At 42.4% G+C, this 72,089-nt stretch overlaps 1 protein-coding gene across 1 annotated transcript; it reads left to right on the forward strand.

Annotated features, from left to right (window-relative positions):
* Positions 1-1,350: 1,350 nt before the first annotated feature.
* LOC311143044 (segment polarity protein dishevelled homolog DVL-2-like) lies at positions 1,351-48,360 on the forward strand (the record flags this gene model as incomplete). Its single annotated transcript, XM_084178846.1, has 15 exons — positions 1,351-1,511; positions 20,346-20,415; positions 20,717-20,862; positions 21,202-21,311; positions 21,598-21,724; positions 21,975-22,065; positions 26,425-26,494; positions 26,746-26,885; positions 26,982-27,058; positions 35,867-35,934; positions 36,220-36,354; positions 36,833-36,964; positions 42,863-43,039; positions 43,454-43,678; positions 47,643-48,360. 15 exons carry the CDS (start codon positions 1,351-1,353, stop codon positions 48,197-48,199), a joined length of 2,286 nt encoding a protein of 761 aa, XP_084034972.1. The 3' UTR covers positions 48,200-48,360.
* Positions 48,361-72,089: the final 23,729 nt, after the last annotated feature.

Here is a 72,089-nt window from a genome sequence, read left to right on the forward strand (position 1 = left end):
AGTCTTCATCTGGAAATGTAACCCTAGCATCTTTCAAGCGTGCTTGAAGTAAGTGAAGGCACAGATCTCTCTTTTTGTTGGAGCACTGCCAACTTGATCTTCTCTTCAGCAAGACAAGTCTGATTTTTTGCCCTCTCCGTTTCCTTCTTAACAAGATTTAATCACTGGTGTCTTTCTCAAGATGCCTTCCATCTTAATCACTACTTTTTTTAGTTTTTAAAAACACAAAAACAACATTTAATCCTGATTTTAAAGGTGAGATTGGATGACAAAATTCTTATCCCTATCAGGAGGATCGGAATCAATTTTTCCGTTTTGAAAAACCCAATTTCTAACATTTAATTGTTTCCGATTGGGGAAATCCTAGCAGATAACTTTTGAAACACTGGGCCCTGTAACCAGTATAATCTTAATTTTTTGGGGGGGTGAAATCACATTATGTGGTGTTACAATCTGTAGCTAGGACACATCCAAGTCCTTCAGTTTGTAATCTCTCGTGGACAAAAGGTTTTGGGTTTCCAAGATTATTCTGTTTGAAGCAATGGATCACCCATCTAAAGCAACCCTGTTAACATTGTGTATCCTGTATTCCATTTCAGGCTGTGGCTTGTGACAGCGTGACTGTGATTATCTTGTCAAAAAAATATCTAGTTCTTATTACACAAAGAGTTCATGTGATATGTTCTGTGATTTGTCTTTGATAGACCTAATTGACAGATGCCAATCAGTCTTAAAACATTCTGTTTTGACCTTTGCTTTCACATTTGTGCCCAGACTGTGTATGCATCTGTGAAAGCAGGCTGGGTAAAATCCTATATATCAGAGCATTGGATACGCTTTAATATTACTGCCACAAGTTTCCCTGGAATTAAACATTATATCGGGTACAAGTCAATTGTATTGTGCCATGTGAAAGTCCTATCGTGAGTAGGCCTATATACTACTACTATGGTATCTGTTGGAATGTCCGGAGCGGTGAAGGGGATATAGGGGCGTAAAGAGACGCCTGTGTAGCCTATAACGTCACACGCCGCGTTGGCTACTAGCAGCGCAGGGAAAGCTTTGTGCCCCCTCCCCTACCCAGTTGATGCAGAAAAAGTTTTAGGAAACCGTACGAATTTCAGCATACCTGAGGGATTTAAACGATCTAACAAAGACTGGAAAGAGACCGAATAATTAATCTGTGCAAGGACAGCTGCAAGTAACCAACCAACCGAAGGATTTAAATGGTCGCGATTTCGGAGGTAGAATAGTTTGCTGGGAGGGTAATATTACCGTCAGATCTCGTCCACTCGTACTGTTCTAACCAGCGGTGTGGATAGTTTAGAGGGACCGAAAAGCGCTGGTGAAATGGCGGAAACCAAAATAATCTACCACATAGACGAGGAGGAGACGCCGTATCTGGTGAAGATCCCTATTCCTTCTGAAGAGATAACACTGTTGGATTTCAAACAAGTTTTGAACAAGCCGAATTATAAATTTTTCTTCAAATCTATGGATCAGGATTTCGGGTAAGGAAGGGTGTGAATGTGATGATGCTGAGAAGCTGGCTGGCTACTCCAGCTATGTTTTGCCTTATGGCCTAGGGTAATTGATGTTGGACAGAACGAACTTCTGTCACGAGGCATGAATTAAATTAAATTTTTCGACAAGGAAATGGCACTGGTATTCAGATATTGCTTCTTAACGTAGGCCTGTCCCATGTCAGTTTACCAATAACTATTGCTGGAGATGTTATTTTTACTGTGATAAACTGCTGACTTTGCGCACAAGGTAGCTTTTTTGTCTCTAATTCCAGGGCCAGCATCATCCTACCGAATGTAAATGATCATTCTGAAAAGGCACCACTGACTAGCCGACAAAACTCAACTCCACGATTCAACTCCACGTGAACAACTAGTGTTGGCGGATTGGATTTCAATTATTATTATTTATAGAAAACGAGGGATTTCAGCATTCAAAGAACAGCCAGAATTTATGCTACACACATGACCTATTCTTTGGGTGCTGAAATCCGTTGTTTTTGAAACATATGTTTTATGTTGCTTCAGAACCGCAGTCCGCCCACACTAGTGGCGACTCAACACCATCTTAAATCGTGGAGTTGAGTTTAGTCGGCTGTGGCTGAGTTGCAACAATGTTGCAAACTTTTGGCAACAATGTAACACGTTTGGCTCTCTTTGCGAGAGACAAAGTAACTGTGATTGTAACAGCTATCCAAACAAGTTATGATTCTGTGAGTTCAGAAAAAACTCAAATGAAAGTACTATACTCACACATGATGTAGCTATTTCACAGCCTCCTTTATTCACCCCTGAGTCCTTATTGCTGTCCTTGAAATTCAGGGGGTATATGTCTATTATAATCAAATAGTAATATGTTGACCTAATTATATAGTAATAACCAATAGTTAGACTGATGGCATATCATGATCTGCTAATGGAACATGGGCCTATATTTAGATATTCTAGCTATGTTTTTACTGTCCCAATATTCAGGCAGTTCCTAAACTAATATATTGTCTTATGAGATGGGCAAATTAAACAAATTCACGACTCCCTATTCAACAGCACTGTTTAAACAGAGGGGATGTTATAATGCCTATAGTCTATACAGCTCTGGGGGTCTTAAGTCTATCTATCCCTCTGTGTTTGAATGCATCCCAAAGGGCACCCTATTCCCTATATAGTGCACTACTTTTGACCATAGGGCCCTGGTCAAAAGTAGTGCACTATAGAGAATATGGTGCCATTGGGAACGCAATCTCAGTGTTTGGGCTAAGTGCCAGAACTCGCCCCTCTTCACAGCAGCTGCACTTCCTCCTCACCTAAACCCCATTCCTTCTCGACCCTTAAGTAGAGTCAGGAGAAAACACTCTGCCACTGCCACAGACTGTCGACTTTTCTCTTTAACAAATGAGCCTTTCCTGCTCTGCACTGCCTGAGGTTAGATTCACACATTCACCGTTCCAGCGATTTAAAGCATGACCGCCATGATTTAGCAACTTCAACCATTGAAAACACACACACACAGGCGCCTGAGCGATGGAGAAAATGGAGCAGCTGCATCCCCACTTTCAAAATAGGGGTGCAAACATACAGAAGAATCTCAAATATAAAATATATTTTGCTTTGTTTAACACTTTTTACTACATGATTCCATATGTGTTATTTCATAGTTTTGATGTCTTCACTATTATTCTACAATGTAGAAAATAGTAAAAATAAAGAAAAACCCTTGAATGAGTAGGTGTGTCCAAACTTTTGACTGGTACTGTATGTTTTTGCACCCCCAGATGATCCATTGGGTAATTTTTCATTTTCAATGATAAGTAATGTTTTGCGCTAGTCTGTATTAAAATAGATATGTCCATTATTATTTTTTAAATATATATCATAATTAACTTTTGCACCCCCTCCCCAATGCCTCAAGGTTAATGATTTTGCCCACTGGAAAGTTTTGCTTCCCTCCGGCGCCACTTTTGGTTCAGTGCAGTTAGAAAGCACTAGTTGCACCACTAGTGCTTAAAATGAAAATGCACCTGCAAAAGAAAATTGTTTATCTATTTTGTTGTGCTGGTTCGTTTCCCATGGGGGGCCAGTATGAAAATGTATGCACTAACTGTAAGTCGCTCTGCATAAGAGCGTCTGCGAAATGACTAAAATGTAATGTAAATGTTACATTTGTATCGTTGTTTCCTGTCCGATGCACTCAGGGTGTTGTTACATATAATTTGTGCTGCATGCACCAGGAACACATTATGTCATTTCACTTTGCCTGTAAGAACCACGATGAGCACGGGCATGACTGTAGGGCTAATATAACATATTAAATATGTGAAAATAATTCTCCCCATGCTGTTTACAGCCATTTTAAAGCTGCAATATGTAACTTTTTGGGCAACCTGACCAAATTCACAGAGAAATGCGAGTTATAGAGCTGTTCTATGTGCGCTATTTCTATACTTCCTGTTTTTGCGTCTTTCGGTTTTGTACACCAGGTGAAAAATACAATATTTTTGGTTATGGAAAATATATTTCACAGCGGTTTAGATGGTATAATGATTCTCTACACTATACTTGCTTGTTTTGTCACAAACAGAAATTAGGTGAACTATTAGAATTTTAGCAACCAGGAAATGTCAGAGTGATGTCTGCATAGTGAACCTTTAACACCGTTATGTATTTTTGCCATCTATTTTCTCAATGTCAATTGGTTAAATCAAATTGTTTCAATGTTTTCATTCAGTTACAAAAGTAAGTCCGGGCTGAGCCCCATATGCAAGTGCATCATGGCCGCTTGACGCTTACAATGTAGCCAAGCTGTGTCTGTATGCAACTATGTGCAAAATGAAAAAGCTCTGCTTTGCTAGGTAAGTAATATAGACCAAATAAGCTATTTCTAACCTCGTTGCATCAAATATTTATGCTACTGAGACAAGTTTTATACATTTTCATGGTGACACTATGACAGCGCTTCAAACTACAAAAAGTCAATGTCGGAGATAGCGAAGGGCATGAGTCTCGAAGGAAGTCAAAACAGTTTTTAACCAGAGATTTAAAAATATATTCAAATACTGTAAAACTATTCGGTTGAATGTGCTTTGAAAAAATGTGACATTTTGTCTTGAAGACGATGTTGACTTTGCTTGTTCCGTGTGCATTTGTGGGGCACAACAGAAAATAAACCAAGCCAAGCCAAGCATCACACAGTTCTTCTTTCCCTTTCCCTCCCCGTGTCTCACTCACTCAATTGCGTTCTTACCGCTCCCTCTATGCAGGCGTCCTGAGTGTGCACACAAGCTCCCATTAGGCCTACAGAAATACATTTTGATAAGAACATATCTGATGGGATACACAAACTACATTCCTTGCCAAATGACGACAGTTTTATCACATTCAAAATGGACTGGTTGATTGATGTAGGGAAATGTGTTCCAACAACAAGCTGCAGTTTTGGAATAATTGCGTCGTGTCTATTTTCAGCTTAAGGTGTCTGCATGCTTCCCATCCAAAACAGTTCGGAACAGTTCGTGGATATATTATGAACACATTTTGTGACGTTTCTGTTCGTTTTGGCCTTTGGCAAGGTTTTTTTTCGGATGTTCGCACACAACATATTTTCTTGAGGCAAGCCGAAGTTCGGAAGCCTAAGTCTACGCCACCCATTTGTCTGTGATTGGTCAACATTAGGGATTCATCAATTAAGTGTCATTCAACGATAGATGATCTCGTTTTCATGCACATTTTTCACTTGAGAAATACTGCACCCAACATCCTAGTTAGATGTATTATTGCGTGACTAAGATCTCCTCAGCAAAAACATCAATGACAAATTATTGAGTTATCGTAGATTTATTTTGACTATTTTGAGGAAAGTGGCTACGGCGTATCAAGATGGACAAACGAAGGTCTTGAAAAGCGAAGCTATTTTCAAGCCAAGGTCGAAGGTATGCCAGCACACTCTAGCACATGATCCAGCCAAACCGAAGCGTGCAGAATAATTATTTAGCCTATTGCTACGCTATAAGCCCCCTAAACATACAGGTCCCACACTGAAAATATGCAAAAACAGTAGTTTGATAAAGACACAGTGCAAATTTTCATCAGAATCATTAAGCCTAGGCCTACTCACCAAACAGATGTTGTGGCCGTAATTCATCACCATGCAGTGTTCAATGTGGAATTGACCATTTAGAAAATTCAGAAGAACAGGCAGAATAAACTCAATCGAACATCTGTATATCGGAAATACATTTTGGTTTGTAACCCTGCATTGTTTTTCTTTCAACTCACCAAACTGAGGCCCGTTTCAAATTATCACTCTGGGAATAACTGTTCCAGATGCAAGATGTGCAACTTTTTTCATTTGGAAAAATATATATTCTGTTCTATTTTATTCTGTTATTGTTTTTTAAACTATAAAATAGGTGTCTTGACTGTGGATCTGAGAAATGAGCATCTTGCCTGCTAAATTAACAAAACAAGGCTATGCCATTGCACAGCCATAGCCTTCTACAAGCAAGCGCCACTGCTAAAGTTACGGCCTTTTTGAAGATTGTGTTCCACAATATAATATAACCAGTTGATCCACTACATTAACAAAAGTATGTGGACACCTGCTTGTCGAACATCTCATTCCAAAATCATGGGCATTAATATGGAGATGGTCCCCCCTTTGCTGCTATAACAGCCTCCACTCTTCTGGGAAGGCTTTCCACTAATGTTGGAACATTGCTGCGGGGACTTGCTTCCATTCAGCCACAAGAGCATTAGTGAGGTCGGGGACTGATGTTGGGTGATTAGGCCTGGCTCGCAGTCGGACGATGCTGGGCCAATTATGCGCCACCCTATGGGACTCCCGATCACGGCCGGTTGTGATACAGCCCGGGATCAAACCCGGGTCTGTAGTGACACCTCTAGCACTGCGATGCAGTGCCTTAGACCGCTGCGCCACTCGGGAGGCCTGGCACTTATTTCTTTGACTGAATATATGGGGCAGTTGAGCAATTACGATTGATCTGTAATGGTTATGATAAATAAGGCATTGTTGCACACTGTTGGCGTATAGGCCTAGATAAATGTGCACATATATTTTTCTGGCAAATGGAGGGCGAGGGAGAGCTTTGTATGCGTTTCTGTGTGTGGAGTAAAGGTGGTCTAGAGTTTTTTTTTTTCTTCCTCTGGTTGCACATTTAACATGCTGGTAGAAATGAGGTAGAACGGATTTAAGTTTCCTTGCACTAAAGTCCCCGGCCACTAGGAGCGCTGCCACTGGATGAGCGTTTTCCTGTTTACTTATGGCCTTATACATCTCATTGAGTGCATTCTTAGTGCCAGCATCGGTTTGTGGTGGTAGATAGACTGCTACGAAAAATATAGATGAAAAGTCTCTTGGTAAATAGTGTGGTCTACAGCTTATCATGAGATACTCTACCTCAGGCGAGCAAAACCTCAAGACTTCCTTAGTATTCAATTTTATGCACCAGCTGTTGTTTACAAATATACACAGACCGCCACCCCTTGTCTTACCGGAGTCAGCCGCTCTATCCTGCCGATGTAGCGTATATCCCGTCAGCTGCATGTTGTCCATGTCGTCGTTCAGCCACGACTCGGTGAAACATAAGATATTACAGTTTTTAATGTCCCGTTGGTAGGATAACCTTAATCTTAGGTCGTCTAATTTATTTTCAAATGAATGAACATTGGCTAATCGCTGATCTTGTCTCATCACTGCAACTCACCAACGGGCTTGGGAGGCGAAGGTCGAGTTATGCTTCCTCCGAAACATGACCCGCCAAACCGCGCTTCTTAACATCCGCCCGCTTAACCCGGAAGCCAGCCGCACCAATGTGTCGGAGGAAACACTGTTCACCTGACGACCGAGGTCAGCCTGCAGGCACCCAGCCCAATTGGCCAAGTAAATCCCCCCCGGCCAAACCCTCCCCTAACCCTAACCCGGACGACGCTGGGCCAATTATGCGCCACCCTATGGGACTCCCGATCACGGCCGGTTGTGATACAGCCCGGGATCAAACCCGGGTCTGTAGTGACACCTCTAGCACTGTGATGCAGTGCCTTAGACCGCTGCGCCACTCGGGAGGCCTGGCACTTATTTCTTTGACTGAATATATGGGGCAGTTGAGCAATTACGATTTATCTGTAATGGTTATGATAAATAAGGCATTGTTGCACACTGTTGGCGTATAGGCCTAGATAAATGTGCTCATATATTTTTCTGGCCTTGTGTTCTACAAATAGATTTACTAGAGTTCTCGAGTTCAATATACTTTATTGTGGCAGAACCTAAGGAATGTGTTTTGTTCTTTTCAAAAATATGGATTCCCCCTGTGAAGAAACAGTGTTGAATTGGAGGAAGTTGTTTAAAATGACCTGGCGAGGAATAAAATCGGTTAAAAAAAAATAATCTCATTGCATTGATGGAAATGCATTTGACCGTCATGCTTATTGGTCTATAGGTTAATTTGCATAATATACAGTGCCTTCTGAAAGTATTCAGACCCCTTGACTTTTTCCACATTTTGTTACATTACAGCCTTATTCTAAAATTTATTAAGTTTTTATATTTTCTCTCAATCTACAATATACCCCATAATGACAAAGCAAAAATAGGTTTTTAGAAAATGTTGCTAATTTATTTGTAAAGAATAAAAAAACGGAAATATCACATTTACATAAGTATTCAGACACTTTCCTCAGTACTTTGTTGAAGTACCTTTGGCAGCGACTACAGCATCAAGTCTTCTTGGGTATGACGCTACATGCTTGGCACACCTGTATTTTGGGAGTTTCTCCTTTTTTTTCTCTGCAGATCCTCTCAAGCTCTGTCAGGTTGGATGGGGAGCGTTGCTGCACAGCTATTATCAGGTCTCTCCAGAGATGTTAGATTGGGTTCAAGTCCGGGCTCTGTCAGGGCCACTCAAGAAAATTCAGAGACTTGTCCCGGAACCACTCCTGCGTTGTCTTGGCTGTGTGCTTAGGGTCGTTGTCCTGTTGGAAGGTGAACCTTCGCCCCAGTCTGAGGTCCTGAGCGCTCTGGAGCAGGTTTTCATCAAGGATCTCTCTGTACTTTGCTCCGTTCTTCTTTTCCTCTATCCTGACTAGTCTCCAAGTCCCTGACACTGAAAAACATCCCAATAGCATGATGCTGCCACCACCATGCTTCACCGTAGTGATGGTGCCAGGTTTCCTCCAGACTTGATGCTTGGCATTCAGGCGAGTTCAATGTTGGTTTCATCAGACCAGAGAATCTTGTTTCTCATGGTCTGAGAGTCTTTAGGTGCCTTTTGGGAAAACTCCAAGTCATGTGCCTTTTACTGAGGAGTGGCTTCCATCTGGCCACTCTACCATAAAGGCCTAATTGGTGGAGTGCTGCAGAGATGGTTGTCCTTCGTGAAGGTTCTCCCATCTCCACAGAGGAACTCAAGAGCTTTGTCAGAGTTACCATTAGGTTCTTGGTCACCCTTCTCCCCCGATTGCTCAGTTTGGCCGGGTGGCCAGCTCTAGGAAGAGTCTTGGTGGTTCCAAAATTGAAGAATGATGGAGGCCACTGTGTGCTCCAGATCTGTGCCTCGACAAAATCCTGTCTCGGTTCTCTATGGACAATTCCTTTGACCTCAAGGCTTGGTTTTTGCTCTGACATGCACTGTCAACTGTGGGACCTTATATAGATAGGTGTGCCTTTCCAAATCATGTCCAATCAATTGAATTTACCACAGGTGGACTCCAAGTTGTAGAAACAGCTTAAGGATGATCAATGGAAACAGAATGCATGGAGCTCAATTTCGAGTCCCATAGCAACGGGTCTGAATACTTATGTAAATAAGGTATTTCTGTTTTTGTATTTGTAATACACTTGCAAAAAATTCTAAACCTGTTTTTGCTTTGTCATTATGGGGTATTGTGTGTAGATTGCAGATCCTGTTTTTATTTAATCCATTTTAGAATAAGGCTGTAACGTAACAAAATGTGGAATAAGTCAAGTGGTCTGAGTATTTTCCGAAGGCACTGTAGTGGAAATAATTTGGCGTGTGGGTATTTTTGTTAGTCATCATGAGGCCCATTTAATTTATCCAACACAACTATCACACACGCACAGCATGCAAAGCCTATTTTGAGGGGGATGTTTCTCCTGCAGCTCCTCAACTGGTTGCTGCTGAAGTAAAACATGCTTTTATAAGCCCATTGATTGTGCAACCATTCTAAATGCAATCGCATGTTAACAGTTTTGGTGCAGGATTAAAAAGAGCTAGGCCTAATATAATTTTTTCTCAACTGGTAGTTTAATTGAAGAAGGCCTCCCATACACCATTCAACAGCAGGTAACAGGCTATCAGCACGTCACCTCCACTTTACAATGTGAGCTGGAGGCAGTATGCATTTTGAAAACATAGGCCTACTTAATTGTTTGAAACCTGAATGTTTTACTTCATATTATGAGGCATGTCTTACCTTGCTTCATAGTAGCTTAAAGGTACATCTGACCATGGAAACGTGGAGGCAATTATTTTATAAAGACTTCATAGGCGGCGCATGAGTTTTAAGTTTGGGGAAGCTTACAATTTATCCTACCATTTCTACCGATCTGCATGCCAGTTAAGATTTTCATATGCACATTTTCATGGAACAGTTAAATTTCAAGAATACAATATTCGTTTCTCAATCATTATCACGTGGTCATAAAAATCTGAATTAAAATTTTAAAAATCGAAGTTAAAATTAAACTAATGCGATTGTACCAGCCTCACATATTGACACATTGGTACACTGTGATCCATTGGTGGTTAAAGAAATGAGCGTGTGGAACTCATAGCCTATAGGCCAATGCAGCAGTAGGCCTATAACTTCCATTATCAACTAAGTCAAAATACATAAAGTCGACAAATAAAAACAGTAGAAAATATAAATTCAGGTTCTTTCAATTGCATTCATCTCTTTCTATATGTCTTTCTATATGTCTTGAGCTACACTTTTTATCAATTCCCCATTACATATGTTTACTACTGGTGACATACTGTATGTAATCGGTAATTAATAAAAAAGAAACAATCAAAAGGCAAACAATTCACCCAATGAAACAATGAATTGGTGGGAGACAGCTGAGCCATTCTGGAGAGAGACCCGCCTATATCTTTGCCACACACCCCTCCCCTTCTTGTCTCAACATTTTAATCATACTCAAGACACACATTTTAGATGCGTTTCACTGACATACGCAACTCAATAATCAGCTAGGCCTACTGCCAGGCGCTCTGCCCAAATTGCGGGCTTCCCAAATAGGCATAGTTCTACAAGCTTGTGATTTTAAAACAATGCACAGCTGTAAAAAATAAAAAGCTAATGATTACGCTGTGGCTAAGTCCTGCATTCTGGTGAAGTATTTTGAATGATTTTATTTATGTGTAGACAGGAGTAATTTTATAATTTAGGCTTATTTATTTCAATTTACTTCCTGGCCTAGTCGACGCGCCGCCTATGAAAATCTTCCTCATATGCTATTTCTCTCCTGTTCTATTGGTTTTTAGATCCACTTGCTTTTGTTGTCCAGAAGCCAAAGGCATACGCCCAGTCATATTAGCAACCCATCCTAGTTGTTGCATCTTTAGATTCCCCATCTAAGATTTTTGTTTCGGTCACATAAGGAACTGCTCTCATCAGGTGCGCTGTTTAGAGTTTTCCTGCGAATTGCATTTTGGCAAATGTTTGAAAATGATGTTTTATTGGCTGCTTCATTACAGGAGTTGCATGTTCTCTTAAGATGAATGACCATCATCTATATGTGATTTCTGTCAAGCTGAGCACCGTGAGTGGATGCCCTAATGGGTTACGTACCCAATGCATATGGGTCTGTTAAATTTGTCCGGCGCCACATTTTCCTAAAGGAAACCCTGACACACACACACACACACACACACTACATACAAAAGCTATTTTCTACCTCAGACAAATGTTATTATGCCATTAGTTTGAGTGCTGGCCTCCCTGGTAAGATAAGTTCCCTCCCGTCTACAACAGGCAAATTATCTCCTGGGTAATACAGCTATACTGGAGGCCCCCTGACTGTACATTTAATTTATGGACTGCTGACATTCATTAGGCTATGATACATATGGGGGGGTGGGGGGGGGACATAATGGAGAGAATGTAGACTTTGAACATCTATGTCTACTCTACAACATCCTGTTACCATGTACAACTACACAACTTAGCCTCTAGTCTCTAAGGCCGCGTTTACACAGGCGGCCCAATTCTGATCTTTTCCCCAATGATTTGTCTTTTGAACAATCAGATCTTTTGCCGATAATTGGGCTGCCTGTGTAAACACAGCCTAAGAAATGATAGTCAGTGCTCACCACCATATTACCACACACAACATTTGAAATGGTAAACTATCAAATAGAAATTGAAGAAATATAATTGTGAAAGAAGGTTCAGGGCCCAGATTCACATAACCTTCTTAAGAAGGCATTTCTTCTTAACTGGCATTTTTTCCTTAACCATAGACTTAAGAAGAAAGTTAAGCAAAGTTGCTATTCCTCAAAAAGGTTATTGGAAATTTTCTTGCTCTATTTCTTATGTTTCTCCTTAAGCAAAAAGTTAAGAAGCAATTAGATTCTTGAAAAAAAAGTTATTGGAAATGTTCTTAATTCCAAGATAGCTAAACCATTGTCTTAAACTTAAACCTGCTTTTTTTTGCAATAATCACTGATCTGGCTTTCAAGTATATGAAAATGCCCTTTTTTTGTTACAAATGTAACTAAAACCATGCATAATGCACATTCACTAATAATGACTAACTTCTTGTAGCAGGCATTAGGCTATAGAAAATTAACACAGGTCTCATCCACAATCTCTCAATCCCACGTGCTAGTGATTAGCCAGCTGATCTTTATATTTCAAGTTCAGCCAACTTGGATCTATTTGCTAGCTAACAAGGTTGAACAGTTGAATTGTTATGAATACACCCTTCTGTCTGTCTCCAACTGTTTGAAAAGCATGTTAGCCTGTCCACTTTGTTCAGATCTTGAAATCAAGTGGCCTACCTTATTTCTCAGAATGAGAATGAGTTGACAATTCCATATATTATTGTGTGTTATGTTTATTGCACATGTATATGCTTATTGGCTAAAATGCTGCTAGCGGTACCCCAATACCGTGCGCGACAAACTGAGCATTCATTTTCCAGATTCAATGTTAATTTATACTCTCGTTTTAGTCTGCTCTGCGCGCAATTTGAGTAGTTGAGACATAAAAAGGGTATCGTTAGAAAAGTTAACTTCTCTATTACAGTAAAATAATGTCTCAATGTGTTGGTGTCCATATAACCGATTTCTGTTGGACCAAACCTCAAATGCAAATAGCGAGTTGAAACCGCTTGTCAGAGAGAAAGATGTGATCTCTCAACTTTGTTGGTGTGAGAGGCAGAGGGAGGGGCTTGATGTGTGTAAACCATAGAGGAAAAGGCGAAGAAGCCTCTCCTTAAAATGTGTCCAAAATAAGCCCAATGCGTTTCTATGAGCTTATTTTGGACCTAAACTTGTCGCCTGCCTTCCAGCCTTTGGGACAACGACTCCCTTTGTAAGGGCGGAGACGTGCATCTCTTCATTATATACAGATCTCTGGTGTAAATGGGGAGGTGCACAGAAGGAGCGAAGGATACAAGAGACAAAATGCAACACGAGAACAAGCGGCCATAAATGCTCATAAAAGCTAAAAATGACAAAACCTTGATTCTTGAGATACAGGCATTTTAAATATTGCGCAAAAACATAAATTCAAATTAATCTAATGAATTCGATATCGCCCAGCCCTACTTAATTTCCTTCGAAAGTTTGTCAAAGCGATGAAGTAAAGTTGCAGAAAATTATTTGTTATATTTTGCTTTACCTCAATATCCTTTAGAGGCCTGTGAAGTTGACCATGCGGTTGGATTTTAAGTGAGGCAACAGCAGATCTTGACTTTTCTTGACCAGAGTGAGGCGTTTTTATTTGTAAGTGAAGATAATAGCCGGCAACTGTACAATATATAAAAATACAAAAAATACTAACAGGCTCTAGAGCAAGGGGGAAAAGTACGGCCCGCGTATCCGGCCCGCGGTACATTTTTTAAATGTATTGAATATGATTATATTTGAGTTACGATTTTTGGCCTAAAATGACTTATTCCATGATATACAAACAACATCCAATAGATGGCGCTGTAACCTGGCAGCGCGCTCTGTATTTGGGCCTACAGTCAGATTCAGAATGCGCTCAGTCATCATAGCCACTTCATTGCTTGATGACTTTTGACGTGAAAAATGAGTGCTGTGAAAATGAGAAAAGTAGACTCTGAATATCGTGTGTTTTAAAGAAGCATGGACAGCAAAATACTTTTTTACTAATATTGGACATAAGGCGGTATGTCTGATATGCCAAGAAAGTGTTGCGTTTTTAAGAAATGTAATCTCAATCGTCAATTGTGCACCGCCCCATGGGTCTTCCGGTCGCGGCCGGCTGCGACAGAGCCTGGACTCGAACCAGGATCTCTAGTGGCACAGCTAGTACTGCGATGCAGTGCCTAATCGACCTGCATGCTGAGTTTTCCCGATTTGAGACTGAGCTGGAGCTTGTATCATGCCCCCTGTCTTTCGACAGTGAGAAAGCACCACCAGACACACAATTGGAGCTCATCGACATACAATGTGAAAGTGCTTGAAGGAGAAGTACAAAACAGCCACAATAGACCAGTTCTATGGCTCACTGAATGAAACAAAGTTTCGAAACATTAAAAAGCACGCCCAAAGGATGCTTGTTTTATTCGGGTCCACATAGGTGTGTGAACAAACGTTCTCAGTCATTAATTATAACAAATCCCGTCACCACTTGTCAGCTGTTCTGAGAATCTCTACATTAAAGATGACACCAGACTTTGATGCCCTTGCCAAGAGAGATGACCAGACCCATTGCTCACATCAAAACTCGAATAACCGTGACTGGGGTAGGCAAGGATTATACTTTTCGTTGGTGATGGTTATGCAATGAGAATTATCCAGCAATGCACTTGGATACAGGTAATAACTAATCAGTCAGATTTGGGCTGAGGTGATTGGATAACTGTAAATATGGCTCACAATGGAGATGATAATTGTTCCTTAATATGCTTTCAAAAACAGACCATTCCAAATGAAACGGATGCTCTAACCATATGTTTCACTCAAATTTTAGAATCATTTTTTTTTTACACATCTGCTGTTACATTTTGCATGTCTCCAGTCATACAATATACAGTGAGGGAAAAAAGTATTTGATCCCCTGCTGATTTTGTACGTTTGCCCACTGACAAAGAAATGATCAGTCTATAATTTTAATGGTAGGTGTATTTGAACAGTGAGAGACAGAATAACAACAAAAAAGTGGGCAAACGTACAAAATCAGCAGGGGATCAAATAATTTTTCCCTCACTGTATCTATTTTAAAGTTAGCATATTGTGACTTTAAGTTTGATTGTACTTTACAAGGGTAGAGATGCAGGATCTGTGTGTGTGTGTGTGTGTGTGTTTGACTGTGTCTGTGATGTTATAAATTATAACAATTGTGTGAAAATATTGTGGAAAATTTGGGTAGAATTGTTCTACAAGGGTAGAATTGTTCTGCAAGCATATGTACACCTACAGTACACTAGTAGTTGCGTGTCAATGTGAAAATGAATAAAGGCTTCACATGTTTTGTCACGCATATAGTATGTGGCCCTTCACTTGGTTTCAAAAACTCAATGTGGCCCTGGAGCCGAAAGGTTTGCCCACCTCTGCTGTAGAGCAAGGATTTTTAAACTTTTCTTGCCCAGGGCAAACCGGTGACCCAGGGACCCCCATCATATGTTAGCAAAAAAAACTAAAACGTGTCTTAACGTCAGGCAGAGCATCTGGAAAACATGTGGCGAGGCAGCATTTGCCCCAGTAGGCCTACTTTTCATTCTGGTGTGGCGCCGCCAACCGGGCCAGTTAGCCTACTTATCAGCGCATTTTTGCATTCCAGTTTAAAATGTACCTGCTCTGTCGTCGCAGTCTACCTTTAAAAACCATTGAAGACTACACGCAGACAAGCGTGCTATTTGTGCAATGTGATTGGCCGTTCATTCAAGCACTAATATTCTCCCTCAAGTCACAACTTCTCGAGCAATACAGAAGTTGATAGCTACGTTCACACAGCACACATGAGCTGTCCTGAGCAAAAATAAGTGCCCATCAATCTACTCGCTGAGCTTATTTATTTTAGGGGAAGTGATTTACAAAAGTAAACTTTCAATAGTGAACATACTAGCAATATGCTGGCTACTGTTGATGGTCTGCAAAAAGAAACCTACAGAAAGACACGAGCATTTGTCTTGGCTAGCCTCCTGTAGCCAGGTATCTTTTTGGAACGCAATTGTCTTAAAGGGGCAGCGTCCTATATTGAGATGTAAAAATACATCTTCTAAAAATTACATACTTTAGAAACAAAAATGAATGCAATTAATTCAATGCAATTCTAAAGAATAGATTAATATAATTTAGCAATGTAAGTAATCTATTAAACAGCTTTTTAATGCATATCATAATAACCAAATATAGCCTATTAATAGCTGCATATAGAGAGAATGCATGCCAACCTGTAGGTCCTGCATGACCCCAATGCATTTAAAAACTACACCATGTCCGGGCCAGTGAGGAAGAAAAGTTAAGTTGGACCCTGTTATAGCCTACGAATAGGACCAAGAGTTTTACCTGACCAGGTCATGAGATCAGGAAAAATTCCAGGCCCCAGAAGTCACGTACAAATTTTGACACACCACTTTTGAACCTGTCATCAGGTGAATGATAATGGCTAGTAGAAGTAATCAACATTTTAATATGAATAGATTTGGTAGAAGGTTTCATGATTTTGACCTCCCTACAGTTCATTGCAAGAGGAAGTGTGAACTAACATAGTCTATTAGCTAAAAAGGTATCTTGGCGGTGTAGGGAATTTCGCTGTTGTAAAGCAAATTTTCTGCAATTCTACACTTTCATTGTGCTGAAAGCACATTTTGCAGTTTTGAAGCTAATTTCCAGCAATGCTATGTATTTTGCCATGGCTAATGCTGTGTTCCTCTGTTCAAACATAACAAAATCAATGGGCATGTGCTCTGAATGACCAGTTTCGGGAATGTTTTATTTTCCCTGACTGTCTAGCTTTTTAATTTTTAATTTTTTCTCTCGAATATTGTATTATAGAAATATATATCAATATCTTTTCTGCATGCTTTCTATCTGGTTTTGGACATTTAAGTTGACACAAAAAAATAAAAAAGCATCCCGATAATTACCACTTAGGTGGCCCGCGTAAGAATTTTCTAGACAAAAAAAACACTAATTAGCTCCAATGACTGTAATTTCCACCATATTAAAGGGATAGTTAGAGATGTTTGCAATGAAGCCATTTATCTACTTCCCCAGAGTCTGATGAACAGCAACAGCTAGCATGCTAACTGTTCCTGTAGACTTTGTCATTGCGATAATGCTGTTAGCGTTGGCTCGTGAAACTACCTCCAACTTCCTTCATACTGGTTGCAGAGACATTAAAAATGGTATTCGGTTGTAGCTAGCAATATCCTAAAATATTTCACATAAAAAAATCCCCAAAAATATTTTCCAGAAGAAGAAAGTTATCATCCTCTGCAGTACCTCTGTGGACCACAGTTTGAAAATCCCTGCTCTAGAGCAAGGACATGAACTAAACTGGAGATCTCCAAATAAAAATACAGGCTTCAAATTTGCCTGAGACCGGCAGCATGCAGACCTGTTCCCTGCCTCTGTCTCTCAAACAAAGAAATTACAGGGTTCTTATAGGAATACCCACAATGCATCAGCCAATGGGCATACAGAGAGGAAGAGGCGAAGCGAGAGGGTTTACTCCGCCCAAAATCTGTCCATTTAAAATAAGACCACGGAGTGAATAATTTTGTATCGAGGGCAATGTGTCGATTTTGGTAAACAAAAAATGTAATTGCTAATTTGCTACGTGAGGCTTATTTGATCAAATATATGTTTTGAAATGGTTAGGTTGTTATGAAAGCACTGACGTAATTGGACACGTTGTATTTCCGCATCTTTAAAAATATATATATATATCAGAGTTGTGCCTGTTGTTCACACATGTATCTGCCCTCTCATTGGCTAGAATGGTCCCACCTTCCATCTTTTGAGGACATGTATTTACATTGTTATCACTCGACTATCTTGTCAATATAGTAGATCATCTTTGGTTTCAAACAATCAAAGGCAAACATTACAATATACACCTGTTCATATTATAAACAAATATATTTCCATAGCACAAACGTCAAAGGTGTTACACCATATAAAACCACTTGGGATAGAAATGTATACGTCCCCTGGGGATATACTACTTCTGCATACACAGTAGCATTAATTAATGCGAAAACACCCACTGTTTGACAGTCAAACGCCCATCTAGGTCGAACAAAATTGATTATCTTCAACCTAGACTCCCACCAGGAAGCGAACAGATACCCCCTTCAATCAATGAGGAAATACAAGGTAATCATTTACATTTTTACAGCTTTGTCTTTACATTTTTAATTCTTATCACATTGCACATGTTACTTTTGATCACTAAATGCACAAACATAAAGAGATACAGTGCTATGAAAAAGTATTTGCCCCCTTTCTAATTTTCTCTACTTTTGCTTATTTGTGATACTGAATGTTATCAGATCTTCAATCAAAACCTAATATTAGATAAAGGGAACATAAGTGAACAACTAACACAACAATTACATATTTATTTCATAAACAAAGTTGTGCAACACCCAATTCCCCTGTGTGAAAAAGTAATTGCCCCCTTACACTCAATAACTGGTTGTGCCACCTTTAGCTGCAATGACTCCAACCAAATGCTTCCTGTAGTTGTTGGTCAGTCTCTCACGTCGCTGTGGAGGAATTCTGGCCCACTCTTCCATGCAGAACTGCTTTAACTCAGTGACATGTGGGTTTTCAAGCATGAACTGCTCGTTTCAAGTCCTGCCACAACATCTCAATTGGGATTAGGTCTGGACTTTGGGCAGCAAAGCATCCCCAAACCATCACACCACCACCACCATGCTTGACCTTTGGTATGATGTTCTTACTGTGGAATGCAGTGTTTGGTTTTCGCCAGGCATAATGGGACCCATCTCGTCCAAAACGTTGACTCAAGTTTGCCAAAAAGCACCTGGATGATCATCAAGACTCTTGGAAGAACTTTCTATGGACAGATGATTTTTGGACGACATGGTTCCAGTAATGCCTGGAGAAAACCAAACTCTGCATTCCACAGTAAGAACATCATACCAAAGGTCAAGCATGGTGGTGGTGGTGTGATGGTTTGGGGATGCTTTGCTGCCTCAGGACCTGGACGACTTGCCTTAATAGAAGGAACCATGAATTCTGCTCTGTATCAGAGAATTCTACAGGAGCGCAGCTGGGTCATGCAGCAAGATAATGATCCAAAACACACAATCAAGTCTACATGAAAATTGCTAAAAAGCATGAAATTTGAAGTTTTGGAATGGCCTAGTCAAAGTCCAGACCTAATCCCAATTGAGATGTTGTGGCAGGACTTGAAACGAGCAGTTAATGCTTGAAAACACAGAGTTAAAGCAGTTCTGCATGGAAGAGTGGGCCAAAATTCCTCCACAGCGACGTGAGAGACTGATCAACAACTACAGGAAGCATTTGGTTGGAGTCATTGCAGCTAAAGGTGGCACAACCAGTTATTGAGTGTAAGGGGGCAATTACTTTTTCACACAGAGGAATTGGGTGTTGCATAACTTTGTTTATGAAATAAAATGTAATTGTTGTGTTATTTGTTCACTTATGTTCCCTTTATCTAATATTATGTTTTGGTTGAAGATCTGATAACATTCAGTATCACAAATATGCAAAAGTAGAGAAAATTAGAAAGGGGACAAATACTTTTTCATAGCACTGTATAATACTGGGAGACGCACAACAAAACCTTTCTGCGCCGAACCAATTGCCAGCGCTCCCAACTCCTAATACATGTTCCTTCCTCCTTTACAGGTGATCAGCAACAATCAAGAGGACATCTCTACCCACATTATCAATAAATACATGTGCTTCTCATAAACTGTAAATCATCATCAGTGTCTGGTTATTCATGATATCTTTAGCTCAAGTGATGGAGGACATGGGATGATAATCACAAGGGCATACACAGAATAATGCCTTCTTTCACACAGTGACAGGCATGGACAGGCACCCGGGCATTCCAACAAAGGAGAGATGGGTGGATAAACCCATACAGACCAAATAATACGCATCCACAAACCAGACAGGAGGAAAAGGAATATGTAATGAGAGAGAGAGAGAGAGGGAGAGAGGCAGGCTGTTGTGCGATAGTGGCATTTAGGTCTGGTTCCACAAACCAAGTGTGTGAGGGAATAACAACCATGATACTAAAAGTACCTATTTGAAATAACAGGGAAAAGTAGGCTCCATATTTCATCATAAATGGGTTATCCCACTGGCTATAAGGTGAATGCACCAATTTGTAAGTCGCTCTGGATAAGAGCGTCTGCTAAATGACATAAATTCTAGACTTATCAGTGCACAATTCACCCATTGTGTTTATTTGAGATAATGTTGTAGGTCTGAGTGAGTGAGCATGTGACATCCACTCTGCCTGAAGCATGGGCGAATTAGCAATGGCATGTTTGAGATCTTTATCTCTGTGTGTGTGTGTGTGTGCGTGCGTGTGTGTGCGTTTACATCACTTATCTCTCGATCTGTGTTATGTCCATAGTGTGGTGAAGGAAGAGATTTCGGATGATGCTGCCAAACTACCTTGCTTCAATGGGAGAGTTGTGTCATGGGTAAGATGCTGACTTTCACCTTTCTTCTACTGATCGTGTTACATGACACATTGTCCACCCAGTCAGCAGTAACCTCAATACTTCTCACTTGTGTCAATGATTAGACTGTCAAAACAGTATTGAGTTATTCATCTAGAATAATAACTTTGATCTTGTTTTCACTGATGTGATCCTGATGTTTGTTTTGACAGCATGCTAGTTTGGTAGTAGGCGAGTAAGCATGGCGTTTGCTTGTTTGAATAGGTCCGTTTTTCGACTTTCTCTCTCGCTCTCTCCCCCACTCCCCTCTCTCCTTCTCTAGCTGGTGTCCTCAGACAGTCCCCTTGCGGAGCCCCCTCCTCCCCCGGTGGAGGTCTGTACCGAGTCCTCTCCCCCTCCTCCCCCCCTGCCTCCCCTCCCGGTGGAGAGGACAGGGGGCATCGGAGACTCCAGACCCCCCTCGTTCCAGTAGGTTGAAGCCCCCCCACACACACACACACACACACACACACACGGCTGGGAGTTAAGTAAATGCAATACAAAGTGGGCAGCTCCAGTGAATGGTGTAATGATTGAACGGTACAGTGGATTGGGATTGTGAGAAGAACATTTCAGAGGGAGAACAGGAAAAATGCTGACTACTTTCATCAGGATGGCTTTACAATATGTCCAAAAAAAATAGGAAACTGAGACATGGGAGTTTTTTTTCTCCATGAATGACAATGGCATTCTACAACATCCTCCACAATCTCATCCCCCTCGTTCTCTGCCCTCTCTCTCACTCTTTCTCCACCCCCACCCCTCCAGTCCGAACGTGGCGGGTAGTGTTGAGAACCTGGATGAGCGTACCGAGACAGAGTCAGTGGTGTCATTCAGAAGGGAGAGGCCCAGACGGAGGGAGAGCATAGAGCAGCACGGTCAGTAACTGTTTGAGTGGTCCAGTTGGTAAGAACATCGCGCAAGAAACGCCTTGGTCGGGGGTTCAATTCCTGCAGGCATTACATACACATCCTAAAAATGTATGCGACTAAGTCGCTCTGGATAAGCGCTAAATGACTCAAATGTTAATTGTACTATCGCTTTGGCAAAGTGGCATGCATATAAGTGAAATGCTCTAGTCTGGGTGCTGAGGGAGTAATGTTTGGACGACGCTCGTATCCCATCTGATCGTCCTTATCTCTGTTGTCCCTCTGCTCTCCAAAGGGCCGCGGATGAACGGTCAGAGCCGTCGGGAGCGCCACCTGGCAGGCTACGAGAGTGCCTCCACCATCATGAGCAGCGAGCTGGACACCACCAGCTTCTGTGACTCGGACGACGACACCATGAGCAGGTCAGACACACACACACACACAGCATGGGCCGTCAACCACGACTGTTTAATAACTTGAACTTTATCAAATCCGATTTGGCCCAACATCACCACTTTGCCTATGTCATTTATATAAATGGTTAACAAAACAAGCCCTAAAATAGAGCCTTGGGGAACCCTTTTTGTGATATCCAGGAAATAGTTGCTGAGCCAATTACAGGCTTCCTTAGCCAGAATGGGGGCGTTAACACTTCCCTTTCTCCCCCCTCAGGTTCAGCAGCACCACAGAACAGAGCACAGCCTCTCGGCTACTGAAGCGCCACCGCAGACGCCGGAAGCAGCGCCCCACCAGGCTAGAGAGGGTACTGCAGCTACAGCTTTTAATATATCATATTTATCTAGGAACATACAGTAATTCTCAGAACATAAGACTATACTATAGTTAGCAGATATGGTATGGATAGGAAATCTGGAGGGGCCTGCAGTAGGGGCCAGTTTGTGTTTCAGTATACACTGAGTGTACAAAACATTAAGGACACCTTCCTAATATTGAGTTGCACAAAGGGCTGTTACGGTGACCATATTACCGCCACACAGGCAGTCACACATCATGACCGCAGTCAAATTCCACGTGATCGTTGATTCACGGTAACTAGGCTACTCTAAAACTGCGCACTTGCTAACGGCCATCGTCACTAATGGCCTGGTACTCAGCAGAAACGAACATTTTAGAAAAATCTGGTGTATTTACTTACCTTGATTTAACCACGCCTTCCCATATGGACAGAAAAGAGCGGAAGATCTGAGCGGTCCCATCAGGCCCAGTTTGTCAACAACAGGTGGAAACTGATTCTAAAACACTGTCATGGATATTGTTTCAAAGCCAAACACAACTGCAGCCATTTTGACACATTTTGGATTCAAGTCAAATGCAAGAGGTCAGCCAATGAACCTGGATGAAGCCATTTGCCGAATATGCGTGAGGAAAATATTTGTTAAACATGCAAATGCCGCCAATCGGAGAAGCCACCTTCGAATTAACCACCCTGCAAAATTTGCTGAACTAAGAGGAACCTCTACCACACCAGATTCAACAGGTGGCGGCAAAACGTGTGGCAAGGGGCAGCTGAGTGTTGCGCACGCGTTCCCCCGAGTGGAGAAATACAAACGAGACAGCAACAAATGGCAGAGAATAACTGACCATGTGACTCGCTACTTGGTAAGGGAGATGGTTCCTTTTCGTACAGTTGAAAAGCAATCATTTAAATAATTAATGCAGGAAATGGACAATCAGTATGAGTTACCATCAAGCATTCTTTTCACAAATGGCTGTTCCCAATATGTATAACAAAGTGAGGGGAGAAATTCTCCAAGACCTCAAAGGTCTCTCTCACAACAGATCTGTGGTCTAGCGTAAACATGACCCCATTCATGAGCCTGACTCTTCACTACATATCCAGTGATTGGTCTCTCATGTCCCATTATCATGAGACAACCTATACCTCTCCCAAACCCGACGACTCCGAGCTAACGGAAAATATAAAAAATGATGGGCAGTGTATTGCAGGACAAGTACAAAGAACCAGCACTACAGGGACTTTCGTCAAAGGCCTGCGTACTTGACCCCTGGTGCAAAGGCCGTGTGGGAGATGGCTTGGATTGCACGAAAGATGGCCTCCTCCAGGAGATGTTGGCACTCGGGGAAGTAGACGGAGGCGGCACCAGTGGGACAGCTGGAGATGGGGATGACTGCACAGCCCCCGGCTAAAAGTATGAATCTTGGTGATCTTCTTAGAAGAAACTGGCCCTAAAAGCTCCCCCCCCGTACCTGTGAGAGTGTGTGCCGACACCGAGATGACCCGCTATATGGAAGAGAAGGAACCGGCCACATCTGCTGACCCCCTGTCATGGTGGAGGGATAACCACTCTCGTTTTCCTTTATTGGCTCTCCTTGCTAAAAAGTATATGTGAATTTGTGCTACCAGCACTGCGTCAGAGAGGGTGTTTAGCCTGCCCAGCTGATAATTGGCCATTTGAAATCGAAACTAATTTCACACATATAGGCAATTACACTGCGGTAAGAAATAGTGCATGCCTTTTTTCCCAATTTTTTAAAAAGTAATCAATATAGTGGAATCATGCAGCCCATATATGTTTTGATTTCATAAGACATTCTAAGGTTTGTATCGTTCATGACTCTAAATCAAGCACATAGGACCGGTTTCAAATAATCACTTTGTAAGCTGAACATAGAATATACAGTGGGGAGAACAAGTATTTGATACACTGCCGATTTTGCAGGTTTTCCTACTTACAAAGCATGTAGAGGTCTTTCATTTTTATCATAGGTACATTTCAACTGTGAGAGACGGAATCTAGATCCAGAAAATGACATTGTATGATTTTTAAGTAATTAATTTGCATTTTATTGCATGACATAAGTATTTGATCACCTACCAACCATTAAGAATTCCGGCTCTCACAGACCTGTTAGTTTTTCTTTAAGAAGCCCTCATGTTCTCCACTCATTACCTGTATTAACTGCGCCTGTTTGAACTCGTTACCTGTATAAAAGACACCTGTCCACACACTCAATCAATCAGACTCCAACCTCTCCACAATGGCCAAGACCAGAGAGCTGTGTAAGGACATCAGGGATAAAATTGTAGACCTGCACAAGGCTGGGATGGGCTACAGGACAATAGGCAAGCAGCTTGGTGAGAAGGCAACAACTGTTGGCGCAATTATTAGAAAATGGTAGAAGTTCAAGATGACGTTCAATCACCCTCAGTCTGGGGCTCCATGCAAGATCTCACCTCGTGGGGCATCAATGATCATGAGGAAGGTGAGGGATCAGCCCAGAACTACATGGCAGGACCTGGTCAATGACCTGAAGAGAGCTGGGACCACAGTCTCAAAGAAAACCATTAGTAACACACTACGCCGTCATGGATTAAAATCCTGCAGCGCACGCAAGGTCCCCCTGCTCAAGCCAGCGCATGTCCAGGCCCGTCTGAAGTTTGCCAATGACCATCTGGATGATCCAGAGGAGGAATGGGATAACGTCATGTGGTCTGATGAGACAAAAATAGAGCTTTTTGGTCTAAACTCCACTCGCCGTGTTTGGAGGAAGAAGAAGGATGAGTACAACCCCAAGAACACCATCCCAACCGTGAAGCATGGAGGTGGAAACATCATTCTTTGGGGATGCTTTTCTGCAAAGGGGACAGGACGACTGCACCGTATTGAGGGGAGGATGGATGGGGCCATGTATTGCGAGATCTTGGCCAACAACCTCCTTCCCTCAGTAAGAGCATTGAAGATTGGTCGTGGCTGGGTCTTCCAGCATGACAACGACCCGAAACACATAGCCAGGGCAACTAAGGAGTGGCTCCGTAAGAAGCATCTCAAGGTCCTGGAGTGGCCTAGCCAGTCTCCAGACCTCAACCCAATAGAACATCTTTGGAGGGAGCTGAAAGTCTGTATTGCCCAGCGACAGCCCCGAAACCTGAAGGATCTGGAGAAGGTCTGTATGGAGGAGTGGGCCAAAATCCCTGCTGCAGTGTGTGCAAACCTGGTCAAGACTTACAGGAAACGTATGATCTCTGTAATTGCAAACAAAGGTTTCTGTACCAAATATTAAGTTCTGCTTTTCTGATGTATCAAATACTTATGTCATGCAATAAAATGCAAATTCATTACTTAAAAATCATACAATGTGATTTTCTGGATTTTTGTTTTAGATTCCGTCTCTCACAGTTGAAGTGTACCTATGATAAAAATTACAGACCTCTACATGCTTTGTAAGTAGGAAAACCTGCAAAATCGGCAGTGTATCAAATACTTGTTCTCCCCACTGTAACTGCACCATGTGCGCACTATCTCCCCCCAAAAAAAGTTCAATTATATTCTTACTATAAAATAATAGCAATTCTTCACATTATAATGTTTCATAGGAAAGACCTGCCTAAAATAAATAATGGATTTATTGTGATGGTGTACAGGCTATTAAATTGATTTATTAGACTTTAGACTTTTAAAATGTAGATATTTCATCAACAGCTTGTATGTGTGGAACCCCTTTATGTTAATTAATGGTAAATGACCGTGAGACCAGCAGTTATTTGCATGACAATTACCGGCTGACAAAATGTCATGACCGCCACAGTCCTAGTTGCACACCCCACTTTTGCCCTCAGAACAGCCTCATTTCGTCGGGGCATGGACTCTACAAGATGTCGAAAGCGTTCCACAGTGATGCTGGCCCATGTTGACTCCAATGGTTCCCACGGTTGTCAAGTTAGCTGGATGTCCTTTGGGTGGTGGACCATTCTTGATACACACGGGAAACTGTTGAGCGTGAAAAACCCAGCAGCATTGCAGTTTTTGACACAAACCGGTGCGCCTGGCACCTACTACCATACCCATTCAAAGGCACTTCAATATTTTTGTCTTGCCCATTCACCCTCTGAATCGCACACATACACAATCCATGTGTCAATTGTCTCAAAATCCTTCTTTAGCCTGTCTCCTACCCTTCATCTACACTGATTTGAAGTGGATTTAACAAGTGACATCAATAAGGGATCATAGCTTTCACTTGGATTCACCTGGTCAGTCTGTCATGGAACGAGCAGGTGTCCTTAATATTTTGTACACTCGGTGTATGTGATGTAACAGTACATTTTTTATTATTAGGTTTTTGTTTTGCTGTGTTTCAGGCGTCTTCGTTCAGCAGTGTGACAGACTCCACCATGTCCCTCAACATCATCACTGTTACACTCAACATGGGTGAGTTCCCCCTTCAACTGCTCCCCTCCTTCTCACTTCTTTCTTATTCACTACCCTTTCTCCTACTTTTCTTCCCTTCTCACTCCACTATCACCTCACGCTCTTCCATTGCCTTATCCCTACATCAGGCTCACGTGCTAGTTTATCTGTAAGGTTTAGTTTTTCTGATCTGAAATCAAATGGAATAGGATAATAAGACTATCTGTTAGCTGATGTACTATATGTGTATCCTAATGGTTTCCCCCGGGCAGATAAATACAACTTCCTGGGCATCAGTATCGTGGGTCAGAGCAATGAGAGGGGCGACGGGGGTATCTACATCGGCTCCATTATGAAGGGAGGGGCTGTGGCTGCTGATGGGCGGATCGAACCAGGAGACATGCTGCTTCAGGTGACACACACACACACACACACACAATAAGTTGCGTCACTTAGAGCTGGAAAGCTCTTTGTTTAAGGTCTATCCTCTGATGTTGCTTCATCTCAGGTGAACGACATCAATTTTGAGAACATGAGTAATGACGATGCTGTCCGTGTGCTGAGAGAGATTGTACATAAACCTGGGTAAGGCATCTCCTCTTTCCTGTATGCACTAACCTTCAGTCTGCATCTTGGTCTATGTGTGCATGCCTTCTGCTCCTTCTACAAAGATAAATAACTATCAATCGATTTATAATATAATACATTTAGCAAAAATGTTTCTTTTAATTTACAATCTGTAGAAACTATGAGAATAGAAAGGTTCAGAACTTTTGTGTAACATCACAGCACAGTTGAAAAATATATGGCAAATAAAAAAAAAAAATGGATGGTGTTAAGAGATAGATGGGAGTGGTTGAGTATAGCTGAAGGGTGGGATTAAAAACAAGATAACTAATGTAAAATATACTGTGTCAGTAAAATGTATATAGGTTCAGAACTTTTGTGAAACAGCATAGTTAAAATATATGGCAAAATAGATATCAAACTGGATGGGATTCAGAGATACATGGGAGGGGTTGATGGTAGCTGAAGGATGGGATTAAAAACAAACAAAAAATGATAACTATTGTAAAATACATTGTGTCCATTAAATGTATATAGTATGTAGGGTTAGGGGAAAATAATAAAGGAAAATATATTTAAAAGAGTTGTGTGTGTGTGTGTGTGTGTACAGTGGCTTGCGAAGTATTCACCCCCCTATTTTGTTGCCTTACAACCTGGAATTAAAATGGTTTTTTGGGGGATTTGTATCATTTGATTTACACAACATGCCTACCACTTTGAAGATGCAAAATATTTTTTATTGTGAAACAAACAAGAAATAAGACAAGTCCCCAAGTCAATACTTTGTAGAGCCATCTTTTGCAGCAATTACAGCTGTAAGTCTTTTGGGTTATGTCTCTATAAGCTTGGCACATTTAGCCACTGGGATTTTTGCCCATTCTTCAAGGCAAAACTGTTCCAGCTCCTTCAAGTTGGATGGGTTCCACTGGTGTACAGCAATCTTTAAGCCATACCATAGATTCTGAATTGGATTGAGGTCTGGGCTTTGACTAGGCCATTCCAAGACATTTAAATGTTTCCCCTTAAACCACTCAAGTGTTGCTTTAGCAGTATGCTTAGGGTCATTGTCCTGCTGGAAGGTGAACCTCCGTCCCAGTCTCAAATCTCTGGAAGACTGAAACAGGTTTCCCTCAAGAATTTCCCTGTATTTAGTGCCATCCATCATTCCTTCAATTCTGACCAGTTTCCCAGTCCCTGCCGATGTAAAACAACCCCCACAGCATGATGCTGCCACCACCATGCTTCACTGTGGGGATGGTGTTCTCGGGGTGATGAGAGGTGTTGGGTTTGCTCCAGACATAGCGTTTTCCTTGATGGCCAAAAAGCTTAATTTTAGTCTCATCTGACCAGAGTACCTTCTTCCATATGTTTGGGGAGTCTCCCACATGCCTTTTGGTGAACACCAAACGTGTTTGCTTATTTTTTTCTTTAAGCAATGGCTTTTTTCTGGCCACTCTTCCGTAAAGCCCAGCTCTGTGGAGTGTACGGCTTAAAGTGGTCCTATGGACAGATACTCCAATCTCTGCTGTGAAGCTTTGCAGCTCCTTCAGGGTTATGTTTGGTCTCTTTGTTGCCTCTCTGATTAATGCCCTCCTTGCCTGGTCCGTGAGTTTTGGTGGGCGGCCGTCTCTTGGCAGGTTTGTTGTGGTGCCATATTCTTTCCATTTTTTAATAATGGATTTAATGGTGCTCCGTGGGATGTTCAAAGTTTCTGATATTTTTTTATAACCCAACCCTGATCTGTACTTCTCCACAACTTTGTCCCTGACCTGTTTGGAGAGCTCCTTGGTCTTCATGGTGCCGCTTGCTTGGTGGTGCCCCTTGCTTAGTGGTGTTGCAGACTCTGGGGCCTTCCAGAACAGGTGTGTGTATATATACTGAGATCATGTGACAGATCATGTGACACTTAGATTGCACACAGGTGGACGTTATTTAATTATGTGACTTCTGAAGGTAATTGGTTGCACCAGATTTTATTTAGGGGCTCCATAGCAAAGGGGGTGAATACATATGCACGCACCACTTTTTTGAAACAAGTATTTTTTTTCATTTCACTTCACCGATTTGGACTATTTTATGTATGTCCATTACATGAAATCCAAATAAAATCAATTTAAATTACAGGTTGTAATGCAACAAAATAGGAAAAATGCCAAGGGGGATGAATACTTTTGCAAGGCACTGTATATGTATGTATGTGTATACAGTGAGGGAAAAAAGTATTTGATCCCCTGCTGGTTTTGTACGTTTGCCCAATGACAAAGAAATGATCAGTCTATAATTTTAATGGTCGTTTTATTTGAACAGTGAGAGACAGAATAACAACAACAAAATCCAGAAATACGCATGTGAAAAATGTTATAAATTGATTTGCATTTTAATGAGGGAAATAAGTATTTGACCCCCTCTCAATCAGAAAGATTTCTGGCTCCCAGGTGTCTTTTATACAGGTAACGAGCTGAGATTAGGAGCACACGCTTAAAGGGAGTGCTCCTAATCTCAGCTTGTTACCTGTATAAAAGACACCTGTCCACAGAAGCAATCAATCAATCAGATTCCAAACTCTCCACCATGGCCAAGACCAAAGAGCTCTCCAAGGATGTCAGGGACAAGATTGTAGACCTACACAAGGCTGGAATGGGCTACAAGACCATCTCCAAGCAGCTTGGTGAGAAGGTGACAACAGTTGGTGCGATTATTCGCAAATGGAAGAAACACAAAATAACTGTCAATCTCCCTCTGCCTGGGGCTCAATGCAAGATCTCACCTCGTGGAGTTGCAATGATCATGAGTACGGTGAGGAATCAACCCAGAACTACACGGGAGGATCTTGTCAATGATCTCAAGGCAGCTGGTACCATAGTCACCAAGAAAACAATTGGTAACACACTACACCGTGAAGGACTGAAATCCTGCAGCGCCCGCAAGGTCCCGCTGCTCAAGAAAGCACATATACAGGGCCGTCTGAAGTTTTCCAATGAACATCTGAATGATTTAGAGGAGAACTGGGTGAAAGTGTTGTGGTCAGATGACACCAAAATCGAGCTCTTTGGCATCAACTAAACTCACCGTGTTTGGAGGAGGAGGAATGCTTCCAATGACCCCAAGAACACCATCCCCACCGTCAAACATGGAGGTGGAAACATTATGCTTTGGGGGTGTTTTTCTGCTAAGGGGACAGGACAACTTCACCGTATCAAAGGGACGATGGACGGGCCATGTACCGTCAAATCTTGGGTGAGAACCTCCTTCCCTCAGCCAGGGCATTGAAAATGGGTCTTGGAAGGGTATTCCAGCATGACAATGACCCAAAACACACGGCCAAGGCAACAAAGGAGTGGCTCAAGAAGAAGCACATTAAAGTCCTGGAGTGGCATAGCCAGCCTCCAGACCTTAATCCCATAGAAAATCTGTGGAGGGAGTGGGACAAAATCCCTCCTGAGTGGGACAAAATCCCTCCTGAGTGGGACAAAATCCCTCCTGAGATGTGTGCAAACCTGGTGGCCAACTATAAGAAACATCTGACCTCTGTGATTGCCAACAAGGGTTTTGCCACCAAGTACTAAGTCATGTTTTGCAGAGGGGTCAAATACTTATTTCCCTCATTAAAATGCAAATCAATTTATAACATTTTTTGACATACGTTTTTCTAGATTTTTTTGTTGTTATTCTGTCTCTCACTGTTCAAATAAACCTACCATTAAAATTATAGACTGATAATTTCTTTGTCAGTGGGCAAACGTACAAAATCAGCAGGGGATCAAATACTGTTTTCCCTCACTGTATATACATACATACATGCGTGCATACATACAGTACCAGTCAAAAGTTTGGACACACCTACTCATTCAAGGGTTTTTCTTTATTTTTACTATTCTTTACATTGTAGAATAATAGTGAAGACATCAAAGCTATGAAATAACATATATGGAATCATGTAGTAACCAAAAAAGTGTTAAACAAATCAAAATATATTTGAGATTAGAGATTCTTCAAATAGCCACCCTTGCCTCGATGACAGCTTTGCACACTCTTGGCATTCTCTCAACCAGCTTCATGAGGTAGTCACCTGGAATGCATTTCAATTACCAGGTGTGCCTTGTTAAAAGTTAATTTGTGGAATTTATTTCCTACTTAATTCGTTTGAGCCAATCAGTTGTGTTGTGACAAGGTAGGGGCGTTATACAGAAGATAGCCCTATTTGGTAAAAGACCAAGTCCATATTATTCCAAGAACAGCTCAAATAAGCAAAGAGAAATGACAGTCCATCATTACTTTAAGACATGAAGGTCAGTCAATAGGGAAAGTTTCTTCAAGTGCAGTCGCAAAAACCATCAAGCGCTATGATTAAACTGGCTCTCATGAGGACCACCACAGGAATGTAAGAACCAGAGTTACCTCTGCTGCAGAGGATAAGTTCACAGAGTTCAAGTAACAGACACATCTCAACATCAACTGTTCAGAGCGGACTGTGTGAATCAGGCCTTCATGGTCGAATTTCTGCAAAGAAACCACTACTAAAGGACACCAATAAGAAGAAGAGACATGCTTGGGCCAAGAAACAAGAGCAATGGACATTAGACCGGTGTAAATTTGTCCTTTTGTCTGGAGTCCAAGTTGGAGATTTTTGGTTCCAACCGCCGTGTCTTTGTGAACGGATGATCTCCGCATGTGTAGTTCCCACCATAAAGCATGGAGGAGGAGGTATTATGGTGCGGGGGTGCTTTGCTGGTGACACTGTCTGTGATTTTATTTAGAATTCAAGGCACACTTAACCAGCATGTCAACTACAGCATTCTGCGGCGATACGCCATCCCATCTGGTTTGCACTTAGTGGGACTATCATTTGTTTTTCAAATGGACTATGACCCAACACACCTCCAGGCTGTGTAAGAGCTATTTGCCCAAGAAGGAGAGTGATGGAGTGCTGCATCAGATGACCTGGCCTTCACAATCCCACGACATCAACCCAATTTGAGATGGTTTGGGATGAGTCGGACGGCAGAGTGAAGGAAAAGCAACCAACAAGTGCTCAGCATATGTGGGAACTCCTTCAAGATTATGGGAAATATATTCCAGGTGAAGCTGGTTGAGAGAATTCCAAGAGTGTACAAAACTGTCGTCAAGGCATATACAGTGGGGAGAACAAGTATTTGATACACTGCCGATTTTGCAGGTTTTTCTACTTACAAAGCATGTAGAGGTCTGTAATTTTTATCATAGGTACACTTCAACTGTGAGAGACGGAATCTAAAACAAAAATCCAGAAAATCACATTGTATGATTTTTAAGTAATTAATTTGCATTTTATTGCATGACATAAGTATTTGATACATCAGAAAAGCAGAACTTAATATTTGGTACAGAAACCTTTGTTTGCAATTACAGAGATCATATGTTTCCTGTAGGTCTTGACCAGGTTTTCACACACTACAGCAGGGATTTTGGCCCATTCCTCCATACAGACCTTCTCCAGATCCTTCAGGTTTCGGGGTTGTCGCTGGGCAATACAGACTTTCTGCTCCCTCCAAAGATTTTCTATTGGGTTCAGGTCTGGAGACTGGCTAGGCCACTCCAGGACCTTGAGATGCTTCTTACGGATCCACTCCTTAGTTGCCCTGGCTGTGTGTTTCAGGTCGTTGTCATGCTGGAAGACCCAGCCACGACCCATCTTCAATGCTCTTACTGAGGGAAGGAGGTTGTTGGCCAAGATCTCGCAATACATGGCCCCATCCATCCTCCCCTCAATACGGTGCAGTCGTCCTGTCCCCTTTGCAGAAAAGCATCCCCAAAGTATGATGTTTCCACCTCCATGCTTGACGGTTGGGATGGTGTTCTTGGGGTAGTACTCATCCTTCTTCTTCCTCCAAACACGGCGAGTGGAGTTTAGACCAAAAAGCTCTATTTTTGTCTCATCAGACCACATTACCTTCTTCCATTCCTCCTCTGGATCATCCAGATGGTCATTGGCAAACTTCAGACGGGCCTGGACATGCACTGGCTTGAGCAGGGGGACCTTGCGTGCACTGCAGGATTTTAATCCATGACGGCGTAGTGTGTTACTAATGGTTTTCTTTGAGACTGTGGTCCCAGCTCTCTTCAGGTCATTGACCAGGTCCTGCCATGTAGTTCTGGGCTGATCCCTCACCTTCCTCATGATCATTGATGCCCCACGAGGTGAGATCTTGCATGGAGCCCCAGACCGAGGGTGATTGACGTCATCTTGAACTTCTTCCATTTTCTAATAATTGCGCCAAAAGTTGTTGCCTTCTCACCAAGCTGCTTGCCTATTGTCCTGGAGCCCATCCCAGCCTTGTGCAGGTCTACAATTTCATCCCTGATGTCCTTACACAGCGCTCTGGTCTTGGCCATTGTGGAGAGGTTGGAGTCTGTTTGATTGAGTGTGTGGACAAGTGTCTTTTATACAGGTAACGAGTTCAAACAGGTGCAGTTAATACAGGTAATGAGTGGAGAACAGGAGGGCTTCTTAAAGAAAAACGAACAGGTCTGTGAGAGCCGGAATTCTTACTGGTTGGTAGGTGATCAAATACTTATGTCATGCAATAAAATGCAAATTAATTACTTAAAAATCATACAATGTGATTTTCTGGATTTTTGTTTTAGATTCCGTCTCTCACAGTTGAAGTGTACCTATGATAAAAATTACAGACCTCTACATGCTTTGTAAGTAGGAAAACCTGCAAAATCGGCAGTGTATCAAATACTTGTTCTCCCCACTGTATAAAATATATTTTGATTTGTTTAACACCTTTTTGGTTACTACATGATTCCATATGTATTATTTCATTTTTTTTTTGTCTTCATTATTATTCTACAATGTAAAAATAAAGAAAAACCCTTGAATGAGTAGGTGTGTCCAAACTTTTGACTGGTACTATATATACAGTGGGGAAAGAAAGTATTTAGTCAGCCACCAGTTGTGCAAGTTCTCCCACTTAAAAAGATGAGAGAGGCCTGTAATTTTCATCATAGGTACACGTCAACTATGACAGACAAATTGAGGAAAAAAAATCCAGAAATTCACATTGTAGGATTTTTTTATGAATTTATTTGCAAATTATGGTGGAAAATAAGTATTTGGTCACCTACAAACAAGCAAGATTTCTGGCTCTCACAGACCTGTAACTTCTTCTTTAAGAGGCTCCTCTGTCCTCCACTCGTTACCTGTATTAATGGCACCTGTTTGAACTTGTTATCAGTATAAAAGACACCTGTCCACAACCTCAAACAGTCACACGCCAAACTCCACTATGGCCAAGACCAAAGAGCTGTGAAAGGACACCAGAAACAAAATTGTAGACCTGCACCAGGCTGGGAAGACTGAATCTGCAATAGGTAAGCAGCTTGGTTTGAAGAAATCAACTGTGGGAGCAATTATTAGGAAATGGAAGACATATAAGACCACTGATAATCTCCCTCGATCTGGGGCTCCACGCAAGATCTCACCCCGTGGGATCAAAATGATCACAACGGTGAGCAAAAATCCCAGAACCACACGGGGGGACCTAGTGAATGACCTGCAGAGAGCTGGGACCAAAGTTACAAAGCCTACCATCATTAACACACTACGCCGCCAGGAACTCAAATCCTGCAGTGCCAGACGTGTCCCCCTGCTTAAGCCAGTACATGTCCAGGCCCGTCTGAAGTTTGCTAGAGTGCATTTGGATGATCCAGAAGAGGATTGGGAGAATGTCATATGGTCAGATGAAACCAAAATATAACTTTTTGGTAAAAACTCAACTCGTCGTGTTTGGAGGACAAAGAATGCTGAGTTGCATCCAAAGTACACCATACCTACTGTGAAGCATGGGGGTGGAAACATCATGCTTTGGGGCTGTTTTTCTGCAAAGGGACCAGGACGACTGATCCGTGTAAAGGAAAGAATGAATGGGGCCATGTATCGTGAGATTTTGAATGAAAACCTCCTTCCATCAGCAAGGGCATTGAAGATGAAACGTGGCTGGGTCTTTCAGCATGACAATGATCCCAAACACACCGCCCGGGCAATGAAGGAGTGGCTTCGTAAGAAGAATTTCAAGGTCCTGGAGTGGCCTAGCCAGTCTTCATATCTCAACCCCATAGAAAATCTTTGGAGTGAGTTGAAAGTCCGTGTTGCCCAGCGACAGCCCCAAAACATCACTGCTCTAGAGGAGATCTGCATGGAGGAATGGGCCAAAATACCAGCAACAGTGTGTGAAAACCTTGTGAAGACTTACAGAAAACGTTTGACCTGTGTCATTGCCAACAAAGGGTATATAACAAAGTATTGAGAAACTTTTGTTATTGACCAAATACTTATTTTCCACCATAATTTGCAAATACATTCATTAAAAATCCTACAATGTGATTTTCTGGATTTTTTTTCTCTCATTTTGTCTGTCATAGTTGACGTGTACCTATGATGAAAATTACAGGCCTCTCTCATCTTTTTAAGTGGGAGAACTTGCACAATTGGTGGCTGACTAAATACTTTTTTCCCCCACTGTATATACACACACACACACACACACACACACACACACACACACACACACACACACACACACACACACACACACACACACACACACACACACACACACACACACACACACACATATATATATTTACAAAACAATATATATTTACAAAACAAGATATGGGGGTTGGAAATGATGCATACAATTACATTGATGGAAGCTACAATCTATCTGCGCCAATTAAAGCTAATCTACCCCCTAAAAAAAAAAGAGGGAAAAAAATACGATAAATAATTTTCTCGCTGTCTCTTGCTCACACTATTTCTCCTTCTCTCTCTCCACTCAGACCTATTATCCTGACAGTAGCTAAATGCTGGGACCCGTCACCCCAGGGCTACTTCACTCTCCCACGCAGTGAGTAACCTGTTATATCCCCTAGGCTCTTTCTCAGTTCCTCTTTCCTTGATTCCTTGCATCCTCTCTTGTCACCTCCTCATAACACACTGGAGGTCGAAAATCCAAAGTCCCTTCCCCTCTGACCTTCTCCTCCAACGTGTTTTGAGAAGGAGGCAAGGAGAGGGAGGACGCGAGAAATCGAGGAAAGACTAACTGCAAAAAGAGCCTTGGCTGAGAAATACACCCAACGGTAGAGGAGACTACAACCCCTCCTCATAGTGTACACCCCCATTGTTCTCCCAGATGAGCCGATCCGGCCCATAGACCCGGCTGTGTGGGTGAGCCATTCTGTGGCCCTGACAGGGGCCTACCCTCCCTACCCCGGCAGCTCCTCTCTCAGCACCATCACTTCCAACTCCTCTGTGACCGAGACCGAGCGTGAGTCCCTCTGCCTGTCTCTGGCCCACAAAGGTAAGGTCTGCTTTCATTTTACTACACTGTATGCTTGAGTCATCTCGTGTCTCTCTCTTTCTCTCAAGTCAAGTTTTGTAATTTTTCTCATTGAACTCTGTTTAAGATTTAAGTCATGGTTTCCCTAACTCGGTCCTTAGGACACCAAGGGGTGCACATTTTGGTTTTTGCCCTAGCACTACTTGGCTGATTCAAATAGTAAACTACTAATCATCAATCGTAGATCATTTGAACTAGCTGTATAGTGTTAGGGCAAAAAACAAAACGTGCACCCCTTGGGGACCTGAGGACCGACTTTGGGAAACGCTGATTTAAGTTCTCGCTCTTCTTCTCCCTCAAGTGTCAAGTTCTGTCTACCTTAGTTGTTGATAATGACAAGCTTTTTTGCCAGTCTCTTTGTTATCTCTGAATCTTACCCTCCTCTCCTCCCCTCATCTCTCTCCAGGTTTTGAGGACTTCAACCTGTCCCTCCACTCTGACATGGCGTCGGTGGCTAAGGCCATGGCCTCCCCAGAGTCTGGTCTGGAGGTCCGGGACAGGATGTGGCTCAAGATCACCATCCCCAATGCCTTCCTTGGTGAGAACTGCTTCCAGATCTGTTTGTGCTGTATAGCCAACTTCTATGGCCATTGTCATGGATAGGGTGCTGTTGTATTTGGATTGGAAAGAAAGGTTATATGGTTGAAAAGTTACAACTATTATTAGGGTTTAATGAAAAATATATAAATAATAATAATACAGATGACCGGTGATGTGTCTTTCATTAATCTGAATCTGATTACCGTTATTTATCGAATCAACTAACTATGTTTAATTGTCACTCGATTTAAATTAATCATGTAACAATTAACTCATTAAGATTTTGGGGCACCACGGAAGATGTTTAACATCTCCCGTATTAAACTCTTAGAAGATATAAATAAATAAATGTGATGTCATTAAGGATGGTATCAATAAATAACTGTAACTCTGAAAGTGTACACATTCTATTTGTCAACTTTACATCTAAATGTTGTATAAAATACATGACTAAGTATGAGAGTATTTTGGTGAAGACAGGAATGTGATTTTAGTCTTCTAATGAGATAATTGTTTTTATATATATATAGATAATTGTTTTTTATATATACAGTGGGGAAAAAAAGTATTTAGTCAGCCACCAATTGTGCAAGTTCTCCCACTTAAAAAGATGAGAGAGGCCTGTAATTTTCATCATAGGTACACGTCAACTATGACAGACAAAATGAGAAAAAAAAATCCAGAAAATCACATTGTAGGATTTTTTATGAATTTATTTGCAAATTATGGTGGAAAATAAGTATTTGGTCAATAACAAAAGTTTCTCAATACTTTGTTATGTACCCTTTGTTGGCAATGACACAGGTCAAACGTTTTCTGTAAGTCTTCACAAGGTTTTCACACACTGTTGCTGGTATTTTGGCCCATTCCTCCATGCAGATCTCCTCTAGAGCAATGATGTTTTGGGGCTGTCGCTGGGCAACACGGACTTTCAACTCCCTCCAAAGATTTTCTATGGGGTTGAGATCTGGAGACTGGCTAGGCCACTCCAGGACCTTGAAATGCTTCTTACAAAGCCACTCCTTCGTTGCCCGGGCTGTGTGTTTGGGATCATTGTCATGCTGAAAGACCCAGCCACGTTTCATCTTCAATGCCCTTGCTGATGGAAGGAGGTTTTCACTCAAAATCTCACGATACATGGCCCCATTCATTCTTTCCTTTACACGGATCAGTCGTCCTGGTCCCTTTGCAGAAAAACAGCCCCAAAGCATGATGTTTCCACCCCCATGCTTCACAGTAGGTATGGTGTTCTTTGGATGCAACTCAGCATTCTTTGTCCTCCAAACACGACGAGTTGAGTTTTTACCAAAAAGTTCTATTTTGGTTTCATCTGACCATATGACATTTTCCCAATCCTCTTCTGGATCATCCAAATGCACTCTAGCAAACTTCAGACGGGCCTGGACATGTACTGGCTTAAGCACATCTCGCACTGCAGGATTTGAGTCCCTGGCGGCGTAGTGTGTTACTGATGGTAGGCTTTGTTACTTTGGTCCCAGCTCTCTGCAGGTCATTCACTAGGTCCCCCCGTGTGGTTCTGGGATTTTTGCTCACCGTTCTTGTGATCATTTTGACCCCACGGGGTGAGATCTTGCGTGGAGCCCCAGATCGAGGGAGATTATCCGTGGTCTTGTATGTCTTCCATTTCCTAATAATTGCTCCCACAGTTGATTTCTTCAAACCAAGCTGCTTACCTATTGCAGATTCAGTCTTCCCAGCCTGGCGCAGGTCTACAATTTTGTTTCTGGTGTCCTTTGACAGCTCTTTGGTCTTGGCCATAGTGGAGTTTGGAGTGTGACTGTTTGAGGTTGTGGACAGGTGTCTTTTATACTGATAACAAGTTCAAACAGGTGCCATTAATACAGGTAACGAGTGAAGGACAGAGGAGCCTCTTAAAGAAGAAGTTACAAGTCTGTGAGAGCCAGAAATCTTGCTTGTTTGTAGGTGACCAAATACTTATTTTCCACCATAATTTGCAAATAAATTCATTAAAAATCCTACAATGTGATTTTCTGGAAAATAAATGCTCAATTTGTCTGTCATAGTTGACGTGTACCTATGATGAAAATTACAGGCCTCTCTCATCTTTTTAAGTGGGAGAACTTGCACAATTGGTGGCTGACTAAATACTTTTTTTCCCCACTGTATGTATATATATATATATATATATATATATATATATATATATATATATATATATATAGGTTATATATCGATAACAGTCACTTATTAATCATTACCTCATATCAGTCACATTCTGAACGTTGCATAATCCTTGAATCCGCAAGAACCCTAACCTTACTTATGAGTCAGCAATACACAAATTGGCTTAATCATTTATTTACTAGCTAACTAAATAATAACACAGAATACATACATACTTCATACATGAGAAAAGTCCCTAGCGGACTAACAACAGCATGACTGCTTGGTTATCAAAACGGGAGGGGTCAATAGAAGGAGGGAGAGATGGACAAAGAGGTTCAAACTTATATTGTACATACAATTGGAAACTACGCTCACAGTAATCAGAATACTTAGCACCCTAACCACCGCCCGTTCATAGTAAGAAACCAATGAATGTATTTACGTGTTTGCCACTCGTCTATGTCTGTTGACCCAAGCCCTCCTGGAAAGTAGGTTTTGGCTGGGTCTTCGCTCAGCTCACTTGTAAGGCTCCGATTGTCCACCAGAGGTCACAATGTCCTTCTTTGTAGAGCTTCTCTGGCAGTGAAGTGTTTGTTAGACAGATACTTCAGATGCACCAATGGTTGTCTGAGATGGGATTCTCCTTTCTTCCCACCTTGTGTCTTTAGTCAAAGTTCTAGACTACTTTACATGTCTAGCTGTAGACTGGCAATGTTCTGGTCTAGGGAGTTCATCTTCTTCACCTCGTGTAGAGATTCAAAGTTCTAACCATTTTCAGCCGTGTAGCCACAGCTACACTCTTTCTGGTCTAACCATTTTGTAACGTTTAGCTCACGCTTCACGTCTGCTGGTCTTTCTGGTCTAACCATTTTAAACGTGCAGTCGCCACTCTCTCATGTTTTCTGGTCTTTCTGGTCTAACCATTTTTAAGCTGTGTAGCCACAGCTCCACGCGTTCTGGTCTGAGGTAAAGTTCGTTACCAAGGCTTTTTATCCACGGGTAAAAAGGGGGCGTTCCATCACACCGACACAATGTATGTGCTCACTTGGGGCGTGGTTACTGACTGGGCAAAAGTTTATATGAAAAACAATTATCTCATTAGAAGACTAAAATCACATTCCTGTCTTCACCAAAATACTCTCATACTTAGTCATGTATTTTATACAACATTTAGATGTAAAGTTGACAAATAGAATGTGTACACTTTCAGAGTTACAGTTATTTATTGATACCATCCTTAATGACATCACAAAATAATAAACGATATGACATGATTATTCTTTAGGTACCTCCTGACCATTTTTAACATTTGGATGATAGAAATAAATGTTCCAATGTTGCACTTTTTTGGGGGAAAAGGTTTTGGCATCAAAAGTCTCTCTCTACACAAAGGCATTCTTTTCTCATTACTAGAGAGCCAGGGAGAGAGTTCTCTCCTGCTTAAATTTATGACCCAGTGTTAAGGTGTCTAGACCGGCACAGACCCCCTCCCCTCTTCTGTGGGTGAGAGGGTCTGTTTGTTGTCAGCCATTTGCCTAGATGATCTGTGTCCTTTGATCCACTGTCAGGAGAGTCATGACACCGGTATCCCAGGACTTCCTGGCCAAGCACCTTCCAGTTTCCCAAGAAACATTTTGTCAGGTCCCGTGGACCAATAATATTAAACATTTATGCTGCACTAATACAAAATATGCACGTGCGAATAGCTGCATGCATGAACCGGACATATCAACTTTAATTTTACCAGGTTAGTTGAATGAGAACACATTCTCATTTACAGCAACGACCTGGGGAATAGTTACAGGGGAGAGGTGGGGGAATGAATAAGCCAATTGGAAGCTGGGGACGATTAGGTGGCCACGATGGTATGAGGGCCAGATTGGGAATTTAGCCAGGACCCCGGGGTTAACACCCCTGCTCTTACAATAAGTGCCATGGGATCTTTAGTGACCACAGAGAATCAGGGCACCCGTTTAACGTCCCTTCTGAAAGACGGCACCCTACACAGGGCAATGTCCCCAATCACTGCCCTGGGTATTGGGATATTTTTTTATACCAGAGGAAAGAGTGCCTCCTACTTGCCCCCCAACACCACTTCCAGCAGGATCTGGTCTCCCGTCCAGGGACCGACTAGGACCGACCCTGCTTAGCTTCAGAGGCAAGCCAGCAGTGGGATGCAGGGTGGTATGCTGCTGGCAAACTCTCTGGCGTCATTCATAGCCTACATTAGACCAGTCATCACAATGCTAGCAGCCATATTTAGCCTACTCAATGTAATGTCCCCAATAGAATACATCACTTACTTGCATGACTTATATAAATTGCTGTCTGTCATGTGTAGGCAGCAGGCTACACATGACGCAGTCACTGAAGGCAATCTCGTCTCATTTTCACAAATGTCTTTGTGGCACTGGCAGAAGCTCAAACTATAAACTGCAGCTACTCACTGTTAACAAAATGACTGTTATATTGTGACTACAAACGCGGCTCTAGGAAATAGATATTTGCAACATTGTTCCATGATGTTAAAATAACAAAAGCGAGTGCATGGGCTTGACTCAGATTCGTGGGATTTGATCATCCGCAGCGCTATCCTTGGTGCTGAATCTCCGCTACTAGGCCTATTTTCCTGTCTGTTGTTTAGCGGATATGTTCCCTGTGACAAAGTCACCACAATAAGCGGGTTATCATAAAGTAAAAACAGCCACAACCTTCCAAAATCCCCCTTATAGCCAGGTGCAAGGGGAGAGAAAATGTCCAACAAGCTGGCTGAGCTAAAACTAATTTTAACTAGGCTGTAGGCTAATAACCTTATAATATTTTAGGCCTACATTTAAATGGATACTTCGGGATCTACTTCCCCAGAGTCAGATTAACTCATGGATACCATTTGTATGTCTCTATGTCCAGTATGAAGGAAATCGGAGGTAGTTTCGCGAGCCAATGCTAACTAGTGTTACCCATAGACTTCCAGTCATTGTGCTATCTACTAGCGGCTAGCAGATACCATAGACTTCCAGTCATTGCTCTAACCCTAGTTAGCAGTTGCGCTAGCGCTAGTTAGCAACTTCGTTCAAACTACACGCAGAGACATAAAAATGGTATCCATGAGTTCATCTGACACTGGGGAAGTAGATCTAGGGCCTCATTGCCAAAATCCCAAAGTGTCCCTTTAAACTTTAAACAAATTGTGTGCCGACTTTGACAGAACTTTGAGTTGATTAAGTTGTGGCAAATACAATATTATAAACTGGGTGGTTCGAGCCCTGAATGCTGATTGGTCGACAGCCGTGGTATATCAGACCGTATACCACAGGTATGACAAAACATGTATTTTTACCGCTCTAATTACGTTGGTAACCAGTTTATAATAGCAATAAGGCACCTTTTGGGGTTTGTGATATATGGCCAATATACCACGGCTAAGGGCTGTGCCTAAGAACAGCCCTTAGCCATGGTATATTGGCCTTATACCACACCCCCTCAAGCCTTATTGCTTAAATAAACCCATTAGATTCCTGTCCATATTTCTCCATTTACAGTGGTATAATCATGTCAATTTTTTTTGACTGGTATTATATGCTTTTAAATAGCCTTTCCGGTTTGAACGGGAATACCAGGATATTACCGGGATGGTTGCAATTTTCTCAGTAAGGAAAATTGGTAGATTTTCAGGAAAATATTAAACCCTACAGTAGATCATAGGTGGGGTTCTAGTGTGGGGTTCTAATGGATGATTGATTGGCAGGTTCTGATGTGGTGGAGTGGCTCTACCAACACATTGAGGGCTTCCAGGACCGTCGTGAAGCCAGGAAGTATGCCAGTAACCTGCTGAAGGCTGGCTTCATCCGCCACACTGTCAACAAGATCACCTTCTCAGAGCAGTGCTACTACATCTTCGGTGACTTCAGCGACTGTGAGAACTGTGAGTAAAACAGCACAAGCCTTTAAAGCTGATTGCCCGTAGGCCTGTTTTACTGTACTACAGAGATGGGCAACAGGTGGCCATCTCTGTATTATGATTATTTTGGAAGAAAAAATGGTCCAAATAAATATGTGCGGCCCTCCTTTGAATTTCAAAATCCCGACGTGGCCCTCAAGCCTTAAGATGTTGCCTATGCCTGCTGTACTACTTTGTGTATGTATATTAGCTTTACAGTTTCATTGCTGTTTGTTGTAAATATGTATATTTGCCATGGCACTTTCTTGCTGTTTATTTTGTGAGAGCTCAGGTGAGTAAAATGTCCAATGTATTTATATTGAAAATAAAGGCCAAATAATGCATCATACATCACTGATTATAACAGTAACATTACTCTATTCTCTCTTCCTCTCCCAGACATGGCGAACCTCTCCCTGAATGACAACGACGGTTCTAGTGGGGCCTCAGACCAGGACACCCTGGCCCCCCTGCCCCTCCCGGGGGCAACACCCTGGCCCCTGATGCACACGTTCCCCTCCTACCAGTACACCTCCAACCCCTACTCCAGTCAGCCGCCCCCCTACCACGAGCTGTCCAGCTACAGCTATGCCCCAGGCAGCACAGGGAGCCAGCACAGCGAGGGTGAGACTAGAGGGACAGAGGAAGGGGATGGGAGGGGTATACAGTTCCTTCGGAAAGTATTCAGACCCCTTGACTTTTTCCACATTTTGTTACGTTACAGCCTTATTGTAAAATTGATTTAAAAAAAAAATGTATCCTCAGCAACCTACACACAATACCTGATAATGACAAAGTGAAAACAGGTTTTTAGATATTTTTGCAAATGTATTACAAATAAAAAACAAATACCTTATTGACATAAGTATTCAGACCCTATGAGACTTGAAATTGAGCTCAGATGCATCCTGTTTCCATTGATCATCCTTGATGTTTCTACAATTTGATTAGAGTTCACCTGTGGTAAATTCAATTGATTGGACATGATTTGGAAAGGCACACACCTGTCTATATAAGGTCCCACAGTTGACAGTGCATGTCAAAACCAAGCCTTGAGGTAGAAGGAATTGTCCGTAGAGCTCTGAGACAGGATTGTGTCGAGGCACAGATCTGGGAAAGGGTACCAAAACATTTTTGCAGCATTGAAGGTCCCCAAGAACACTGTGGCCTCCATCATTCTTAAATGGAAGAAGTTTGGAACTACCAAGAGCAATCGGGGGAGAAGGGCCTTGGTCAGGGAGGTGACCAAGAACCCGATGGTCACTCTGACAGAGCTCCAGAGTTCCTCTGTGGAGATGGGAGAACCTTCCAGAAGGACAACCATCTCTGCAACACTCCACCAATAAGGCCTTTATGGTAGTGGCCAGACGGAAGCCACTCCTCAGTAAAATGCACATGACAACCCACTTGGAGTTTGCTAAAAGGCACATCAAGATTCTCTCGTCTTATGAAACCAAGATTGAACTCTTTGGCCTGAATGCCAAGCGTCACGTCTGGAGGAAACCTGGCACCGTCCCTACGGTGAAGCGTAGTGGCAGCACAATGCTGTGGGGATGTTTTTCAGCGGCAGCGACTGGGAGACTAGTCAGGATCGAGGGAAAGATGAACAGAGCAAAGAACATAGAGATCCTTAATGAAAACCTGCTCCAGAGCGCTCAGGACCTCAGACTGGGGCGAAGGTTCACCTTCCAACAGGACAACGACCTGAAAATAGCTGTGCAGCAATGCTCCCCATCCAACCTGACAGAGCTTGAGAGGATCTGCAGAGTAGAAGGGGAGAAACTCCCCAAATAGAGATGTGCCAAGCTTGAAGCGTCATACCCAAGAAGACTCGAATGCTGTAATCGCTACCAAAGGTGCTTCAACAAAGTACTGAGTAAAGGTTCTGAATACTTATGTAAATGTGATTTGTATGTGTGTATGTATGTATATATATGTGTGTGTGTGTGTGTGTGTGTGTATATATATATATATATAAGTTCTCCCACTTAAAAAGATGAGAGAGGCCTGTAATTTTCATCATAGGTACACGTCAACTATGACAGACAAAATGAGAAAAAAAATCCAGAAAATCACATGAATTTATTTGCAAATTATGGTGGAAAATAAGTATTTGGTCAATAACAAAAGTTTCTCAATACTTTGTTATATACCCTTTGTTGGCAATGACACAGGTCAAACGTTTTCTGTAAGTCTTCAAGGTTTTCACACACTGTTGCTGGTATTTTGGCCCATTCCTCCATGCAGATCTCCTCTAGAGCAGTGATGTTTTGGGGCTGTCGCAGGGCAACACGGACTTTCAACTCCCTCCAAAGATTTTCTATGGGGTTGAGATCTGGAGACTGGCTAGGCCACTCCAGGACCTTGAAATGCTTCTTACGAAGCCACTCCTTCGTTGCCCGGGCGGTGTGTTTGGGATCATTGTCATGCTGAAAGACCCAGCCACGTTTCATCTTCAATTCCCTTGCTGATGGAAGGAGGTTTTCACTCAAAATCTCACGATACATGGCCCCATTCATTCTTTCCTTTACACGGATCAGTCGTCCTGGTCCCTTTGCAGAAAAACAGCCCCAAAGCATGATGTTTCCACCCCCATGCTTCACAGTAGGTATGGTGTTCTTTGGATGCAACTCAGCATTCTTTGTCCTCCAAACACGACGAGTTGAGTTTTTACCAAAAAGTTATATTTTGGTTTCATCTGACCATATGACATTCTCCCAATCCTCTTCTGGATCATCCAAATGCACTCTAGCAAACTTCAGACGGGCCTGGACATGTACTGGCTTAAGCAGGGGGACACGTCTGGCACTGCAGGATTTGAGTCCCTGGCGGCGTAGTGTGTTACTGATGGTAGGCTTTGTTACTTTGGTCCCAGCTCTCTGCAGGTCATTCACTAGGTCACCCCGTGTGGTTCTGTGATTTTTGCTCACCGTTCTTGTGATCATTTTGACCCCACGGGGTGAGATCTTGCGTGGAGCCCCAGATCGAGGGAGATTATCAGTGGTCTTGTATGTCTTCCATTTCCTAATAATTGCTCCCACAGTTGATTTCTTCAAACCAAGCTGCTTATCTATTGCGGATTCAGTCTTCCCAGCCTGGTGCAGGTCTACAATTTTGTTTCTGGTGTCCTTTGACAGCTCTTTGGTCTTGGCCATAGTGGAGTTTGGAGTGTGACTGTTTGAGGTTGTGGACAGGTGTCTTTTATACTGATAACAAGTTCAAACAGGTGCCATTAATACAGGTAACGAGTGGAGGACAGAGGAGCCTCTTAAAGAAGAAGTTACAGGTCTGTGAGAGCCAGAAATCTTGCTTGTTTGTAGGTGACCAAATACTTATTTTCCACCATAATTTGCAAATAAATTCATAAAAAATCCTACAATGTGATTTTCTGGATATTTTTTTCTCATTTTGTCTGTCATAGTTGACGTGTACCTATGATGAAAATTACAGGCCTCTCTCATCTTTTTAAGTGGGAGAACTTGCACAATTGGTGGCTGACTAAATACTTTTCCCCCCCCACTGTATGTGTATATATATATATATATATATATATATATATATATATATATATATATATATATATATATATATATATATATACTCCTCTTCAATGGTTGTGCGAAGTTGCTGGATTTTGTTGGGAACTGGAACACGCTGTTGTACACGTAGATCCAGAGCATCCTAAACATGCTCAATGGGTTACATGACTGAGTATCCAGGCAAAGGAAGAACTGGGACATTTTCAGCTTACAGGAATTGTGTACAGATCCTAGCGACATGGGGCCATCCATTATCATGCTGAAACAAGAGGTGATGAGCGGATGAATGGCACAACAATGGGCCTCACGATCTCGTCACGGTATCTCTGTGCATTCAAATTGCCATCGATTTAAAATGCAATTGTGTTTGTTGTCCGTAGCTTATTCTCTAAAACGACGTTGGAGGCGGCTTATGGTAGAGAAATGAACATTCAATTTTCTGGCAACAGCTCTGGCGGACATTCCTGCAGTCTGCATGCCAATTGCACGCTCCCTCAACTTGAGACATCTTTGGCACTGTGTTGTGACAAAACTGCACATTTTAGTGGCCTTTTGTCCCCAGTACAAGGTGCACCTGTGTAATGATCATGCTGTTTAATTAACTTCTTGATATGCCACACCTGTCAGGTGGATGGATTATCTTGGCAAAGGAGAAATGCTCACTAACAGGGATGTAAACAAATTTGTGCTCAAAATTTGAGAGAAATAAGCTTTTTATGCATATGGAAAATGCATTTTATATTTTATTTCAGCTCATCAGACATGGGACCAACACTTTACATGTTGCGTTTATATTTTTGTTCGGTGTAATAGATGTGTTAAGGATTATTAATTAAGGATGTCAGATTTCAGAGTTTTAGCTGTCATAAAGTGTTTTCCTGACAGGCCATACTCAGAAACTAGATTGTAGTGAAGATTGAAACAAGGGTTAAAAAATGTCTAGCTTGAATCAGAGCTATAGATAGCCTCTGTATGATTCTTGTTAGTCTGTGATATCAGATTTCCTGGGGGCATGTTCTCACATTATCCTGTCTTCTTCTCTCCCGCAGGGAGCCGGAGCAGTGGCTCCACCCGGAGCGAGGGAGAGAGACGGAGGGGAGGGAAAGGCGGAGGAGGGGTGGGCAGTACTAGCGGCCGGGATGAGAAGTCACCGGTAGGCGGTGACGGAGGCAGGGACTCTCGCTCAGGCAGCGGCAGCGAATCAGAGTATTCTGTACGGAGCAGCCTGAGGAGGGGGGAACATGGAGGCTCGGCCACCCCCAGCGAACACAGCCACCATAGCCACCTCAGCCAGCGCTCACACCACCGTGCACCCCCTCCACACCTCCAATTCCCACAGGGCATCCCCCTCTCATACAACCCCATGATGCTTATGATGGTCCCCCAGCACCCCCATCACCCTCACGTACACCCACACACCCTCCAGGGCATGGGGCACACGGGGCCCTCGATGCAGGGCCTGCCCCCTGGCACCACCCCCGGGGGACCTCCAGGGGCACCCCCAACCCGTGACCTGGGCTCTGTGCCCCCAGAACTCACCGCCTCGCGCCAGTCCTTCCACCTGGCCATGGGAAACCCCAGTGAGTTCTTTGTGGACGTCATGTAGGAGTGGAGACACTACAGAGGGCAGTGTCCCGAATGGCACCCAATTCCCTACGTAGTGCACTACTTTTGACCAGAGTCCATTGAGCCCTGGTCAAAAGTTGTGCCCTCTGGGACTCACCCAGAGTATGTATATGGGGAAGTTGGTGTGCAGAATCAGAAGGATGCACGCTGCAGCACAAGGCAACATTAGAGCGGTACCAGCAACATTCACATGTTGCTTTGATTCATTTGAACTCTTCGAAAGCTTTAAAAGCCTAAACCCAGCCCAAACCATTCTTCTATGTCTTTGTGATGTCATTGGTTAACCAAGGTTTTTATTAGGTGACTCTTCATCTGACAGGAATCCGTTATCTTTGTTTCCTCTAGATTGTTACCTATCTGTGCCTTATCTTACAAGCTGGTAAACATCTAGAGGAAGCAAAGATAACTAATTCCTGTCAGATGAGCAGTCACCTAATAAAAACCTTAAATTGAGCTTAATCAAAGGTAATAGGAATACCTATATCTCTCTGTTATTCAGACAGACAGGACATGGGTACGTCAGTATTATTATGTCCATTTGTACAATATGAAAACAGAACAAAAAATGAATATTCAAGTAATTGTACATAATTCAATGTGCCACGCCTTTACGGCCACTGTCACATAGCTGTGATCATGTCATAACACGAGTGACACACACGTCACTCGTAGCGATATGGAGCATAGCACTACTATAGTCTACTTAGGAGGTTATTTAGCCTACCTAGGAAGTTAATTGCTGTGGTGTTCTTGGAATATGGTACTAAACACTACCAGCTGGATAAAAAGTGTTATATACATCATGTATGTGTTAATTGGAATGGATGAATTCATGCATTCACATTTTGCCTAATGATATTACTGATATACAGCAGTACGGATGTTTTTTATGAGAAGCTCTGTTGTTGGGTTTGTGTTCACAAAGCAAGTAGGTAGGCTGATCTAGGATCAAGTCCCCCCATCCATATAATCGTATTCATTATGATTTGACAAAAATACAAAACTGATCCTAGATCAGCACTCTACTCTGCTATGCTTTATAAATAAGGGCCCAGGTATTGTGGAGGCCTCCTGCCCTCTGCAGTAACTGGTGAGCCCCCTGATACTGTTGTGATTTGCACATCACTGGTCAGTCAGCTTGATGCAGTGCGTGAATTGGGCCAGTACACACAGGTACTGATAACAGGCACCTCGAATACTGTACTGTTTTAGTACTGGCCCCTCTTATATTGGCTTAAATATATGATGAGTACTGGCACCCAAAATGAGTACCGTACCGGCACCTATTTCAGTTCACTTCAAGCACTGGTTGGATGACTGGGAAATGGAAGCTGTTACAGACGGACTGACTGCAGTATTTGGGATAGCAGTTGGGGAGGGTCAAAGAATGTAGCCTGGTTAAACCAGACTGAACGCTATGCTCTCACCATTGTTTCGAGTGCTGCATTCAGTCTGGTTTAACCAGGCTACAAAGAATGTTTCTTTTTAAAATACAAAATAGTTCATATAGCTTTGATCTCACACTCCTACCCACATTGTTTTTAACTGAGTGACATACACATTTTTTTATGTATACATTGATATAATCATATTAAAGGTGCTTGAAGAGAATAGTTATGTTTCCTAGTATGGCACAGTCAGTAATGCATTGTCATATTTGCTTGTTTGTGTCACTTTTACATTTTGCATTTGTACATTTTAGTCATTTAGCGGACGCTCTTATCCAGAGCAACTTGGTTAGTGCATTCATCTTAAGATGGCTAGGTGGGACAACCACATATCACAGTCATAGTAAGTACATTTTTCCTCAATAAAGTAGCTATAAGCAAAGTCAGAGCTAGTAAGGGGGAAATTGCAATTGTATTACAGTTTAAATACATTTCTACTAGATTTAAAGAGTTTTCCCTTTTATTTGTAGATAACATAATTTTGTGTATAAGCCTTAATTGTAATTCAATGATGGGGGCAAAAAAAATATTTGAGACACTTGTTTAATTGTTTTAAGAAGGAGCCTAATTTGACTTTTGACACTGTCCTTGAATAAAAGAACATAACATGGTTATTATACTGAACAAAAATATAAATGCAACTATTTCTAAGATTTACAGTTCATATAAGGAAATCCGTCAATTGAAATAAATTCATTAGGTCCTAATCTACGGATTTCACATGACTGGGCAGGGGCGCAGCCATGAGTGGGCGTGGGAGGGCATAGGTCCACCCACTTGGGAGCCAGGCAGACCCAATGCGGAGCCAGGCCCAGCCAATCAGAATTAGTTTATCCCCACAAAGGGGCTTTATTACAGACAGAAATAATCCTCCGCACATTTTACAGTGGCCTTTTGTTGTCCCCAGCACAAGGTGCACCTGTGTAATGATCATGCTGTTTAATCAGCTTCTTGATATGCAACATCTCAGGTGGATGGATTATCTTGACAAATGATAAAATGCTCACTAACAGGGATGTAGAACAGAGTTGTGCACAACATTTTAGAGAAAAAAGCTTTTTGTGCGTATGGAAAATTTCTGGGATTTCTTTTCAACTCATGAAATATGGGACCAGCACTTTTCAACGTGGCACCGTCATAGGATGCCACCTTTCCAACAAGTTAGTTCATCAAATGTCTGCCTTGCAAGAGCTGCCCCGGTCAACTGTAAGTGCTGTTATTGTGAAGTGGAGCAACAACAGCTCAGCCGCAAAGTGATAGGCCACACAAGCTCAGAACGGGACCGCTGAAGCGCGTAAAAACCGTCTGTCCTTGGTTGCAATACTCACTACAGAGTTCCAAACTGCCTCTGGAAGCAACGTCAGCACAAAAACTGTTTGTCTGGAGCTTCATGAAATGGGTTTCCATGGCCGAGCAGCTGCACGCAAGCCTAAGATCACCATGCGCAATGCCAAGCGTCGGCTGGAGTGGTGTAAGGCTTGCCGCCATTGGACTCTGGAGCAGTGGAAACGCGTTCTCTGGAGTGATGAATCACGCTTCACCATCTGGCAGTCCGACGGACGAGTCTGGGTTTGGCGGATGCCAGGAGAATGCTACCTGCCCCAAAGCATAGTGCCAACTGTAAAGTTTGGTGGATGAGGAATAATAGTCTGGGGCTGTTTTCCATAGTTCGGGCTACGCCCCTTAGTTCCAGTGAAGGAAAATCTTAACGCTACAGCATACAATGACATTCTAGACTATTCTGTGCTTCCAACTTTTTGGCAACAGTTTGGGGAAGGCCCTTTCCTGTTTCAGCATGACAATACCCCTGTGCACAAAGAGAGGTACATACAGAATTGGTTTGTCGAGATCGTTGTGGAAGAACTTGACTGGCCTGCACAGAGCCCTGACCTTAACCACATCGAACACCTTTGGGATGAATTGGAACGCCAACTGCGAGCCAGGCCTAATCGCCCAACATCAGTGCCCAACCTCACTAATGCTCTTGTGGCTAAATGGAAGCAAGTCCCCGCAGCAATGTTCTATGGAAAGCCTTCCCAGAAGAGTGGAGGCTGTTGGAGCAACAAAGGGGGACCAACTCCATATTAATGCCCATGATTTTGGAAAAAGCTGTTCGACAAGCAGGTGTCCACATACTTTTGTCCATGTAGGGTATCGGTACACTCTTAACAACCTAAGCATTACAAAACGTATATTTGATCAAATAAGCCTCACGCAGCAAATAAGCCATTACATTTTTAGTTGACCAAATTCGACACTCATTGACCTCCATACAAAAACTCCTCGCTTGGTGAGTGAAAAAAACCCAAAAAACACCACCTGCTGGAGAAGACAGATTTTGGTCCAAGTTATCCTTATTGCTTCGCCTCTTCCTCTCTGGCAACTTCACTATTGATTTTCTAGATTCAGGTTCACTCAAACATTTTAAGCTTTGTTTTACAACTGAGAGTTACAGCTGATTTGGGTATTTTATATCGATTCGCTCTCCTTAAATATTTGTCATCTGATGTATTAGTTTCTACGGAAGTCCAGAGAGGATGTGAATTTTAAAAAATACACAACAAACGTATAAACGCAACATGTAAAGTGTTGGTCCCATATTTCATGAGCTGAAATAAAAGATCCCAGATATTTTCCATATGCACAAAAAGCTTTTTTCTATCACATTTTGTGCACAAATTTGTTTACATCCCTTTTAGTGAGCTTTTCCCCTGAAGTTTTGAGGCAGCTTGAAATTGGCATGCTGACTGCAGGAATGTCCACCAGAGCTGTTGCCAGAGAATTGAATGTTCATTTATCTAGCATAAGCCTCCTCCAACATCATTGTAGAGAATTTGGCAGTACATCCAACCTGCCTCACAACTGCAGACCACGTGTAACCACGCCAGCCCAGGACCTCCACATCCGGCTTCTTCACCTGCAGGATCGTCTGAGACCAGCCACCCGGTCAGCTGTTGAAACTGTGGGTTTGCACAACCGAATAATTTTTGCACAAACTGTCAGAAACCTTCTCAGGGAAGCTCATCTGCGTGCTCGTCGTCCTCACCTGGGTCTTGACCTGACTGCAGTTCGGCGTTGTAACAGACTTCAGTGGGCAAATGCTCACCTTCTATGGCCAACGGCACGTTGGAGAAGTGTGTCCTTCACGGATGAATCCCGGTTTCAACTGTACTGGGCAGATGGCAGACAACCGATGCATATCTGTATTCCCAGTCATGTGAAATCCATAGGTTAGGGACTAATGAATTCATTTCAATTGACTGATTTCCTTATATGAACTGTAACTCAGTCAAATCTTTGTAATTGTTGCAAGTTGCCTTAATATTTTTGTTCATTGTATTTCCGTCGTTATGTCGATCACAAATAATTTATCTTATGATCATTACATAATACAAGTTGTTTTGTCGAGAACACAAGATAATCTAAAGTACCACACATCATCCATCCATTTGTTCAGATGCAGGATAACCACTCCATCATGTGGCTGCGTTGTTCGCAGTGTGGGGCGTTTAAGCCCTGAATGATGCCTGTCTCCCAGGCTGCATGACACCCCCAAGACCACTGCCAATTGCATGCAAGGAACAACCCAGCTAACTTGGCTAGTCTTGTGAGCTAGCTGGGTAGTCTTGTTAGCTCGTTATCTAGGCTGGTTGTTAGCGTGCATAACTGATATCTGTATAATTATAAGGGACACTTCATGTTTTGTGGATAATATTTACATTTACAGTAGGTGCACTCTATTCCTAGCAGGCTGATCAGATTCAATAGCAGCCTCAGAGGCTGATAAATCAGGATGCTGACTTGTAGGCTGTTTCAAATGTAAGGCTCCTTGCAGACAGCCTACAAGGCAGCATCCTGATTTATCAGCCTCTGAGGCTGCTATAGAATCTGATCAAGCTATGAGGCTGAAATGTAATCTGATTAGCCTGTCAGGAATGGAGCTCACCTACTGTAAATGTAAACATTATTCATAAAACATGTGAGTGTCCCTTACAATTATACACATATCTGAAGCTAACCATCAGCATAGATAACAAGCTAGCTAGCTAACAAGACTACCTAGCTAACTAGGTAGCTCGCTCGCTCACAAGACTAGGTAGCTGCGTTGTTGCTTGCATGCGATTGGCTGTGGTCTTGGGGGTGGCACACAGCCTGGGAGACAGTTCAGCCTGTCAGGCATCATTCAGGGATTACATGCCCCACGAGGGCTTAGATGCCCCAAGAGCTCTTAGCTGAAGTTAAGGGACATTTAGCTTGCTAAAATTCTAACGTATACACTGATAATGAACTCCAAACACAAATGAATGCATGATGTTAGCATGAAATGTACCATCCCTTAGTGCAGCAATCAATAAAAACATATGCACTGATCCACCATGGGCTCTGACGACTCAGCCACACTGTCAATCTATCATCTATACATACAGTCCTATTTATAGAGTTTATCTTGTGATATCGACAAAACAATTTTTGTTATGTCATGATCATGACAAAATTATCTGATTGCTAGGCATACAAATACGATTATTTCTTGATACATTTGAAATGAGGTCTAGTGGCCGCAACCAGACTAAATTACGAACAACTCTTGGCGGAAGGCATTGCTTGACTGCTGAGAGGGTGATAAGTATTGTTCGAACTGCAGCACCCCAAACGATTATTTCTCGAGTTTGAGTTTGTTGAACAAAGGCTGTGTATGTTTTGGTTCTACAAAGATGTGTCCACCATAACATTCAATAATCAATGAATTACATTAATTCTTGCACCATGCGATCAATCAATTTTAAATATGTATTTTTCTTCTCTATGCTGTCTGCATCATAATATATTTTCCTGCATGCATATGTGACACAGCTGTTGGTCGGAGCACATCTCTGGAGCCGCTGCGCCGGAGGAGCTTGTATTATTTAAAGCCGATTTATGGTCAATCCGAAGCCTTCATACTTTACCAGGACGTGTACTCAGAGCATGCGCGGACCAACTGGCAAGTGTCTTCACTGACATTTTCAACTTCTCCCTGACCGATGCTGTAATACCTACATGTTTCAAGCAGACCACCGTAGTTCCTGTGCCCAAGAATGCGAAGGTAACCTGCCTAAATGACTACCGCCCTGTAGCACTCACGTCGGTAGCCATGAAGTGCTTTGAAAGGCTGGTCATGGCTCACATCAACACCATCATCCCGGAAACCCTAGACCCACTCCAATTCGCATACCGCCCCAACAGATCCACAGATGACGCAATCTCAATCGCACTCCACACTGCCCTTTCCCACCTGGACAAAAGGAACACCTATTTGAGAATGCTGTTCATTGACTACATTTTACATTTTAGTCATTTAGCAGACGCTTTTATCCAGAGCGACTTACAGTTAGTGAATACATATATATATATATTTGTTTTATACTGGCCCCCCGTGGGAATCAAACCCACAACCCTGGCGTTGCAAATGCCATGCTCTATCAACTGAGCTACATCCCTGCCGGCCATTCCCTCCCCTACCCTGGACGACGCTGGGCCAATTGTGCGCCGCCCATGAGTCTCCCGGTCGCGGCCGGCTGCGACAGAGCCTGGATTCGAACCAGGATCTCTAGTGGCACAGTTAGCACTGCGATGCAGTGCCTTAGACCACTGCGCCACTCAGCTCAGTGTTCAACACCAAAGTGCCCACAAAGCTCATCACTAAGCTAAGGACCCTGGGACTAAACACCTCCCTCTGCAACTGGATCCTGGACCTCCTGACGGGCCGCCCCCAGGTGGTAAGGGTAGGTAACAACACATCTGCCACGCTGATCCTCAAAACCGGGGCCCCTCAGGGGTGCATGCTTAGTCCCCTCCTGTACTCTCTGTTCACCCACAACTGTGTGGTGAAGCACAACTCCAACACCATCATTAAGTTTGCTGACGACACAACGGTGGTAGGCCTAATCACCGGCAACGATGAGACAGTCTATAGGGAGGAGGTCAGAGACCTGGCAGTATGGTGCCAGGACAACAACCTCTCCCTCAACGTGAGCAAGACAAAGGAGATGATCATGGACTACAGGAAAATGAGGGCCGAACATGCCTCCATCCACATCGACGGGGCTGTAGTGGAGCGGGTCGAGAACTTCAAATTCCTTGGTGTCCTCATCACCAACAAACGATCATGGTCCAAACACAACAAGAAAGTTGTGAAGAGGGTACAACAATGCCTTTTCCCCCTCAGGAGATTGAAAAGATTTGGCATGGGTCCCCAGATCCTCAAAAAGTTCTACAGCTGCACCATCGAGAGCATCCTGACTGACCGACCGTAAGGTGCTACAGAGGGAGTGCGTACAGCCCAGTACATCACTGGGGCCAAGCTTCCTGCCATCCAGGACCTAGATACTAGGCGGTGGTGGTTCCAAACTTCTTCCATTTAAGAATGATGGAGTCCACTGTGTTCTTGGGGACCTTCAATGCTGCAGAAATGTTTTGGTACCCTTCCCCATGTCTGTGCTAGAATCCTGTCTCGGAGCACTATGGACAATTCCTTTGCCCTTTATATATATATATATATATATATATATATATATATATATATATATATATATATATATATATATATATATTTTACTTTAGTTTATTTAGTAAGTATTTTCTTTCTTTTCTTAAAACTGCATTGTTGGTTAAGGGCTTGTAAGTAAGCATGTCATGGTAAGGTCTACACCTGTTGTATTCGGCACATATGACAAATAACATTTGATTTGATTATTGCACTTTGGGGAGCTGTCATAGTGATTCAGGGCTAATCTCTATAGCCATCCAGCTAATTACGAGCAACTTGCTAAACGAAAAGACAACACCTTACCTCTTCTGAGATGTTGGAGTCCGTTTCCGGTGCATGACATAGGAGCTCAGCCAAGATAGCATGAATAAAATAAAAAATGCACTGTTTTCCAACATGCATCTCCATCCCGTTTCTCCCCATTGCCCCCCAGCAAAATGTGCCTACATTTAGGATGTTGTATTTCACACTATGGTGAGGTAGAAATCGGAGTATAATGCTTGTATGGATGTCAACCCCAATACATGTTCATGTCATCAATCAACTGCACTAGAGTTAAAAAAGACTCACCACCGATTTTCTGTATGCTAGCTATGCTACCAGCTTATATGATCGGGAGTTAGCATTTAGTAGTCACTTCTTCTAAACCTGAAAAGGGACAACTTCTAAATGTTATGCAGTGAAAACAGCCAAATATATCCAAATCGGATTTTAGTAACCACAGTGTGGCCCTGTTACAATACGCAAATCATGACGGATTTGACAAATATGCACTTTGTTAGATCAGATTTGTTGAATGTGCGCAAATCATTTCAATGTCTTTGAAATCCCTACACGAGGTATTACTACAAACAGAAATAGGGTAGATCAGCTTTAATACTGCAGATAGATTGTAGCTTCCATCAATGTAATTGTCTGCATCATTTCCAATCCCGCAATATATATATTTTTGTAAATATACAGTGCATTCGGAAAGTATTCAGAACCCTTTTCCCACATTTTTCCACAGTCTGGGGTCCTGAGCGCTCTGGAGCAGGTTTTCATCAAGGATCTCTCTGTACTTTGCTCCGTTTATCTTTCCCTCGATCCTGACTAGTCTCCCAGTCCCTGCCGCTGAAAAACATCCCCACCGCATGATTCTGCCACCACCATGCTTCACCTTAGGGATGGTGCCAGGTTTCCTCCAGACTTGAAGCTTGGCATTGAGGCCAAAGAGTTCAATCTGGGTTTCATCAGACCAGAGAATCTTGTTTCTCATGGTCTGAGAGTCCTTTAGGTGCCTTTTGGCAAACTCCAAGCGGGCTGTCATGTGCCTTTTACTGAGGAGTGGCTTCCGTCTGGCCACTCTACCATAAAGGCCTGATTGGTGGAGTGCTGCAGAGGTTGCTGTCCTTCTGGAAGGTTCTCCCATCTCCACAGAGGAACTCTGGAGCTCTGTCAGAGTGACCATCGGGTTCTTGGTCACCTCCCTGACCAATGCCCTTCTCCCCCGATTGCTCAGTTTGGCCAGGCGTACAGCTCTAGGAAGAGTCTTGGTGGTTCCAAACTTCTTCCATTTATGAATGAAGAGTCCACTGTGTTCTTGGGGACCTTCAATGCTGCAGAAATGTTTTGGTACCCTTCCCCAGATCTGTGCCAGAATCCTGTCTCGGCGCTCTACGTACAATTCCTTTGCCCTCATGACTTGGTTTTTCTCTGACATGCACTGCCAACTGTGGGACCTTATATAGACAGGTGTGTGCCTTTCCAAATCATGTCCAATCAATTGAATTTACCACAGGTGGAATCCAAGTTGTAGAAACTTCTCAAGGATGATCAATGCAAACAGGATGCACCTGAGTTCAATTTCAAGTCTCATAGCAAAGGGTCGGAATACTTAGGTAAATATGGTGTTTCTGTTTTCACTTTGTCATTATGGGGTATTGTGTGTAGACTGATGAGGACATGTAAAAAAAAATAATAATAATCCACAAAATGTGGAAAAAGTCAAGTGGTTTGAATACTTTCAGAATGTGCTGTGTGTATATATATATATACACTGCTCAAAAAAATTAAGGGAACACTTAAACAACAATGTAACTCCAAGTCAATCACACTTCTGTGAAATCAAACTGTCCACTTAGGAATCAACACTGATTGACAATACATTTCACATGCTGTTGTGCAAATGGAATAGACAACAGGTGGAAATTATAGGCAATTAGCAAGACACCCCCAATAAATGACTGGTTTTGCAGGTGGTGACCACAGACCACTTCTCAGTTCCTATGCTTCCTGGCTGATGTTTTGGTCACTTTTGAATGCTGGCGGTGCTTTCACTCTAGTGGTAGCATGAGACGGAGTCTACAACCTACACAAGTGGCTCAGGTAGTGCAGCTCATCCAGGATGGCACATCAATGCGAGCTGTGGCAAGAAGGTTTGCTGTGTCTGTCAGCGTAGTGTCCAGAGCATGGAGGCGCTACCAGGAGACAGGCCAGTACATCAGGAGACGTGGAGGAGGCCGTAGGAGGGCAACAACCCAGCAGCAGGACTGCTACCTCCGCCTTTGTGCAAGGAGGAGCAGGAGGAGCACTGCCAGAGCCCTGCAAAATGACCTCCAGCAGGCCACAAATGTGCATGTGTCTGCTCAAACGGTCAGAAACAGACTCCATGAGGGTGGTATGAGGGCCCGACGTCCACAGGTGGGGGTTGTGCTTACAGCCCAACACCGTGCAGGACGTTTGGCATTTGCCAGAGAACACCAAGATTGGCAAATTCGCCACTGGCGCCCTGTGCTCTTCACAGATGAAAGCAGGTTCACACTGAGCACATGTGACAGACGTGACAGAGTCTGGAGACGCCGTGGAGAACGTTCTGCTGCTTGCAACATCCTCCAGCATGACCGGTTTGGCGGTGGGTCAGTCATGGTGTGGGGTGGCATTTTTTGGGGGGGCCGCACAGCCCTCCATGTGCTCGCCAGAGGTAGCCTGACTGCCATTAGGGACCGAGATGAGATCCTCAGACCCCTTGTGAGACCATATGCTGGTGCGGTTGGCCCTGGGTTCCTCCTAATGCAAGACAATGCTAGACCTCATGTGGCTGGAGTGTGTCAGCAGTTCCTGCAAGAGGAAGGCATTGATGCTCTGGACTGGCCCGCCCGTTCCCCAGACCTGAATCCAATTGAGCACATCTGGGACATCATGTCTCGCTCCATCCACCAACGCCACGTTGCACCACAGACTGTCCAGGAGTTGGCGGATGCTTTAGTCCAGGTCTGGGAGGAGATCCCTCAAGAGACCATCCGCCACCTCATCAGGAGCATGCCCAGGCGTTGTAGGGAGGTCATACAGGCACATGGAGGCCACACACACTACTGAGCCTCATTTTGACTTGTTTTAAGGACATTACATCAAAGTTGGATCAGCCTGTAGTGTGGTTTTCCACTTTAATTTTGAGGGTGACTCCAAATCCAGACCTCCATGGGTTGATACATTTGATTTCCATTGATAATTTTTGTGTGATTTTGTTGTCAGCACATTCAACTATGTAAAAAAAAAAGAATTTATTAAGATTATTTCATTCATTCAGATCTAGGATGTGTTATTTTAGTGTTCCCTTTATTTTTTTGAGCAGTGTATATATATTTTTAAATATATGTTCCTTTTATTATTTACCTCTAACCCTACCACCCCTCCCCTAATTGGAGTAAACTAATGGACAACAACACTTAAGCTTCTACTTCCAGTTTATACATACTATATACATTTTACAGACACAATGTATTTTACAATAGTTATCTTTTGTTTGTTTTTAATCCCATCCTTCAGCTACCTTCAACCCCTCCCATCTATCTCTGAAGACCATCCAGTTTGATTTCTATTTGCCATATATTTTTCAACTGTGCTGTGATGTTTCACAAAAGTTCTGAACCTTTCTATTCTCATAGTTTCTAAATATTGTAAATTAAAGATAAACATTTTTGCTAAAAGTATTATTATATTATTGATCGATTGACTATGACTTTTCAAATCACCCAGCATTGCTATTTGCAGAGTTGGCTCCAGGTAAATGTTGCAGTTCTTCAGCCATTCCTGGGCCTGCGACAAAAAACAAGCTACATATGGACAGTACCAAAACAAATGATCTAATGATTCTGTCTCTTCGCAGCAAAATCTGCAGAGCTGGGATGGTACATATATATAACATTCTATTGGTTGCAATAATATTGTATAATTTAAATGGAAAAATGCAAAGTTTTGACTCCGGCGTCGTTTTGCGTATCAATTCATAAACCATGTGCCGTGGAATTTGTACATCGAAAATCTCAAACAAAATATTTTGCAATCTATATGGCACAGCGGTCAATTTTTTGGTCCTTAAATGAAACTGGTACACTTTTTTACATATCACAATTTTCTTTAACCAATTTTGGTCTTTAATGCAGGGCCGACAGACAAGTTCCTTACTTTTCCCACCTTCCACTTGCCTCTTCCATTTTTGCGGTAATGCTGCAATTAGTTGCTTGTAATTGTGGGTAGAGCAGACATTTCCATATATTTTTGTTAGCTGCATGTGTGACATAACTCCACCGGTCCTATTTATGATATAATTTACAAAGATATATATATATATATATATATATATATATATATATATATATATATATATATACATACAGTGGGGGAAAAAAGTATTTAGTCAGCCACCAATTGTGCAAGTTCTCCCACTTAAAAAGATGAGAGAGGCCTGTAATTTTCATCATAGGTACACGTCAACTATGACAGAAAAAAATGATTTAAAAAAATCCAGAAAATCACATTGTAGGATTTTTAATGAATTTATTTGCAAATTATGGTGGAAAATAAGTATTTGGTCAATAACAAAAGTTTCTCAATACTTTGTTATATACCCTTTGTTGGCAATGACACAGGTCAAACGTTTTCTGTAAGTCTTCACAAGGTTTTCACACACTGTTGCTGGTATTTTGGCCCATTCCTCCATGCAGATCTCCTCTAGAGCAGTGATGTTTTGGGGCTGTCGCTGGGCAACACGGACTTTCAACTCCCTCCAAAGATTTTCTATGGGGTTGAGATCTGGAGACTGGCTAGGCCACTCCAGGACCTTGAAATGCTTCTTACGAAGCCACTCCTTCGTTGCCCGGGCGGTGTGTTTGGATCATTGTCATGCTGAAAGACCCAGCCACGTTTCATCTTCAATGCAATTGCTGATGGAAGGAGGTTTTCACTCAAAATCTCACGATACATGGCCCCATTCATTCTTTCCTTTACCCGGATCAGTCGTCCTGGTCCCTTTGCAGAAAAACAGCCCAAAAGCATGATGTTTCCACCCCCCTGCTTCACAGTAGGTATGGTGTTCTTTGGATGCAACTCAGCATTCTTTGTCCTCCAAACACGACGAGTTGAGTTTTTACCAAAAAGTTCTATTTTGGTTTCATCTGACCATATGACATTCTCCCAATCCTCTTCTGGATCATCCAAATGATCTTGCGTGGAGCCCCAGATCGAGGGAGATTATCAGTGGTCTTGTATGTCTTCCATTTCCTAATAATTGCTCCCACAGTTGATTTCTTCAAACCAAGCTGCTTACCTATTGCAGATTCAGTCTTCCCAGCCTGGTGCAGGTCTACAATTTTGTTTCTGGTGTCCTTTGACAGCTCTTTGGATTTGGCCATAGTGGAGTTTGGAGTGTGACTGTTTGAGGTTGTGGACAGGTGTCTTTTATACTGATAACAAGTTCAAACAGGTGCCATTAATACAGGTAACGAGTGGAGGACAGAGGAGCCTCTTAAAGAATAAGTTATAGGTCTGTGAGAGCCAGAAATCTTGCTTGTTTGTAGGTGACCAAATACTTATTTTCCACCATAATTTGCAAATAAATCCATTAAAAATCCTACAATGTGATTTTCTGGATTTTCTTTTATCAATTTGTCTGTCATAGTTGACGTGTATCTATGATGAAAATTACAGGCCTCTCTCATCTTATTAAGTGGGAGAACTTGCACAATTGGTGGCTGACTAAATACTTTTTTTTCCCCACTGTATATATATATATATATACACTACCAGTCAAAAGTTTGACACACCTACTCATTCAAGGGGTTTTCTTTATTTGTAAAATTTTTTACATTGTAGAATAATAGTGAAGACATCAAAACTATGAAATAACACATATGGAATCGTAGTAACCAAAAAAGTGTTAAACAAATCAAAATATATTTGAGATTTTAGATTCTTCAAATAGCGACCATTTTCCTTGATGACAGCTTTGCACACTCTTGGCATTCTCTCAACTAGCTTCACCTGGAATGCTTTTCCAACAGTCTTCAAGGTGTTCCCACATATGCTGAGCACTTGTTGGCTGCTTTTCTTTCACTCTGAGGTCCGACTCATCCCAAACCATCTCAATTGGGTTGAGGTCAGGTCATCTAATGCAGCACTCCATCACTCTCCTTCTTGGTCAAATAGCCCTTACACAGCCTGGAGGTGTGTTGGGTTATTGTCCTGTTGAAAAACAAATGATAGTCCCACTAAGCCCAAACCAGATGGGATGGCGTATCGCTGTACAATGCTGTGGTAGCCATGCTGGTTAAGTGTGCCTTGAATTCTAAATAAATCACAGACAGTGTCACCAGCAAAGCACCCCCACACCAGAACACCTCCTCCTCCATGCTTCACGGTGGGAAATACACATGCAGAGATCGTCCGTTCACCCACACCGCATCTCACAAAGACATGGCGGTTGGAACTAAAAATCTCTAATTTGGACTCCAGATCAAAGGACAAATTTCCACCGGTCTAATGTCCATTGCTCGTGTTTCTTGGCCCAAGCAGGTCTCTTGTTCTTATTGGTGTCCTTTAGTAGTGGTTTCTTTGCAGCAATTCGACCATGAAGGCCTGATTCACACAGTCCCCTCTGAACAGTTGATGTTGAGATGTGTCTGTTACTTGAACACTGTGAAGCATTTATTTGGGCTGCAATTTCTGAGGCTGGTAACTCTAATGAACTTATCCTCTGCAGCAGAGGTAACGCTGCGTTTTCCATTCCTGTGGTGGTCCTCATGAGAGCCAGTTTCATTATAGCCCTTGATGGTTTTTGCGACTGCACTTGAAGAAACTTTAAAAGTTCTTGAAATGTTCCGTATTGACTGACCTTCATGTCTTAAAGTAATGATGGACTTTCGTTTCTCTTTGCTTATTTGAGCTGTTCTTACCATAATATGGACTTGGTCTTTTACCAAATAGGGCTATCTTCTGTATACACCCCCGTACCTTGTCACAACACAACTGATTGGCTCAAATGCATTAAGAAGGAAAGAAATTCCACAAATGAACTTTTAAGAAGGCACACCTGTCAATTGAAATGCATTCCAAGTGACTACCTCATGAAGCTGGTTGAGAGGATGCCAAGAGTGTGCAAAGCTGTCATCAAGGCAAAGGGTGGCTATTTGAAGAATCTCAAATATAAAATATATTTTGATTTGTTTAACACTTTTCTGTTTACTACATGTGTTATTTCGTAGTTTTGATGTCTTCACTATTATTATACAATGTAGAAAACAGTAAAAATAAAGAAAACCCCTGGAATGAGTAGGTTTGTCCAAACTTTTGACTGGTACTGTATATTTTTCCAATTTAAAAAAAAAAAAATCAATTAGTATATGTGAGTTTAACCGTAATATTTTTTGTAATTTTTGTTCTGTCTTTTCTGGTGGATTAAACTGAAATTGCAACCAACTTTCTATGGCTTGTTTAAAAAAGCTATATTTTGGAGATTATTTCATTTTCAAATAACCAAAAGTGAGAGGTTGTAATCTGAATAAAGGAAAAAGTCCATTCTTGAACATGGGGTGAGAGACATTCTTACTAATCTGCTAGAGAACCAGTTCGGATTTAAGTATACCTTTTATATGACTGAAGCCTTTAGTGAGAGGTCAAATGCTTTAATATTTACATTATTTCTGCCCTCCAAATTCATATTAATTATATAAATAGGCCTGTTTAATTTTCTGTCTTGCTTCCAAATAAAATTGAAAAAACTGGTCGCTGGGTAAAGCAAATAGGTCAACTGGGATATGACTAAAGAGTTAATCAGGGTGATTTTTCCACAAATAGACAGGTACAGTGGGGAGAACAAGTATTTGATACACTGCCGATTTTGCAGGTTTTCCTACTTACAAAGCATGTAGAGGTCTGTACATTTTATCATAGGTACACTTCAACTGTGAGACGGAATCTAAAACAAAAATCCAGAAAATCACATTGTATGATTTTTAAGTAATTAATTTGCATTTTATTGCATGACATAAGTATTTGATCACCTACCAACCAGTAAGAATTCCGGCTCTCACAGACCTGTTAGTTTTTCTTTAAGAAGCCCTCCTGTTCTCCACTCATTACCTGTATTAACGGCACCTGTTTGAACTCGTTACCTGTATAAAAGACACCTGTCCACACACTCAATCAAACAGACTCCAACCTCTCCACAATGGCCAAGACCAGAGAGCTGTGTAAGGACATCAGGGATAGAATTGTAGACCTGCACAAGGCTGGGATGGGCTACAGGACAATAGGCAAGCAGCTTGGTGAGAAGGCAACAACTGTTGGCGCAATTATTAGAAAATGGAAGAAGTTCAAGATGACGGTCAATCACCCTCGGTCTGGGGCTCCATGCAAGATCTCACCTCGTGGGGCATCAATGATCATGAGGAAGGTGAGGGATCAGCCCAGAACTACACGGCAGGACCTGGTCAATGACCTGAAGAGAGCTGGGACCACAGTCTAAAAGAAAACCATTAGTAACACACTACGCCGTCATGGATTAAAATCCTGCAGAGCACGCAAGGTCCCCCTGCTCAAGCCAGCGCATGTCCAGGCCCGTCTGAAGTTTGCCAATGACCATCTGGATGATCAAGAGGAGGAATGGGAGAAGGTCATGTGGTCTGATGAGACAAAAATAGAGCTTATTGGTCTAAACTCCACTCGCCGTGTTTGGAGGAAGAAGAAGGATGAGTACAACCCCAAGAACACCATCCCAACCGTGAAGCATGGAGGTGAAAACATCATTCTTTGGGGATGCTTTTCTGCAAAGGGGACAGGACGACTGCACCGTATTGAGGGGAGGATGGATGGGGCTATGTATCGCGAGATCTTGGCCAACAACATCCTTCCCTCAGTAAGAGCATTGAATATGGGTCGTAGCTGGGTCTTCCAGCATGACAACGACCCGAAACACACAGCCAGGGCAACTAAGGAGTGGCTCCGTAAGAAGCATCTCAAGGTCCTGGAGTGGCCTAGCCAGTCTCCAGACCTGAACCCAATAGAAAATCTTTGGAGGGAGCTGAAAGTCCGTATTGCCTAGCGACAGCCCCGAAACCTGAAGGATCTGGAGATGGTCTATATGGAGGAGTGGGCCAAAATCCCTGCTGCAGTGTGTACAAACCTGGTCAAGACCTACAGGAAACGTATGATCTCTGTAATTGAAAACAAAGGTTTCTGTACCAAATATTAAGTTCTGCTTTTCTGATGTATCAAATACTTATGTCATGCAATAAAATGCAAATTAATTACTTAAAAATCCATCTCTCACAGTTGAAGTGTACCTATGATACAAATTACAGACCTCTACATGCTTTGTAAGTAGGAAAACCTGCTAAATCGGCAGTGTATCAAATACTTGTTCTCCACACTGTATATTCCTTTCCATGGTAGCAAGATCTATTCTATTTTTGCTAACTTTCTATAAAAATGATCATTTATTTATTTTGGGATATGAATACCGAGTATGTCTACATCACCATCAGACCATTTTATTGGTAAACTACACTGTAATGTAAAAGTTGTATTTTTTAGTAATACAATGCGTAATAAAGTACACTTATCATAATTTGGTTGTAATCCAGAGAGGTTAGAAAAAGTATCTTGATCCTCTGAGGCTGTGGCGAGATCCAAATTATGGATTTAAAACAAAACATGAATCATCAGCGTACAATGACACCTTTTGTCATGTCTACTCCCGTTCCCTCTCTCTGGCACTCGACGTCGCCGGTCTACGAACCACCGGTCCTGGCAACCCACATTACACACACCTGGCAACCATCATTACGCACACCTGCTCTCCCTTGCTATGCACACCTGGACTTTCATTACCTTGATTACTTCCCCTTTATTTAGCCCTCAGTAGCCTCAGTCTTCAAGCAGTATTGGTTTTGTTTACGTTCAGTTCGCTTCTCCTGTTTTGTTTATCTGCTTATTCTCATTATTAAACTCACCTTCTGCACCTGCTTCCTGACTCCTAGCGTATACGTTACAGAATACTGCCTCTGAAAATAATGGAAGCAGCAGAAGATAACGCCATCTTCCGGATGGTTGAGGAACTGGGTCATCTACTCCAGCAACACCACAACCTGCTGGCTCTACTGGGTAGGACCATGAAGGAGGTCCTCCGCGTTCTCCGCCCCCTCGACACCACCAGCGAGGTTCTCCATACCTCTGACAGAGGGCCTCCTACCATGGGTTGTCACAGTGAGACAGTCCCCCAGCCTACCCAGCCGTCCGCCCAGGTCAGCGATGCCCCACTGACCCTTCCGGAGAAGTATGATGGTACTCCATCGAAATGCTGTGGCTTCCTACTCCAGTGCTCCCTCTATTTCGCCTATCAGACGGGAGCCCCCACCACCGAGAGGTCCAAGATTGCCATGGTCATTTCCCTGCTGACCGGACGGGCGTTGGAGTGGGCTACGGCCATCTGGGAGAGAGGAGAAGAGGAGCTGGGTTCCTATGAGAGGTTCATGGCTCTGTTCAGGGCGGTCTTTGACCATCCTCCAGAGGACAGAGAGGGAGGTGAGCGACTTTTCCAACTCTTCCTTTCCTGTCCAAGACCTGGATACGTGACCATTGGGATCCGGCACAATTACGCTCAACAAAGCACCACTCACCCTCACTGTGGGACCCATGCACCAGGAAAGCCTTCCTCATCACCACCGCACCCATACACAAAGTCATCCTCGACTTCCCGGGGCTCCAGCTTCATAACCCCACCATCTCCTGGTCGAGGATGAGAATCACCGCCTTGGGACCAGGAAGCCGAAGGACCAGCTTTCCCACACCCTGTGGTTCCACGTTGGTGGAGGGTCCTGTAAGTGCCCTCCAGCCTATCAATCTGTCCTCCCGACTCATTGGCCCTGTGTGTTGGGACGTAGATGAGGACATCCGCCAGGCTCTGGAGAGGGAACCCGCTCCTGCTACCTGCCCTCCAGAGCGCATCTATGTCCCCATGGGTGTGAGAGATCGGCTGTTGACCTGGGCACACACATCCCTCGCTGCTGGACACCCAGGTATCACCCGCACCATCCAATCCCCCTCCGATAAATACTGGTGGCCCGCCTTGGCGCAGGACGTCGGCCTCTATGTCAACTCATGCACCGTATGTATCCAATCCATATCTCCCCAGCACGCTCCAGCAGGGAAACTACTTCCCCTTCCAGTGCCTCAGCGGCCTTGTTCACATCTGTCCATCGACTTTGTAACTGATCTCCCCCTTTCTGATGGTTTTACCACTATTATGGTTGTTGTTGACAGATTCTCTAAATCCTGCCATTTTATCCCTCTCTCTGGTCTCCCTACTGCTCTCCAGGTCGCTGAGGCACTGTTCCAGCAGATCTTCCGGCACTATGGCCTTCCGGAGGACATCGTTTCCGACCGTGAACCCCAATTCTGCTTCTTCTCATTATTAAACTCACCTTCTGCACCTGTATACGTTACACCTTTTTTTAAGCCCTGGAATACTAGCCCCTTGATATTATTGTTGGATCTGATTTTAATAGTTAACATTTCAATGGCCATAATAAATAGATATGCCGATAGTGGACAACCTTGTTTTACTCCTCTTGACAGTTTAATACTTTCTGAGAATTAGCCATCATTTACTATTTTACACCTAAGGTTACTATACATAACTTTAACCCATTGTATAAGAGATTCTACAAAAATTCCAGGCATTTATATATAAATTCCAGTCGTACTTTATCAAAAGCCTTTTCAAAGTCCGCTATGAATACCAGGCCTGGTTTCCCAGATCTTTCATACTGTTCTATTGTTTCCGGACTTGTCTTATATTATCTCCAATGTATCATCAATGTAAAAAACCTGTCTGATTAGGATTAGGAATATCGGATAATACCTTTTTAATTCTATGCATTTTGCTAGAATTTTTGCATCACAAAAGTTTAAGTGTAATGGACTGGATCTTTATATTTACCACTTGGGTCCTGTTTCAGTAAAAATGAATTCAGACCATCTTGTTGAGTATCTGATAATCTACCATTTTTATTGGAGTGGTTAAAACATGCTAATAACGGTCCTCTGAATACATTCAAAAAGGTTTGGTATAAATCAACTGGTATGCCATCCAGCCCAGGTGTTTTCCCGGACTTAAAGGATTTAATTGCATCAAGAAGTTCCTCTGTAATTTGGCTTTCACATGAGTCTTTCTGTACAGCTGTTAATTTTACATTATTTATAGAAATAAATCCATACAATAAACTTCGGTTAGTGGAGATGGAGGAGACTGAAACGAAAACATATGCTTAAAGTACTTTGCTTCCTCTTTCAAAATATTGTTTGGTAAATCAAGGGTGACTCTGTCATTTGTAACAGGTTTCAGTCAATTATCTTTGGTAGCATGTCTATGTTGAAGATTAAAAAATAATTTTGTGCATTTTTCCCATATTCCATCCAGTTCGCTTTATTTTTATAATATATTACACTTGATCTTTCTTGAATAAGTTCCTCAATTTCTTTTAGTTTTTCCTCTAATTTATTCTGTGCCTCTGTGGTACAGATTTTGATTTGTATATCTAGCTGTATTGTTAGTCCTTCTATTTCCTTTGTTAATATGGACTCTTTTGGCCTAAATTGCTTTTGTTTTAGAGATGAGTATTGAATTGCATGGCTTCTAAAGGCACATTTAAAAGTGTCCCATACAATAAGGGGATCTGCTGTACCAATGTCATGTCGGAAAAAGTAAGTTATAAATTATTCTGTCCTAGTTAAAAAACGAGTTATCATCCAATAGGCTTTGATTACATTTCCAATATCCTTGCCCACGTGGAAATTCTGTAAGAGAAATCTATATGCCAATTATTTGATGGTCCGACCGCATTCTGTCCCCTATCAACACTTTTTTAGCTTTTTGTGCCTGCGAGAATTACATAAGAAAGTTGTCAAGAATACTAGCTTGATTGAGCCTCCGCCTTGTATATCTCACTAGGACAGGATATTTAAGCCTCCATATATCCACTAGTTCCAATATATCCATGATATTCCTGATTTCCTTAAGTGCATGAGGGTGATAGTTTGTAGTGTGATTTCATTTACAGTCGTTTGAGGTATTTAGAACCATATTATAATCTCCCACCATAAAAAAAGAGTCTTGTATTGCTTGTAGGTTTGATAAACTATTATATATATTTTCAAAGAAGCGTGGATCATCATTAATTGGACCGTATAGATTAATGAGCCAAATCTGTTTATGGTCCAATAACATATTTAAAATAATCCATCTACCTTGCGGATCTGTTTGGACAATTTGCACATTCAAAACAAAATTATTGTTAATTAATATCATCACTCCTTTTGAGTTTCTTTGACCATGGGAGAAGTATATGAGAAGAAAATGTGGGAGGCTCATGGCGTTGCCGTACGGAGCTCGATTTGGCCTCCGCAAGCCTCCGGAGGCTCCGCAATTGCATCACACCCTCCATACAGAGCCTCCAGACCGCATGGCCGGATCAAGCATAAATCCTTCTACCCCCCCCTTACCCCACCCCCCCCAAAAAAAAAAAAAAAATACAAAAAACATTGTAAAGTGGTTATCCCACTGGCTATAAGGTGAATGCACCAATTTGTAAGTCGCTCTGGATAAGAGCGTCTGCTAAATGACGTAAATGTAAATGTTTGTACAAGGCATGGCAATTTTGTACTTGGAAAAATGCAGCAGAGATGCATTTGTTTGTGTTCAAAATATCCCATATTTCATTTTGGTATATGGGGTTTGCTTGGGAGGAAATGCAGGTGAAGTGAAGAGGACAATTGTCTTTCACACACAAACACAGAGACACACACTATAAAAAACTATTTTACACTCCTAAACACTTTCTCTCAGCCCTCTCAAACTCTGAGAGACTTTTCACCTAGCAGAGAGCAGAGGTACTGGGGTGGGCTTTCCATTGTTTACAGGACACTCGGCCCCCCAACTTTCACACCTTTGCTTCTGCTAGGGACAACTCTCTCCTGACCTGTGTCATGTGACCTGGTCAGCCAATTCTAGCCTAGGGTTGGAGACCCCACTCTGTCTCGGAACGCTTCAGTTGTTTCCATGTCCTCCACCTCAACTAACTGGAACCTTCCACATTCATAATCCTGCCTCAAGACTTCCTTACTGATGTTTAGTGCGTCACTGAACCTGTAAGTGGACTTGGTTAGGGTTCATGTACATATTTAATCTGTATTCATGTCATAGGCTCTTATTATCATGTTAGTATATGCTTATACATGTCTCATTCAATGTCTATATGCTAGTAATTCACGTTTATCTGGCCCTTATGGCATAGTCCCGTGTACTTTACATGTTCAGGCCATGAGGTATATTACCTCTCCATTACTTGGGTCAAGATGGCTGCCAGCCAGTCATTGTTTACACACACACGCAATATGGCCGACCACTGACGTCATCACGTCCAATCACTTCCTGGCCACAACTAAGATGGCTGCTGTTCACTTATTAGCATTGCTAGCCATAGCATGCTAACCCACTAGCTGCTAACCATAGTGCTAATGTTGCTATGCCGACCTATAGCCTGAGGCCTACTAGCCCTTTGTTAGTAGCCTAGCGTGCTATCCTTCCATGTACATACCGTGTGCTATGTGTACCCTGTTAGCATACTGCTTACACTGTGGTAGCTATGTAGCCTATTACTGTACAGCCATTATCAGATACCCTATATGTGTGTTTGCCTGTCTTGAGCGTGGCAATAAACATGTGTAGCTGTCTCCTACTGGTAATTTCTGTCCTCTTACCGGGACGCTGGGACAATTGTACCTATATTCTAAACCACCACCAGTTGGTGGCACTCTTTTTCACAAACACATACAAAAACACAGATACAAAACACACACGATATCCAAGGATTCAATTTGACTGTGAGACTGTTTGCCCTTGTTGACTTAAAAATTGTTTTTAATGCGGGCAAAACTAAATATATGTTGTTCTCTAATTCAAGCAAAAATGTATCAGATGGATTACACATATACAGTGGGGGAAAAAAGTATTTAGTCAGCCACCAATTGTGCAAGTTCTCCCACTTAAAAAGATGAGAGAGGCCTGTAATTTTCATCATAGGTACACGTCAACTATGACAGACAAATTGAGGGGGAAAAATGCAGAAAATCACATTGTAGGATTTTTAATGAATTTATTTGCAAATTATGGTAGAAAATAATTATTTGGTCACCTACAAACAAGCAAGATTTCTGGCTCTCACAGACCTGTAACTTCTTCTTTAAGAGGCTCCTCTGTCCTCCACTCGTTACCTGTATTAATGGCACCTGTTTGAACTTGTTATCAGTATAAAAGACACCTGTCCACAACCTCAAACAGTCACACTCCAAACTCCACTATGGCCAAGACCAAAGAGCTGTCAAAGGACACCAGAAACAAAATTGTAGACCTGCACCAGGCTGGGAAGACTGAATCTGCAATAGGTAAGCAGCTTGGTTTGAAGAAATCAACTGTGGGAGCAATTATTAGGAAATGGAAGACATACAAGACCACTGATAATCTCCCTCGATCTGGGGCTCCACGCAAGATCTCACCCCGTGGGGTCAAAATGATCACA

This window comes from Coregonus lavaretus (genome assembly GCF_964263955.1).
Source record: "Coregonus lavaretus genome assembly, chromosome: 15".
NCBI lineage: Eukaryota > Metazoa > Chordata > Actinopteri > Salmoniformes > Salmonidae > Coregonus > Coregonus lavaretus.